The 69067-nt window shown below is 45.7% G+C and overlaps 6 protein-coding genes across 11 annotated transcripts in view; 3 read left to right on the top strand and 3 right to left on the bottom strand.

The window, feature by feature from the left end:
* Window positions 1-14245: 14245 nt before the first annotated feature.
* On the bottom strand, window positions 14246-21249 carry atp5f1c (ATP synthase F1 subunit gamma). 5 transcript variants are annotated; one of them, XM_040140325.1, is made up of 9 exons: window positions 21232-21249; window positions 19974-20008; window positions 17870-18001; window positions 17531-17738; window positions 16728-16871; window positions 16530-16594; window positions 16281-16436; window positions 15024-15120; window positions 14246-14441 (listed from the first exon to the last, which is right to left on the bottom strand). In XM_040140325.1, exons 2-9 carry the CDS (start codon window positions 19990-19992, stop codon window positions 14438-14440), a joined length of 825 nt encoding a protein of 274 aa, XP_039996259.1. In that variant the 5' UTR covers window positions 19993-20008; window positions 21232-21249; the 3' UTR covers window positions 14246-14437. The 5 variants fall into 5 exon arrangements, with proteins under 5 accessions (XP_039996259.1, XP_039996251.1, XP_039996232.1 ...); XM_040140317.1 differs by lacking the exons at window positions 19974-20008; window positions 21232-21249 and adding exons at window positions 18595-18629; window positions 20554-20610; XM_040140298.1 differs by lacking the exons at window positions 19974-20008; window positions 21232-21249 and adding exons at window positions 18595-18629; window positions 19180-19247.
* A 552-nt stretch (window positions 21250-21801) lies between these two features.
* On the top strand, window positions 21802-26015 carry kin (Kin17 DNA and RNA binding protein). 2 transcript variants are annotated; one of them, XM_040146880.1, is made up of 12 exons: window positions 21802-22069; window positions 22160-22254; window positions 22395-22438; window positions 22552-22674; window positions 22928-23112; window positions 23232-23280; window positions 23579-23630; window positions 23736-23862; window positions 23958-24110; window positions 24190-24289; window positions 24407-24507; window positions 25701-26015. In XM_040146880.1, the coding sequence occupies exons 1-12, from the start codon at window positions 21956-21958 to the stop codon at window positions 25758-25760; spliced, it is 1203 nt and encodes a 400-aa protein (XP_040002814.1). In that variant the 5' UTR covers window positions 21802-21955; the 3' UTR covers window positions 25761-26015. The 2 variants fall into 2 exon arrangements, with proteins under 2 accessions (XP_040002814.1, XP_040002822.1); XM_040146888.1 differs by having other exon boundaries at window positions 23958-24083.
* A 33-nt stretch (window positions 26016-26048) lies between these two features.
* itih2 (inter-alpha-trypsin inhibitor heavy chain 2) lies at window positions 26049-36866 on the bottom strand. Its single transcript, XM_040146869.1, has 21 exons — window positions 36387-36866; window positions 35165-35197; window positions 34798-34836; window positions 33601-33773; window positions 33411-33515; window positions 33168-33330; window positions 32975-33082; window positions 32313-32441; window positions 32090-32206; window positions 31781-31949; window positions 31543-31668; window positions 30875-31056; window positions 30300-30485; window positions 29537-29676; window positions 29035-29207; window positions 28698-28853; window positions 28462-28575; window positions 27361-27559; window positions 27097-27269; window positions 26389-26500; window positions 26049-26294 (listed from the first exon to the last, which is right to left on the bottom strand). Exons 1-21 carry the CDS (start codon window positions 36480-36482, stop codon window positions 26147-26149), a joined length of 2841 nt encoding a protein of 946 aa, XP_040002803.1. The 5' UTR covers window positions 36483-36866; the 3' UTR covers window positions 26049-26146.
* A 747-nt stretch (window positions 36867-37613) lies between these two features.
* On the top strand, window positions 37614-52851 carry itih5 (inter-alpha-trypsin inhibitor heavy chain 5). Its single transcript, XM_040150673.1, has 14 exons — window positions 37614-37943; window positions 38031-38075; window positions 38741-38904; window positions 39343-39444; window positions 40798-41063; window positions 41540-41709; window positions 42046-42162; window positions 45033-45204; window positions 45383-45692; window positions 47876-48549; window positions 49494-49547; window positions 50292-50408; window positions 50515-50892; window positions 52335-52851. The coding sequence occupies exons 1-14, from the start codon at window positions 37830-37832 to the stop codon at window positions 52592-52594; spliced, it is 2943 nt and encodes a 980-aa protein (XP_040006607.1). The 5' UTR covers window positions 37614-37829; the 3' UTR covers window positions 52595-52851.
* A 1923-nt stretch (window positions 52852-54774) lies between these two features.
* tmem110l (transmembrane protein 110, like) lies at window positions 54775-64135 on the bottom strand. Its single transcript, XM_040148350.1, has 8 exons — window positions 63585-64135; window positions 60645-60693; window positions 60467-60562; window positions 60226-60347; window positions 58962-59074; window positions 57509-57592; window positions 57287-57418; window positions 54775-55565 (listed from the first exon to the last, which is right to left on the bottom strand). Exons 1-8 carry the CDS (start codon window positions 63772-63774, stop codon window positions 55437-55439), a joined length of 915 nt encoding a protein of 304 aa, XP_040004284.1. The 5' UTR covers window positions 63775-64135; the 3' UTR covers window positions 54775-55436.
* Window positions 64136-65689: 1554 nt separating this feature from the next.
* sfmbt2 (Scm like with four mbt domains 2) overlaps window positions 65690-69067 on the top strand; it is a 55233-nt gene continuing 51855 nt past the window's right edge. The window contains exon 1 of the mRNA XM_040148364.1: window positions 65690-65730. The gene's annotated coding sequence lies outside the window, so the exon portion shown is untranslated. The remainder of the gene's footprint in view (window positions 65731-69067) is intronic.

A 69067-nucleotide genomic window follows, 5' to 3' on the forward strand; every position in this document is an offset into this window, starting at 1 on the left:
AAATTTCCCTTTTCACTCTGAAAGCGAAACAAACACATAACGAAACTACCCGAAAATAATAAAATAAGGACGGTTTTCACAGATGTTGCCGAAAAGAAATGAACTTCAACTGCTTGTGAATGCCCCGCTGTGCAGGTGGAGGTTAGGAAGTTATAACTTGTCTCTAAAGTATGTGTCAGTTCAGAGGAACTGATTCAACAGAATCGGGCTCTGATTGCTCAACCGCCGCAGCAGAAAACCAGTGTAGCCTGACTGCCTCTGAAAACAGACCCACACGCTGCTGAAAGACACGGCTGCATCGGCAGAGCCGGCACGTACGCATGCAAAAAAAAAAAAAAAACACACGGACAAATATAAACAAAACGCACACACACAAATAAACTCAAGTGTTACTGGGCATTTGGCGCCTTTGCAACCTGATGAGTGACATCATGGGAAAACTGTCAGGTAGCAGGTTTAGTTTGTGGCAACACACCTGCATAAACGCAAACATGTAGAAGGTTTCTCACACACACACACACGCACGCACGCACGAACACGCACGCACACACACACAGAAACACACTTAACTGTCCGCAGCCCCAGTTCTCACACCTTCAGCTGTGACCTGGTTAGCTTTAAGCCGGTGTTTGAGCCTGGCCCTTAGTTGAGGTTGGCTGCTCAGACAGGGCAATAGTTTGCACTAGCACACACACCTACACACACAAAAACACACACACTCACACACACACACACAGAAACGCGCACACTGGCCACTGTGGCTAATTGAATGGCCGGGGCAGGAGGTCCGGGTCTTTATGCTCGTGGAGAGAAGCCATGAATTTCTCTGTTTCATTTGGACTTCACACATTGAGGCACTGGGAAAAGGTGAGCGAGTGTGGGAAAGAACAGCCACAGGCTTTGAATATTTACCTTACCTGAAGGCTCTGTGGGGGGAGAGCGTGTCCATGTATTCAAGAAAAATAGGATGAAGACGATTCATTTAGTTTGTACATACAATTGTCACGATTTTTTGTGACAATCTGCGCAGCAATCCCACGAAAAAACATGAGGGCAAAACCATTTAGGTTTGGGAACCTGGTGTCTTGGAGACACGGTTCCTCTGTAGGTTGATTAATCTTCTGCAAATTAAGGACTTTCCAAAATTAACGAGGCGTCATTTTTCAGAGCTCTCAATGAAGTTGACTTTTTTTTTTTTTAAATTCAAGGTTCACAACAAAGCTCTGACAATATGCAAGCGAAAGTGGAAAACGTCCGATTTAACCGGTTTTCATTTCAGGCCTTGAGGCAATCCATAGCTTCAGTCGGAAAATACGGCATGTATGTGCCGGTTCAACCCGGGTGCCGGTTCACGTACAGCGTACATCTCGGCTTTTAATCATTTCCATGCACGTGTGCGTTAAGGCTCATGCACGTGGGGGTCAACCCTCATCTGCGAAAGGAAAGGAGAGGAGGTAAAAGGACAGACACGAGAGAGAAAATGGAGTCTCGGAGAAGCACAGTGCAACTTCGGAACAGGAGTGGCTGGAGAGGTGACGTGGCGGCGGCGGATAAGATGGAGCGCGAGGGGAGCAGGAGCCGAAATGGCGGGATGAGAGCGAGAGGAAGTGGCGGGGCCTTGTTTGATACAATGCTTCGTTTGCTGTTGTTCAGCGTTCACACAAGTCAAGTCACACACACACACCCACGCCTGTATGAGGGCATTAAATATCCAACATTGATCGGTAAACTTGAGCTGTTTTTATTGGGAATTTTAGGGCGTATGAAAGGTGAAATTTAAACACGTTTTCAATCAGCAGCTCTGATCCAAAATGACTGGACTTCTACCCTTTTTACCGTCGATCCTTAACACCACTAGCATCTTGGAAGAAACACATAACTCCGTCTCATACTTTGAGACACAGTTGTACAAGCTCAATTCATTATGATGAGACGTGCGTCAGCTTTAAAACCGAAACCAGTCAACAAATGAAGCGTTGACCTTAATGCTGCGTAGGAGGCTATGAACTTTTTTGTGTCTACCTCCACTCACGCTCTCGCAGACACAGTAAGTGTGTTCTAAGGCCTTTGCACGTACTGTCTAATGACTCTCATAAGGGTAAGAAGGGGCCGCGGCTTCAATTAGGGCACAAACACTGAAGAGAAAACACACCAGACACACACACACACACACACACACACACAGAAACACACAGGCATATATAAACAAACATACACACAAATAAGGGGGAAGTGAGCATCATTAGATGCAGAACTCCACTGGAGCCTGAGGTTATAGCTGAACACGGTCTGTTTCCACTGTCTGTGTGGCTACTCGCCGCATTACTCACGCTCGGACTGACAGTTTGAAGACAGATCCGGTTCAGACTGAGCGGGTCCCCTCCGATATTATGTTACGGAGCAGTTTACGAGGCGAAGTGGGACCGATTGAATCTGGCGCAGAATTCACCCGAACTACACTGTACGTGCACAGTAACAGAAGTATTACGGTTTAGAATTAAAATAAGGATTGATATTAAAGTCGATACACTATTATTCTCGCATTAGTATTACAATTACTACTGGTGGCACTGGTGCCACTAATACCATTAGCGCCAGTAATGGTAGTGGCAGCATTAACACTAGCATAACAACATTTGTATTATTACCACTGCTAAGTTTAGCATTGCCAGTAGTAAAACAGTCCCCATTCGGTAACACTTTACGACAGGCCCCTCTATTTAGAAGCGGGGGGGGGTGGGTTCGTCCACTAATCGGCGGTTCGACCCCCGGCTCCTCCGTTCCGCATGTCGGGATACCGGACCCAAAATTGCCCCCGATGTATCATCGGCGCGCGCACGTGTGTGTGTGTGTGTGTGTGTGTAGAAAGCGCTGTGTGTACAGAAAAAGGGCGCTGTATGAATGTGTTTGTGAATGGGTGAGTGTGGCCGTAGTGTAGAGAGGCCGCTTTGAGTGGTCGATAAGACTAGGGAAGCGCTACACAAGCGCGGCCCGTTCACCATAAGCGGAGCCTCGTGTATAAACAGATAGCGAATAATGTCAAATGCAGATTTTACAATGCAATTTTAAACACTTAAAAAAATGTCCATGTATGTACAACTACACTGTAGTGTTAGAAACCATGACACGTTTATTTACTTCTCATAAATGCTACATAGGGGGACTTAAAGTGTTACCACTTGTTCTAGCATTAGCGTGAACAGAAGCAGCAATATTAGTACCATTCTCAGTCTGAGAGTAAAGCGTTGCTATTGGCCGCCTACTCCCAGCCGTACCTCGGTTGTCGCTGTGATCACTGCAGCTCAAAACGACCAAATATACAGTCGCTTTTCTGAAAACGTCGATGTAGTTCGCAACTTTTGATTCGTCATTTAGCGAGTTGCCGTGGCAATTTGTAGAAAAAAAAAAAATAGAAAGGAGTGGCAGCACAAAATATCAACCTCAGTCCTAAAAGCATATCGGCATCGCATTAGCCTGCATTTTAGTTTTGTCAGCTCTGCTAGCGTAAATGTGGAGAAATGTATTTTGACCTCTTTTTTTTTTTGCAATCAAAGAAATAAAAAAACAAAAACAAAAAACACACACACTGCAGTCTGGTTGAGGGTGATATAGCGTTCGGCACTGCGATGCATGTGCAGGGGGAATGGGAAGGGTGACAACAGTCTGGAGGGTATACAACATTGTGTAGGGTGAGATAGCTGTGAGACGGTATGCGTGCGGTGAGACGACACTTAGGAGAGTGTACCGGGGGATGAGAGACCACTTCGAGGGGGTAAGACAAGCGACAGAAGGGAGGGAGACGAGGGCTCGGAGGGTGGTGCGGGGCGTGAGACGCCACTCGGAACAGCGAGACGGGAGTTAGGAGGGTGAGACAGGGTTTGGGAGGCTTAAAATTGTTAGTTTAGCCCCACCGGCTATATTTTCCCTCCCCTGGGTCTATTTTACATACTTCTCCCTCAGACCCCATAAACAAACAAGGAGGACAATTAGTGCTGTGAGTGCATGTTCGTGTGTGTGCATACGTGCACAGGGATGTAGCGCGTGGGAGCAAAGGAAAATGATTTTCTGTCTAAAAAAAAATTGAGTTACGTGGACATACACACACACACACACACACACACACATATGTAAGGCAATGCATGTTCTGGTACACACACACTAAACATAATTTCTCATAACACTCTAATATGGTTCATTTTCAGCTATCAAAACACACATGAAAAGAGTGTTAACGCTGTCAACAAGCGAGCATGGGATGTGGAACCGCCGTTTTCATTCTCAATATGTCAAGGTTGGGGTGTATTCCAGCAGTGAGCGGGGGGGGTGGGGGTGAGGAGTGTGAGAGAGAGAGAGAGAGAGAGAGAGAGAGAGAGAGAAAGGGAAAGAGCAAAAGAGAGGGTTAGGGGGGGAAGGAGTGTCGTTCTCCATCCTCTGCTCTCCAGAGAATCCCATCATGAAACGCCAAAGCACAAAGAGCTCAGAGCCTTCGACTGAAACCGAGGGACCTTTTATCCAAAAGCGGGAGCATCGCTGGGGCAACAGCGCCACCCAGCAAGCCACGACGAGGACTACACCTCCTCCATTGCATCCTGACCTGCCTTTTTCTCCATTAGGAAAAAAAAAAAATAAAAAGAAAGAAAAACAAAGGGACATTTCTGCCATCCCACATTCAATGATCAAAATGAGCAACGTTGAAACAATTCAAATCAAATCCGCACCCGGTTTTGAGCAAGCAAGCCCCCCCCCCCACCCCACCCCACCCCCCACCCCACCCCACCCGACACATGAGAGAGGTAATCAAAGCCTCGGTCTTCTTTCTGCGTGGGAATCTAACCCTTAATGGGCTGCACCATCCTCACAGCCAGGCACACAGACACACACACACACACACACACACACAAAATCAAACTAATTACAATTTGTCCTTTCTCTTTTGTCCTTTACACAGTGCTCCCTTTTAATTCCCACCAAGAACGCATTAAAAAAAAAAAAAAGGGGTTGGTGAGTGTATGTGAGGAGTATAAGGGGGTGTACTGAGGGATTTTCCAAAGTGGCAGAGTAAAATAACACACTGGAGTGTATATCGGCTTCCACTCTCCCTCATTTAAATAAGCGCCAACACTGATTTTCTAACAAAAATACGGTACTAGTATAATAACAATGAAATAAGACCCTGTGAAAACTTGCAGCCTGCAGCAAGTATTTAAAATATCATTTAAAAAGGGCTGATCTGTAATTCAGAGCGGATATGGTATCAGACGGCGTGCTTGTCATTCCCGGCTATAATCTCCACAACACTGAGAAACACACTGTCTGCTGGCAGCTCTGGAGAGAGGGAGGAAGAACAGGGAAGAGGGTTGGGGGGTGGGGGGTGTGTGAGGGGGAGATTTGACTACTTATTTTTCCTTCTCCTCTAGGTGCCGTTTGTTTGTCTGCTATCGGCGGCGAAATCTCGGAACCTATTTTAAGTAGAATCACAGATTGCGGAGAGAAGTTGGAGTAAAAAAATGGGGAGGGGGGGGGTCAGCGGAGCTGGAAAAAGTTTTAAAATGGGAAATTATTAGATGGAGAATATGTCCGTGAAGATCCTCAGTCATCCAGGTCATGGTATTCTGCTCGTGCCCGGAACTCCCCACTAGTCAGGTGGAACCGAGGGAGGCCTTTCGGAAGCGAGGCGAAACGTTCCTCAGGAGCTTCAAGCAGCTCCGGTTGATTAGACGGAGAAGCCCGACGCAGAGACGAACTGAGAACAAGGAGGTCCAAGGAGACGGGAAAAGCCGATCGATCAATTCATGGAATTTGTTTTTAACAACTATTCTGACAATCGATTATGTGTTTATTAAGTTTCCTGAACAAAGAGCCTTGAAAAACTTTTAAAATCTTTTCGAAAGTTTTATCGAGCGGAAATTCACTTTTTGACTACAAGATCCATTTAGCAGCCGCTTTGGAGCTTTCCGTCAAACCACATGATCTTTCTCAGTCGGCGGAGTTGTCATGGAATGGGAACGGGTCCATAATCACACACAATGTAATTATTGAATAATAAAAAGAAAGATGAATAATTGGGCTGATAATTTGACCTGCTTGTTCTAGCAGGGTCAAATATCAGATGGCGAAGGCTGATGGACAGACGAACTGACACAGGGAGGCATGAGGAGAAAGGATCAAGACGGACAGGAGGGATGATAAAGACACATTTGATTGATTCACAAATTAACAAAATTAAACAACAACAATTCTGATCATTAAATAATTGTGTATGAAGCAGCAGTTCTAGCATCTAAAATATGACAATTTACTGTTTTAGTTTTTTTTTTTTTTTTTTTTTTTTTGGAATAATCAGTTGAATATCTCTGTTTTATCCAACAAGCAGTCCGAAACCCAAACAATTGAAAGATGTCACCCTCTGCTCTGAGAAATGTGAAACGCGACGGGCCTTTTGCACAATTTCGTGACATTTCACAGACCAAAGCATCACTCAGTTTATCAGAAAAAATAATCAGCAGGTTAATCGATGTAACTCTGGCCTCTGGAAAGTTTTAGGCTTTTAATTGGAGCAATTTGAAGACGTCACTTTGGGCTCTGAAAAATTGTGGTTGGTATTTTTCACTACTTTTTGACATTTTATAGATTAAACGATTAATCAAATAATCAGAAAAAAAACAACTTGCAGGTTAAATGATAAGAAAAATATATAAATAGTCAGACTGTCTGGGACTCGCACACTCATGAATACACACACACATACATAAACATACATTGGGTTTTGGTTAGACGTGTGGTCTGGACAGGAAAGGGCTGGGGCCGCCACACTCAGCAGGACACGGACCTCAGGCAGTTCACACTGCGCACACACACACACACACACACACACTCACACAGACACGCCGCCAGGCCATCCTTACCAGCCTCCCCTGTTGCAGCGGGGGGTCGGAACCGGCCAGGCACACACGTAGAGAATCATTAACATCCTCCAACACACACGCGCACACACACACTCAGTTGGCGGAAACGGGCAGTGACATGCTATCCGGCGGCTCAGGCTGGGGGCTCTGAGGTTGGGCCGAGCCATCTATCATACAGCCAGAAACACAGTAACCCAAGACATGAGTGGCAGGGGATCACACACACACACACACACACACACACACACACAGACACACAGACACACACACACAGAGCGAAGAAGATGTATTCAAGTATTCTCACAAACAGAAAACACTCGCTCAGACAAAAAGCCGACGACCGACGACGTCATGCTACACTGGCTGTTTATGAGAAAACCCTCAACCCAAACTGAATCCGATGAGATGTTTTGATCAGATTCCACACATGCACGCACACACACACACACACACACACACACACACACACACACACACACACACACACACACGCACACACACACGCACACACACACGCATGAATAGGTTCTAGTATTAGCATCAGTTTCATCCTGGCTTTCAAAGGAGAGCTTCAGTGTCACGAGGTCTAAATGATGACGACAATTCCTGCTCAGACAACAACAACAAAAAATTTTAAAATCTCAGATAAAAGTAATCTTGTAAATATTTGGATTTTTGTGGCAACATTTGCATCGATACTTTTAAACCGAACTATCCTGCGACATGTCTAAATAAACTGGAGCTGAAACAATTAGTCGATCAATAAATTATTCGACTGACAGGAAATGAACCGGCGACTGTACCGATACCGCTCGGGGTAAAGAGAAGACATCGTTAGCTAGCATTAGCATAGTATTCGACCCTCTCCAGAACCGACCCCTTGGAAACCTACCAAAAAACCAACGTGTATAAAATTCATTCTCAGAGAAGAAGAGACCTGATCTTAAAAAAAAAAAAAGGGGGGGGGGGCCCTAAGGGTAATTAGACCTGACGCTGCGTCTCAAGTCCGGTAACACCTGTGATGATTATGATTAACCAGAGCTGCTTGGAAATCCTCTTTAATCCAGTTGGGTATTAGACATAATGACACAGAGACCCAAGACCCCAACCCACTGAAAGGGATCCCACCCAACCCAGTTAGACAGGACATTTTTTTTGGCCCGATCTGAGTCCTGGATCGGGTCTCTCCCTACTAGGAACCGAGTGGCCTTGTGAACACCTCTAATGAAAGAGACCAAAAAAAAAAAAAAAATTCAAGAGAAAATGGTAGCAAGAAAAATCTGAATGAAAAGGAAGAAACGACAGAGGCTAAACCTGAATCCTGTTCACACCTGAGCCGCCAAAAGCTTTTGGAACCAAAATGACGACAAATAAAAGAACCCACTTGATTAGCATTTTGAAGACACTGAAGATTAGCACAGGTTGTGAGCTATCAGCTACTTTGATCCTAAACTACCAGTGTCTCCAGTAGCCTTTCGAAATCCTGTACTCCTCTGACTGGTTCGCGTCCCACCTCCCGGCCGGGCCCGCTTTCGCAGTCGAGCCTTCAGCCTGAGTGAGTGCCCCCCTTCATTTGTAAAACGCCCCCGTGAATGATACGGGCCCGGCTCCCTCGGCAGGCCTCACCACTCACGCCCCACGGGAACCCGAGCCGGCCAGATTGATGCGAGGAGGGCTCTCATTTGGACCAGGAGAAAAGTGGCCAGTTTAAGAGCTGCTACTGTATTTTAAACGGCGGGGGTGTTAAAGAGACTGATGAGCCCGGTGGCAGTGATGACCCTCCCTCCTGACTCAGTGCAAAAGCCCGCTGGGAAAATGAGGGAGGGCAAGGGGGGGGATAAATCTGCGTGGCGGCAGGAATCGATCGTTTTCTCCCTCCTCTCCCGCGCTATCTCATCTGCAGGGGCTGAGAGAGGCAGAGCGGTTTAAACGATCCTGACCTTGTCCGACATAAATAGTCAGAAAAGTCCACGGAGCAGATAGCTTTGTGTAAGGCTGGGGGGGGGGAGAAAAGAAGGGAGGAGAACGCATTGAGATAAGAGGGTGGGAGGAGGTGGAGGTGGTGGTGGCGGCGGCGGGGGGCGAATGAGATAATGCCCTGGCGTTACTACATCAGAGTCAGTGTCGCTCAGATGCACGTGCACAGACGTCGCCGTGGGAAACAGCCTCGGCCTCGGCCTCGCTTCCTGTGCCGCCCCCCCCCCCCTCGCCGCTATCTCTCCCTCTTTTTCCTCTCTGATCAGAAAAAAAAAGAAGAAGAGGAAGAAGAAGGGGGGTCGAGAGTGGAGGCGAAGGGAGGAGGAGTGGGAAGTCTCTCATCCTTATTTCTGTGATTACCTGCGAGAGGGATGGAGGGATGGAGGGGAAGTCAATTGGCCCCCGTGAACACCCATTCTGCACTCCCGAGGAAGACGCGGGTGTTTTAGAGTAAGAAAGGAGCTCTTTTGTGCGGTGCCCCCTCTTCTTTTCTTTTGAGCGTAATGCTGCTGTACCTGACGGTGCCGCTGCCCCGGGTAAAGGCAGAAATCTCTGCCTCCATTGTCACCTGTTCCTCTAATCATTTTCCGCCCGTCATGGCACAATGGAGGAGGGCGATAACGATAACGAGGTGAAGCTAATACAGAGCGGCAGCGAGGCCCCCCCCGAACACAATGTTCAGATGTCTTCACTCACGCTAACACACACACACACACACACACACCCACTTACTTATACACTCCTTAATGCAGAAACACATGCACACACTCACACACACACACACAATTAGTCTTTCTGCTTCAGTCGCTCACGCGCAGATGTTTGAGCCTTTTCATTATGGCGCCAACCGTCAAATCGTCCTCACATTAACACCGTTACACACTTTCACAGTTTCGTCGCAAAACATTATAGCGAGAAAAAGAGCACGTGTATCGCGTCGTTTCCCTGCTTTGTTGAAATAAGTGTAGCGAGCGGCCCATGACCCGCCGCTGGTTTGAATCCTGATACGGGCTGGCGAAATGCCCGCGTGGGAGCAAAACGAGCCCGTCCCTCCTCTCCGACACTCAACGCCCGGGTCTCATTTTCCAGGTTTGGGCCATCGTCTGTGGGGGGAGATTGCACGCATCGAGTCCATGGCGGGGATCTGGGAACACAGCAGCGTTGCTAGAGAGACAAGCCGAGGGTAAAGAAACGCCGGCGGTGAGGCAACCTCGACGGGTTTAACCGGAGACAAAGGGGCAAATGGTAAAATGATGACCCCCCCCGACTCACCGTTACAAACATCTGTCACAGTTTACAGACCAACTTCTGGTTGACCTACTGTACTCGCCGTGGTCGTGTGCAGTGAGAAAGGGTTTCTATTTCATTTTTTAAAAATCAACCACACTGTTCGGACCACTTTCGCTTGTATCTCCTAGTCTGGCTAGACTGTGGTTCAAAACCGGTTCCGACCGTCTCACCGCTCATGTCTCGCGCCCCGTTGGACATCGCCGTGTTTTCGGATCTCACCTACGACCACAGCAGGAGTCCATTTTTCTATTGGGAGGATCACAACTGAAATAACAAATGTCGGCATATTACAAACACACGTTCGGCCTTTTATCTCTTCTTCAAGCTGTAAGTCAAACTCTCAGTTTTTTTTTTGCTTTTTACTCGTGTTAGCTTGCTGCAGCAGTAATAGGAACACAGCACCGCTCAGACGGAGCAGCTGAGCGGGCGGCGACGGCCCGATCGCCTTGTACACTAATGACCTAGTTTGGTTCAAAATCCCGTCTTGTTGCAGGGAGCGATGAAAAGAGGCGCAGCACAGAAATCTGGCCCCGGTCAAGCTAATTCCCACACAAATCATGCATGAAGTTATACATTAAATAGTGTTTTTTGGTTGTTTTTGTTTTTGGTCGTATTGTCTCCTCTCGGCCCCGGTAGAAAACGCGCCAATGCTTGGTGCTACTGCGCGGCCCGGGGGGGTACGGGAACCGCTGCTTTAGAGACTACGGCGTTACTATAACTGATAGGAATGAGGATCAGAAGTCTGAAAACAAGATTTAAGTTCAGGCGTCAAACCTTGAGAGGTTTCGGTGCCCACAAGTATTACAACAGCGCTTGCACAGGTCGGCGGGGGGGGGGGGTCAATAGAATACGTACAGGAGGTCCACGAGTTCAATGACTTGAGAGCCGAGTTGGGCCGAGACTGCGGTGGGAATTAAAGACGTGACTCGACTCGAAAGTTGAAAACTGCAACTTTCAAGTTTTGAATTTCGCGGGGATTTGTTTGTTTTAAAAGTCCTTGCACGGCCTCACACCTTAAAGTATTTATTCAGCTAGCGAATGTAAAAATGATTATTAACACATCTTTAAAAAAAATTTAAAAACCTCAACACAAAGTCGAACCTATCGAGTCACATTAGAATAGTTATTATGATATTAACTTATCAATTTCGCTTGCGTTAAGGATTTTTATTTGGCCAAGCCGCTGTTCCCAAGATCAAGAATATAAACCCTCCTCAAAACCCAACTATTAACACAGTGTTGAAAAGAAACTTCCCCTAATTCTCTGTGGTTTTAATGGCGACCATTCAGGCCTGAGAGACCCGAACCATGACTCTCGACTTGGACCTGCCCTCCGAAGACTTAAAAACGGCCCCGACGCCTCGTGTCACAGCTTTGCCACTTGTACCACTGTGCTAAATTTACCGCTTGCCTCCCAAGCGTCGAGACAGAGAAGAAAATTTCCGCTGCCGAGATAACTGTCCGGAGACTTTGTACTATCCTGCCACAAAGGAGAATAAACTAGTGTGTCTGATAAGCCTTTTAACTGCACTTCCTGGTTCCTATTTCTTCTTTTCACCAGTTCTGTGCACTGGCTTTCCCACAAAATAAACATTTTTAAAAAAAAAGAGAGAGTGAAAGGAGGAGACTCAGCTTCCGAAATCTATCCATCATTCAACAAGAATTCCCAAAATTGCGAAACCAGACTCTTCAAAATAGGCGAAATGACAAAGCCACCCCCCCGCCGCCATTCCCGCACCCTTCCTCACCCACATCCATGTGATGCCGGATCGCTGGGGAAGATGAGAATGGCTGCTGCTCTCTGGCTGCGTTTATCAGAGTCTGGCATCGCTGTAATTTCAGTGTTCAGATGCAATCGCTCCCCACTCCCCTCAGGAGTAAACAATAACAAGCACAAATACAATAGACAAACAGGGCCTGCAGGACATGCGCACGCGCACACACACACACACACACACACACACGCACACGCACACGCGCACACACACAGATGCAGGTATGCACAAACAGGAAGGACCGCAGAAATGATATTAAACGCAAACCACCAACACCCTCCGTCTCATCTCTTTTAGTATTGGCATTAAATGTTTGCCAGATCATCGTAAAAATCACAAGACCTGTAGAAAAGTTAAAAAAAAAAGGGCTGGACTCAGATCAGATCTTGAATCCGAACGTGGTGGATCAACTGTCCAGAAAATACATCATCTATCACATGAGAAAGTGTTTACTTTGGTGTCACAAACTCCTGGCCCCCTCTTGGCTTTACTTACATGCGGGTAGCTGCTGGAGGACCGACTGGAGCGACCCCACATTTCTTATCGGACAGCACAGCCTGGTGGACGCTCTGCAAACTGCAGGAAGGGGGGCGGCAATGAGGCCCCTGTCAACATGGAGCTACAAAGAACAGAAGAAAAAAAAAAAGAGAAAAAGAATAAGAAAGTTCACTTCATATGCTCCTTCCAGGACAGAGGCGTCCTGCGTAAAACGACGGGCCGCTTTCGCATCGACGATTCGCGGTAAGATCTTCTAGACGAACGCCGGCAGACGGGATCCGATCATGTGTGTGTGTGGGGGGACATGAGTCTGATACTGATCCGATTACTGGATCTGACTGAAAGGAACTCCGAGGTTAAACCCGGAAATTTGACAAACATTGAGACCGGAATTGTAGAAAAGGTTTTGTAAATAAAGTCTTGTGGACAGAAATCTGAATTTTAAAGTTTTTTTTCTGGTATCACCCTCAAAAGCAGATGTGTGTGTGTGTGTGTGTGTGTGTGTGTGTGTGTGTGTGGTGACCTTTACTCTTCATCTTTCTGCCTCGTTTCCTGTCAGGTTAACAGTTACGTCAAATGAATTAATAACACAGTTTTTGGGTTTTTTTTACAGTCCAGCAGCTTCCGTGGTGTCAGTCCCCTGAAACCTACGATAAAACCGGCCGACACCTCCCTCCCCGGGGAGATGATCCCGCCAGAGACGATCCGCGCGGGCCTCTGTAACAGGTCCCGGATGCCGCCAAGGCCTCCGGTCGTGGTAGCACCGTGGGCGACCGGGGATCCGCCGCGGGGCCGGTTTCTTGTGCCAGGCAACACGGGGCCACTTTGAGCGAAGTGGAAGCAGCAGATACCACGGGATCAAAATGCGAGTCAAGGTCCTGCGTTCAAAACCTTAGACAACTTTAAAAAAAAAGTGCGTAATATCTGCAGTGTGCGCGCCGAGAACACACTCGTTGCGCGGCCACATTGGGAGCCATGGGTCCTAAAACACACGCTGAGTTCTCGTGTCGTACCGGTGAATTATTGATACGTTTTACACGCAAGCAGCATTGAAACACTGCGGAGCTCAACTTGACCCATTCAACATACACAGCAAGCGAAGGCGCTGGCAGTAACAGCTGCCTCGCATTTCACGGGCTCGTCGTGGGCTCCCCTCACCCGCTGCAACTTCCATAACCGCGCTGGGGGGAGAAAGTAGGACACCGAGCGGGTCGGTGGCTTTTACCGGGACCGAGCGAGCGTCAGCGCCGGATTTGATGGGAGGGGGGGGGGGGGGTCGACTCGCGTCCCGGGCGATGACCGGGCTCCGGGCTGCTTCAGAGGGCCGGGTAGTCGCCGCTTGAAACGCACGAGACGCAATCCCATGAAAAACACCACGAGGCTTAAAAAAAAAAAATTAAATATTAAAAAAACAAAAAAAACAAAAATTAATAGTCAAATCAAACCCTGTAATAAAAAAACAAAACTTCAGAACAGAACTTGCTTCACAAAAGGTGGCATTTATGGAAGAAATAATTGTGTTGGTTCGGGTTAGATTGTAACGCGTTTCCGCCATTTCGTCTGTCCACTGTGTATTTACACAACAGAGGGGATCTGGATTTAGGAGTAAGATCCACGTGGATTCTTCACCACTGAAAACACTTTTCCTCTTCGGCCTCCGAACAGTGCTGAATGGACACTGAAGAAAACTTAAAAAAAACGAAACGAAACCAACACAAACCGATTATCACCGACTGCCTGTAAAAGCAGCGACACCTTTGGAGGATGAACTTCCAGAAGAGTAAAGCACCAACATTCATCTTTTCTCAGTCATCAGGTTTTATTGGGAGGAAACAGATACAGGGACTGAGGAACAGATGATGGCTCCGTGTAAGAGCTTTATTTTCTCTATATATTTTACAAATAGAAGCACAAATGTTCATTTGACTTGACAACACTCGTCTGAAGTGCTCTGAAGCGCTGCAGGCAATGGAAACGATGATCTCGCCCCGTTTATCTGCAAAGAAAAGAAAAATTAAAATTAAAAAAAAAAGGTAAGAACACTCGACATAAAGAGCCCGTCAGACCAGACAAAGAAAAGTGTTAAACAAGCTGAAACCTAAAGGGCATCTCGTCTATTATAATCAAAGAACTTATGGCACACACTTCGCTCACTTCTGCAGCAAACTAGCCCGCGGGGGATCCTAACGTTACAGTCTACTCTACAATGTTACCTCCTCTGTTAAGACAAGCCTCAGTTCCTGAGTTCAGCGGCGGGTGAGGGTGAGGAGGAGCAGATTAGGTCAGAGAGGAGAATTAGTCATGAAAGAATGTGAAATTTAAAAAAAAGACATGCTTGGTTAAGAGGGAATCTTTCTGGGGAGAGGGGCAAGAAAGAAAAAAAGAAGGGGGAGGTCACAGAGGTCAAAAAAGTTAGAGGAATATAATCAAGGGGTGAGTCAGAGAAAAATCTGCACATGAATGGAGGAAGATAGAAAAGTGGTGGAATAAAAAGAGAGAAACGGGGAAGAAAATGAGGCAGAGGAGAGAAAATATTGTAGACCTGGTGAAAAAAAAGAAAAAAGAAAAATGGACTTACAGAGCAGCAGCTCCGGAGATGATCTCAATGAGCTCCTTGGTGATGACGGCCTGTCTGGTACGGTTGAAGGTGAGGGTCAGCTTGTCAATCATCTCGGCTGAAAGGAAGGGAGAGGAATCCGTCAGTCCGTGTCAAATGTAAAACTTGGTCACGGAGGTGGAAAAGTGGTGTCGGGGCACGGGTCGGCCCCCCACCCCGAGGCGCGCGTTTCAAACCGAACCGTGACAAGGTCTGAGAAGTGACGGTCGTGACACGAGATCATATTCCAGTAACGGTAGAAGGAAAGTAAATCAAATACAGGAACAAAACGCTTCTGTTTTTTTCTCAGTGTGTATCTTATTTCTACAAGATGCAATCGTCGTGATCAATATTACAAATAATTTATTTATTTTTTTCTTTTAAAACGGAAAATAAAATTGCCAGCAATTTGGGGAAAAAAAAAAAAAAATCGATCGATCGCTGAATTCATTTGCCGTACATTCAATGATTTAACTTCTCAAATGTGGGGTTTTGCTGCTTTTTCCATTTTTTAATAAAAATCGGTGTAAATTGAAAATATTTAGGTTTTCGATTCTCAATTTGACAAAACAAGCAATTTGAAAATTGTCATCTTGGGCTCTCGGTAATCGTGATATTTCATAATTTCTGACAGTTTTTAACACAACTATTCATTACGGAAAATAAAAACAGATTAAATTGGCAACGAAAATGGTCAATAGTTGACGCCCTAATTACACCTCATGTCTATGGGAAGCACTTAACCTCCACTTGGCTGCAACTAACAGTATTCTTCATTATTGCTTAAATCGATTCATCGGTGGGTATGTAAAATGTCCATCCAAGTCCCATGATCCCACGGTGCCGTGTTCAACTTACTTAACGTAATTCACTTGCACTGCAATTGTATAAACTGTGAAATATAGAAATCCTCACATTTGAGAAGCCGATACCAGAGAATGGTTGGCATTCTTTGACTTAAACAAAATACACCGACTCAGTCAGTCAACTCATATTTTGAGCACTGATTGAAACGTTTTGAGGAGAGAGAAAGATTTAGCTTCCTGTGATGGTTTGCGCCAACTAGAGTCTGGAGTTGCGTCAAGACATCTGAGAAGCTAAAACACCGTTTCTAAGACACTCCAACCCTTCAGATAATCGTGCTGCAGGAGGGACACTGTATCAGCACAAAAAAAAGCTCCCTGACTCCCGAAAGACCGGAACGTGAAATGTGCTGGTCAGGAAGAACCGGAGTCTTACAGGCGTTCTTGCTGGCGCTGTCCATAGCGGTCATCCTGGCACTCTGCTCACTGGTGGAGGACTCCTTCAGGGCCAGGTAGATGATGTTGACCAGAGCAAACTCCTGGTAGTTCCTCAGCACATCGGCATCAATGTCATCGTAGACGCCCATGTTCTCTGTTTTCGGGGGGGGGGTAGACACAATGTTCAGTATCTCTTTGACTGGGGCGAATCAGGTGAAAGTGTCTGTAACAAAATAACCTGTACAACCTGAGTTAGCAACTGTGTCTGTGGAAAACACAGGCTTGTGGTCCGTCTTGTAGGAGATTACAGACCTACATCGGAGAAAGGGGAGATTTTGTGATTGGGGACCCTACGGTGTTTTACCCATTTAAAAAGAAACAGACAAGAGCTTGAAAACGTTTTTACACAAATCCAAAAGAACAGTCAAAACAAAAAGTATCGTACCTGAATCTGTTGTAGATGACGGAGCCCTGGTCAAACTCGTATCCAGAGTTGAGCATTTCGGTGGCGATGATGGAGGCATCACCGAAGCTGGGCGGCTTACGGCCGACTTCCTTACAGTTCAGCATGATGTGCTTTCCATGAGTTCTGGTGAGGGACAGCTCGCATTAACAATCTCCACACTTTCTCTAACTCTTAATTCTTTGACACGTGTTTACGTTTTTTGCTAAAATACGCTATTATGAATAGTGACTTAGAGTCACGCGGTTGGTTTAAATCAGGTTCTCAACTGTTTAACGCCCACAAACCCAGTTTAAATCCAACAGTTCGCACGACAGAAGGCTCAGCTGAATACTGTTTCACCCTGCAGAGAATAGTTAAAATAAAATCTGTAATATCAGGAAAAATCCTGGCATTAAAAATGATCTCACTTCGTACTTTTCCAAAAAACAAAGCTCTGCATTAATCCTTTAGTGTTTGAGTGAAGCACCCTGGGCTTCGCTGGTGACAGGTTTTATGCTACCAGAGCCAACAAAGCAATTACAGTCATCAAATCACTACCGCAAAACAAACTCCGGCATTACAAAACTGTCCAAACTGAAGCCACTACGCACGTGGCTTTTGCCAGCAGCGAGAACTGGGAAAACTACAATTCATCCGATTCGCCAACGGCCGTCATTGCTCCGAGCCTCTTAACACTGAGGCGCAACACCCCAGCTAAAAATCATCACAAACATCTGTCCCTAATACACTAAGACTGGGCCTGACTCATGGCGTTCAGTGTTATGAAGAGGGGGGAATCGTACCTGTGCAGCAGGCCTCTCAGCTTGTCTCCCACGTTGATCACCATCACCTCCTTGCCAGCGCCCGTCAGGTTGGCGATCTCGCTCTTAATGGCCTTGGCCACACCGGAGTGGATGGCACCACAGAGCCCGCGGTCGGAAGTCACACCAATGAGCAAATGCTTGGCGGCCTTGTCCTCCGGCACTTTGATGTCGGCCTTCTCGTACAGAGCTAGAGAGCAGAGGGGAAACGGTGGAATATAAATTCAGTGTCCAAAAAATAAAAACAACACACATGATCAAGAGTACAATCAAATTTTTTTAAACAAGTGAGAGGTGACATGGAGGCAAAAGTGTACATACACAGAGCACCGGTGCCGTAGACTCGGGCTGGCTTCAGCTGCTTCTCAGCACGAGCGTACTTGGCAGCGGCCACCATTTTCATGGACTTTGTGATTTTCTGGATGTTCTTGATGGACTTCAACCGAATGGTGACTATAGGAGAGAGAGAGAAAAAAAAAAAAAGGGCATCACTCACAATGTTAGAGTGGGGCAATACGACAAGTCAAATTAGTCACCAGTCACCTGATTTTGCTATACGTTTCTACCAAAGTGTCTGGTATCTGTACTTTCTTTAGTTTTATCAGATCATGGAAGGCGACGTTGCAAATCAATACGCAGGACTCCCTCCTGGTAATGTCTAATTTACAACATTTGTTAATCAGTATACTTAAAAAGGTGCATGTGTGTGTGTGTGTGTGTATGTATTTTAGCCATACATCTCACTGAATTCCATTCACATATCTGGCAACTTGATTTTTGTTTTTTTATTCTTTTTTTAGTGATAATGATGCAAATTTTGTTGAACAACAATAAAAGCCTCTCAAATCCCTAGGATAGGCTCTGCAATTCGTCATCACTTATTTCAATAATTTCTTTTATAATACTTGTCCGCCATATGACTGCATATCTGGGGTGTAACCAGTGTGAGATTATAGTCAGCAATGTGTTGTTGCGCTGTTGTATTTTATTACTAAAAAAAAAAAAAAAAGACAGAAAAACTGTGTGTAGGTTGGAGAGGTACTTACTGTCCTTCAAGGTAGCCATGTTCCTGACCTGCCCACTGTGAAGAGAAGTAATAAGTGAGAGATTTAGCTTGCAGGCGCCGTCGACATGCAACAGTATTATCCACACAGCCGAACTTCAACAGCAGCTTCTGGTTAACGCCACGTTATCGTGGAATAATCTGAATTATGACACGAAGAACTCCGGTTAGCCCTGCAAGTGGGTTAGCATCAGTTAGCTCCGCACAGGAAAGGCGTTTAAAGTTAACCCTAGCTCATGATATCGCCGCGGCCGACGTGTGTGTGTGTGTTTTTGTGTGTGTGTGTGGTGTTAAAACGCGCATTTGCTCAGGTTCGTTCACCGGTGAAATGTTCGCTCCCCTGTCTGGATCCTCGCACAATGTCAGTTAGCACTTAGCTTCTAGCCGGCTGAACCTGTCCATTCATTAGCCGCGGCCTCCGCGTTAGCACGTCCTTGCTCTCGAGAGCCGCCTGCATTATAGTGTGCTAGCTTACGCGTCGGTTCCAACCACACATGTCCAGGGAGAACGTACGAAGGAGATAAAGTTAAAGACTGATGTGGAAGTATTCAAATATTTGTGACTTTACCATTGTGGGGAGAACACCAACAGGCTGCTCCTGGTGAACATGGTTACTCCGATGAAGGTCAGACACGCAGGACTCCCTCCTGGTAATGTCTAATTTACAACATTTGTTAATCAGTATACTTAAAAAGGTGCATGTGTGTGTGTGTGTGTATGTATTTTAGCCATACATCTCACTGAATTCCATTCACATATCTGGCAACTTGATTTTTGTTTTTTTATTCTTTTTTTAGTGATAATGATGCAAATTTTGTTGACAATAAAAGCCTCTCACAAATCCCTAGGATAGGCTCTGCAATTCGTCATCACTTATTTCAATATTTTCTTTTATAATACTTGTCCGCCATATGACTGCATATCTGGGGTGTAACCAGTGTGAGATTATAGTCAGCAATGTGTTGTTGCGCTGTTGTATTTTATCTATTAAAAAAAAAAAAAAAAAAGTTTAAAAAACAGTGAACAGTGTTTGTGTATTTTAGCCATACATCTCACTGAACTCCATTCACATATCTGGCAACTTGATTTTTGTTTTTTTATTCTTTTTTTAGTGATAATGATGCAAATTTTGTTGAACAACAATAAAAGCCTCTCAAATCCCTAGGATAGGCTCTGCAATTCTGCATCACTTATTTCAATAATTTCTTTTATAATACTTGTCCGCCATATGACTGCATATCTGGGGTGTAACCAGTGTGAGATTATAGTCAGCAATGTGTTGTTGCGCTGTTGTCTTTTATTACTTAAAAAAAAAAAAAAAAAAAGACAGAAAAACTGTGTGTAGGTTGGAGAGGTACTTACTGTCCTTCAAGGTAGCCATGTTCCTGACCTGCCCACTGTGAAGAGAAGTAATAAGTGAGAGATTTAGCTTGCAGGCGCCGTCGACATGCAGCAGTATTATCCACACAGCCGAACTTCAACAGCAGCTTCTGGTTAACGCCACGTTATCGTGGAATAATCTGAATTATGACACGAAGAACTCCGGTTAGCCCTGCAAGTGGGTTAGCATCAGTTAGCTCCGCACAGGAAAGGCGTTTAAAAGTTAACCCTAGCTCATGATATCGCCGCGGCCGACGTGTGTGTCTGTTTGTGTGTGTGTGGTGCTAAAACGCGCATTTGCTCAGGTTCGTTCACCGGTGAAATGTTCGCTCCCCTGTCTGGATCCTCGCACAATGTCAGTTAGCATTTAGCTTCTAGCCGGCTGAACCTGTCCATTCATTAGCCGCGGCCTCCGCGTTAGCACGTCCTTGCTCTCGAGAGCCGCCTGCATTATAGTGTGCTAGCTTACGCGTCGGTTCCAACCACACATGTCCAGGGAGAACGTACGAAGGAGATAAAGTTAAAGACTGATGTGGAAGTATTTAAATATTTGTCACTTTACCATTGTGGGGAGAACACCAACAGGCTGCTCCTGGTGAACATGGTTACTCCGATGAAGGTCAGACACGCAGGACTGCGCAGGCGCGGATTAAGGGCAAAATGGACGAATGCTGCCTTCGTGCACCGGCAGAAATATCGTTAAAAAGAGGTTCACAAGAATGAAGTTGTCGTCCAGCATGTCCGGTCTGTCACTGCTATAAAAGGCAAATAAAGCAAACGCTTCCTTCACTTTTGTCTCTTTCTTCCTCAAATTATTTTATTTTACTCTAAACATTCCGTTGTTCACACTTTGGTATTAGCTATTCACTTGACTGGTATTCCCCTCTGGCCTGTGCCAATAGTTTTGTGATGTAAACTTTTGATTTTGATTTTTTTTTTTTTTTTTACATTTTTATGTTGTACATTTAATATAATATCTAAATTATCCGAGCAGCCTTGTGGGCGAGGATGCCACGGCTGTTGAAAAGTATCTCATGTATGTTTTTGTTTTTTGTTTTGTTTTTTGTTGTTGTTGCTGTTGTTGTTGTTTGTTTTTATTGTTTTTTCTTTTTTTTCTTTTTTTTTTAATTACTTTGAAGACCTTTGCATCTATGAACACCTAAGTCACACAGGTAAGAACCTGTTTTTTCAAAGACAATTTCAAAGCTAAACTTTGAAAGAACCTGTAAGTTTCACTTACCCCTATTTTGAAGATATGTCCGGAAACCTCAGAGACACTTTTGTTCATGTGTATCGAAACTTTTCTCGTGCTGCACCAATAAAGAAAACTTTTAACCCGTTTATTTTTCCCAGTTGCTGCTCTTCTCCAGGCAAACGCCGAAGGCAACCGGACGTGACATATATCTTTGCCCAGTTTAGTACGACGCATTATCGAAATTTAAAGGTTCATTTATCATTTTCATTAATTAAAACAACGGTATTAATTACCTTTATATTGTCCTTCTCTTATATTGTCATGTATGTATTGACTTCTATTGCTGGGGTTAGGAAAAGGTGCTTAACTATTTGGAAAATTAATTTAGAAAAAAAAAACCTAAATATTTTCAATCCATGTTTTCTTTTCAAAGTTTTTCTTGTATTTATCTTTAAAAAAAACAGAGGCTGTACGTTCTGTGACTTGAATGTAATCATCAATACAAACTTCACAAAACTTCTATTTGTTTGTTAAAGCAAATTAGTAACGCGACAAATCATAACGATTGCGTTTGGTAAAATCGGAGCCCTACGAGGATGCTTTGAACGCAGCAAATGTTATCGCGAGTTTTTAAGATCACACGCGGAAGCTGTTTGTGTCGGTAGCGGTTGGTCGCGTTTGGGCTGCGATTCGAGCGAAAAATTCTACCGGTATAGTCTGAATTTAAACGTTATACCGAGTGTTTTACGTTTGCTATAGCTGGTCCGCGATGGGGAAAGCAGATTTTCTCTCCCCCAAGGCGATAAGCAACCGGATAAAATCCAAAGGTCTCCAGAAGCTGAGGTGGTATTGTCAGATGTGTCAGAAGCAATGCAGAGACGAGGTGAGATGTTGGTCATGAAACCTGCGCCCCCCCCTCTCCATGTTTGTGTTTTAAACTTAAGCGTCTTTTCTGTTTTTTTTTTCCCGACAGAATGGCTTCAAGTGTCACTGCATGTCCGAGTCCCACCAGAGGCAGCTGCTCCTGGCCTCGGAGGATCCGACAAAGTTCATGGACTACTTCTCCGAGTGAGTCCATTCAGTCACGGCGCTGTTTGAACCTTAGCTGCGCTTTTATTCAAATAAACAAAACAAAAACAAAACACACATGTTAATGGTGGCCTTCAGGTGGTAGATTTATTTTCTGTTTCCCCCCTTTTTGGTACCAGTGAGTTCAAAAACGACTTCGTGGAGCTGCTCAGAAGACGTTTTGGTGAGTCCAGATTCATCCAGATGTTTGTGTTTTTTTTTGCTTTTTGTTTTTGTTTTAAATATAAACAGCAGCTGTCTATAAACAGAACTGAGAAACCGTGCGTTGATCCGCAGGGACCAAGCGAGTGCACAACAACATTGTCTACAATGAGTACATCAGTGACCGGGAGCACGTCCACATGAACTCCACACAGTGGGAGACTCTCACGGACTTCACCAAGTGGCTGGGCAGAGAAGGTGAGCTCGTGTGAGACCACCAGGTTTAAGTTTAAATGACTGCCTTCAAAATAAAAAAGGTTACTGCTACACCACGTACAGAAGAGTATTTAGTAAATGAGGAAGAAAAGAATAACAAAAACTCTGCATAATGGCTCCCCTGAAGAAATGTCAGACCGGACGTTTGTCATTATAGCAACCAGGCACAAACTAAGTCCCAAGTGCAGCTGATCGCATGCTGTATATTTAACAATCCGTGACATGTTCCTCGTAGGCCTGTGTAAAGTCGACGAGACCCCCAAAGGCTGGTACATCCAGTACATCGATCGCGACCCGGAGACCATCCGCCGCCAAGAGGAGCAGGCGAAGAAGAAGAAGCAGGAGATGGACGACGAGGAGAGGAGCGCCAGGTTCATCCAGGAGCAGGTCCGCAGGGGCCGCGACGGCAAGGAGACAGACGTGAGCACCGGCGCCACAGACCTCGGCTCCGCACATGCCTCGCTCAGGCAAACGAAGAGCGTCGGAGACCCGGCTTTTCAAATTTAAAACGATGTTTTGTTGTGTATTTCATTCTGCAGGTAACTCCGGTTTACACAGAGCTGAAACGTGAGAGCGAAGAAGAAAAAGGTTCGGATTTTTTACTTGGTTTTCTCAAAAACATGAAGTATATACAACTGTTCGGCTATAATTTGGGGTTAAAGAACAAGAGTTTTCTTCATATAGATATAGATATAGTTTTTTTTTTTTTTCATTTTTATTGTTTATATGGCCTAACAAACTATGTTTAAAATTCAAGATTTTCATTATTCTAGTTTAAAAAAAACAAAAAAAACTGTTCAAATTAACCTCAGTTGTTTCTAAACTTAAAGTCAGATGTGAACACTGTGTCTTTCCACTCGACCTCACTCGCGTGTTTCTCTTGCAGTTGCTTTCAACCTGGGTGCTTCCTCATCTATAGCCGGTCCTTCCAAATCAAGGTAAAGAAAAGCTTCTGTGCCGGCTGTTAATTCTTCTGCACAATTTTCAGCTGGATACATGTGAACCGTTTTTTTTGGTCTGGATCCGTTTGCGTCTCTGTTTAGTTCTTCCCTGGGTGCTAGTGCTCTCAAAACAGCAGCGTCGTCCTCGACCAAGAGGAAAGACACGTCCTCCAGTTCAGATTCCAGAGGGGAGAAGAAGAAGAAATCTGCTCTGGAAGAGATCATGGAGGTAGAGAAGACGATTTTGTTCTGCCTTTTTATTTGTGTTTGAGTTTGCAGCTGAGTGTTCAGCTCGGACTTGTATTTCCTTTTTTTCTTTTTCAGATGGAGGAGGAGAAGAAGAAGAAGCAGTCGGTCAGAACAGATTACTGGCTGCAGCCCAACATCGTGGTCAAAGTCATCACCAAGAGACTGGGCGAGAAGTACCACAAGAAGAAGGCTGTCATCACGGTAACAGTGCTCTGTGGTCGTTTAGGGGTGAGAGCGTGTTTATGTGCAGGTGTGGAACAGGACGAAAACCTACGATGCTCATAGTCGCGGGTCCTTTTCGCTGTAGGAGGTGCGAGACAAGTATGCAGCGGTGGTGAGGATGATCGACTCCGGAGACAAGCTGAAACTGGACCAGAATCACGTCGAGACGGTCATACCTGCACCAGGTAAACCACCTCTGGCCTTGTACAGATTGTCACGCGCAACGGCGTCAAACTCACCGGCAGCTTGACGTCACTTAGTTCTATCCTCCTCGGCATCTTGTTGTGTCCGACCTCCCGCAGGCAAACGGGTTTTGATCCTGAACGGTCCGCACAGGGACACGGAGGCTCTGCTGGAGGGGATCGACGAGAAAAATTTCTGCGCCACACTCACGCTCGACTCTGTAAGTATTTGTGCGCGTCGGCCTCTTCTCACGTCAGCCAAACGCTGTACCTGTCACGCGTTAGTCGTAAGTTTATCAGCCACTGCACACCTGTTAATTAAACACCGGATACTTTTTCTGGCCGGCTGGCAGCTCCCTGTTAGAACTGTATAGCAGGATACCTCAAACGTAGTTTCTGGGCAACAGCTTAAAAGGGTCAGTTCACCCAAATTACCAAAAAAAAGCTATGTTTTCCCATTTACCTCTAGTGGTATCTAGCCATGCAGATCATTTGTCCAGTTTTTGACATACGTCTCTCCCTCTCTCTGAGATTTGTGTCCATCCCCTGTAAAATTGAGGTGAATGGAGTCGTGTTTGTGGTGCTCAAAACATTGAAAAATTACATTTGATGCGTTCAGCAGAAGCTTTTTCTTTCCAGAAACGTCTGTCCCTTTTAGTCTTGATGGTCTGAACTGTTACCAGTTTTCACTGGAACCTCTTTAAAGAAATGGACCATTTAAAAATAAGAAAAAATAAATAGTCCCCGCCGTTCAGAGTGAAGTCTGTTTATTTCGCAGAGTACAGGGGACAACATTTCCTGGAGAGAAACGATGTCGGCGAATTTCTTTCCACGTAAAACTGCCAACGATATGAGCACCAGATAATAACCAAAACTATATTCAGGCCACCGCATGAGAACATATGTTCTCACGTAATACATATTTGTAGTTCAGCCACCACCAGTCTAAATCAGTGGTGGCCTAAATACACTGTATTCACTAAAAAGATACTTTTTAAAAAAAACCAAATGAGGTTTAAGCTTTCTTCGTTTGTTTTCTTTGAGAAGTGGCTAAGTGTCACGATTCGCTCCAAAACCGTCCCGAAAATACAACATGGACTGGCATATTTGATGACATGCACCACAACACTCCTCTGCCCATCAAGCTTTTTAAATAAGGGCCAAATCATCCCTTTATGTACCAACAGAGTCTCGGAAAAAAAACTCTGTCCACATTCAATGTGAAAAATCTATCAACATTTGCGGCTTAACAAGTTGCTGTAAAAAAAAAAAAAAAAAGAATTAGCTTTGGTTTCATTGCTTTCCATTCCCTACATTCACTTTTATGCGTCTGTTTTTTTTTTTTTTAATTTTAAAATTTTCTAGTTTCTATGTTGCGGCTGCAGCCATTATTAAAGTTTCCTCTCGTCCTCAGGGTCAACAGAAAGGGAAGAGAGTGGACGTCGCCTATGAAGATTTCTCAAAACTGGCCTGAACCGAAAGACCCCCCCGCCCCCCCGGTTTTAACCTCAGGCATCCATTTTTTTTTTTCCTGTGGGACTCTACTGTGTCAGAGTTACTTCCCCATGATTCACCTGTACATATACATATCCCACCGTGCATTTCCAGTGAGGCGTCACAGAAAAACACAGAGCAATGAGTTCAATTTGTTTTTTATTTTGTATGAATATTCAAGCTGATCTTAACATTGCAGATGTAAATTTTCTCCAAATAAACTCAACAAAAGTGACCTCTGGTGTTCTGTGGAACCTAATCGGTGAAGAAAAGCCTATTGATTAAATGATTCACGAAGAAAAAAAAATTGAATAAAATGTGAGGGGAAGTGACACAGAGGGGGTACTTGAATGCGTCTCTGTCTGTTCAGAGCGCCTGAAGGAAGCTGGTGAGATTTGGGACGATGTAGTCGGTGTAGTGGCCGTCGATGAAGCCCTTCCCGCTGTTGTGAATGAACCAGCAGTAGACGTTGGAGCCGCGCCTCTTATCACGCCGGTAGTCCTTCTGCCAGCCCCTAAACACGCACACACAGAGACAAGAGCTCATGGGTACGATGAGAACTCGGTTTGTTCAGGAGTCGGTTCTATGCAAATTGCTGCAAGACGTACCTGGTGACCTGCAGCTTGTTGCCCTTCACCTCCATGGTGGCCTCCTTCTTCAGGGGGTCGACCCCTTCGTGGATGTCGTACACGCGCACCTCAGGCTCTCTGGAGAACTGCCCTGTGAGATCACACCACACACGTTTTAAGCCTCAAACCTACCACTTTATAAATAAGGTAAGTTTCGGGGTTAGACACTGGTAACACCTGCATTAAAACCCGATCCATCCCGTCATTAGAGCCCGCTAATTTTCTGGCCTTACCTATCCTGTATTCACTTTAAACCTGTTACAGAGGCTTTTCTACCTCAACCAGAATACACACATTATATGACTTCTCTGCCGGCAGCAGAATTTCCTCCATGCTCCATTTTCTATCATTTCATCCCCACTTGTGTATTTACATGTTATGAATGCACAAGATTTCTGCTTTAAATCTTTCAATGATACAAAAACTACCCTTTAAAAGTAATAAAATAACATCAAAAAAGTAAAGACTTTTTTTTTCTTAAATGAACGCAGTTGATTGCAGTTCGCAGAGTCATTGTTCTATTAAGAAGATATTCAGGCTTGAATTGAGGTACGCTCGATTAACAGTTAGCTCTCTCCGGGCTTCAACCCCTTTTCCCAAATTAAGATTTTTTTTTTTTTAGGCCCTACTCTTGGTTTACCAAAGCCCCGGAGGCTGGTGAGTGTTTCACCACCACGGAGACCTTACCTATGAGCCCGTGCACCAGAGGGGAGTACCGGTTGTTGTTGGGAATGTAGATACCGAGGAAGTCAACATTGACGGGATTTTTCTTCCACACACGGTGAAGCAAAACCATCACCTGGATGTTGTTATTTACTGTGACGGTAACGTGAGAGTCCTTCACAATGGAAATCCTCACCCTGAAACACAGAAACGTGACCATGTGAGACCACAAGGACCCGGGTGTAAAGGCAGTGAGTCGGACGCCGTGTTTAAAGGCTGGACGGTTACCCATCCTGTGTGATTTCAGCCGTGGCCCCCCAGGTGAAGGAGTGGTTGTTCCTGCCGTCGGTCATGCCGATGCCGTCGGTGCCGACGGTCACGCTGACCCCATCGGGCTGGTAGTAGACCGAGATGGTGCCGAAGTAGTTGTTGAGGCGGTTTCTGTGCACCTGCTTTGAGCCGATTAGCTGACCGTTCACCACCACACCTTCGGGGACAGGAGGGGAGGTTAGAGAGCAGGGGCGACCCAGGAAATACGGGGTACACTTCGTTCAGAAAGTCAAGCGTTGAGTATCAGGTGAAAATAAAGTATCTCTACCTCTAAAGCTCACTAATTAACACATTATGTTTATACTTTTTTAAAAATCTGATCCGGAAACCAGAGTCTAAAAAGGACAAGTTGTGGTTTTACCGAGGGGGTTTTCAGCACCGGGCTATTTCTTGGCCAGGTGCAGTGACTGCCTCTGCCCGTCGACTCCAGGACCTCATTGGGATATTAAGCTTGTCTTAACTCTCGGCAAGACAGCCGATAAGCATAGTTCCCAAAATGTTGAACTATCCCTTTAATCCTGCTAAACTGTGGGATAACCGGCAAAAATTGGTGGACAGATGGACGGACTTCCTCTAAACCCTGTTCCTACGTGGATCTCCCTCCCGCGTCCCAGGGAAGCCCCGTTTTCTGTCAACCTTTTCTCCCCTTCACCGACGGCCATTATGAGATGTTTCAAAAGCTTGGGGTCGGCTTGCTGCCAAAGGAACCGCACCCGCTTTTTTTTCGTGCTGTAAAGGAAAACCCCCGCAGATGGATACAAAAAAAAAAAAAGCAAAGTGGAAAACGATCAAAACGTCCACACACTTACCTCCAATGCAAGAAGACTGCTTTTACTGTCCAGGCCCTTTTGTCACATGGACATCACGAAGGCTTATGTGCAACGGATCTAAGTATATGCACGGTCTTATCCTGTTTTCTGTACTGTAAAGTAACAATGCGTGTTTCCCTCCAAATTCAGTGTCATGGCAAAATTGCACGGGGGGCCTGCAAAGTCTAAAAAAATAGAAGAGATTTGCGTATAAAACAGAACCTTGTAGAGGTTCAGTAAAGCCCAGTACCTGTTCCAGTGTCAGACACCAGGTTGAGAATATGACCAGGTTTGGAGTCGATGTTGAAGCAGACGTCCAGGTTACTTCTGGGCAGGTGGATGATGAAGTGTGGGTCGTTGTCCACTGGATGGGAGACACTGAGCTTGTTACACACTGAGCGCCGTTCATATTTAAACACCCCAGCCGAGAAGACTCGCCGCGGTGGCCTGAAAGCCACCGGAAGAGCGTGTGTGTGCGTGTGTTACCTAAGTTGACCTGCTGGGGCAGAGCCCACTCCTCCGGACCCTTCTCGGCCTGACTCGGCGGGGCCGGAGTCGTCATCTGGACCCAGGGTGGAGGCTGGTAGACGACTCGCACTGGAGAGTGGCCACTGGATGCTGAGCCCCCTCCTACTCCCACTCCTACATGCAGGTGAGATAACACAGCACATTATGATTTTAGATGCGTTTTAAGTTTTGTCCTTCTTTTTTTGTTTCATACGTGGTTTAATTACTTGTTTACTGGGGGGTTTTTTCCGCCCTCCCTTTACCGTACAGTGTCTGTTGGGGTTAGTGTAACATTATACCGCCTTCTGGCGGGCACCTGAGCAGCAGCCGTGCTTCGGGTCCTTCGGGGAGTCGGCCAGCAGCCTCTCCGTGGCGTCCTCGCTCTCCACCAGCAGCGCGGTGAGCGGCGTGACGAACTGATGCTCCACGGCCAGGGACATGATCCTCTGGGTGATCTTCCTCTTCTTGGCCGCTGTCGGAGCCAGAGACCTGCGGCGGAGCCACACTGCAACGGTTAAATACTGACAACACCACAAGTTTAGTTTAGTTTCTACAAAGTACAAACGTTTTCTGACAGAGGTTTGACTTGGACTCATGACTGAGGGCCCTTAGTATTATTTGGTGTTTTCTTCCTAAGTAAAATCAGGTCACTTTTCCATGGTAAGAGACGTTTTTTTGTTCATTTATTTCCAGTCATGGATCTTGCTTCTTCCCTGTATTCTGAATTTTCTTCTTATCAACCTGGCATGTTTCCGTATGTTTCTCGTATTGAAATATACAGAGCGATTGGTCACTCTGCATGCCCTCGAGCCTCTCACCTCTCAGAGATCAGCTGTTTGATGGTGATGTAGGCCCACAGCTGCCTGGCGAAACCCGTGAACGAGTGCTGCTGCTTGGCCAGCTCGGCGTCCAGCTCCGCGGTGTCGGCCTCTGTCTCCAGGGTGATGTCAATACGGTCCTGCGGGACGAGATTCATGCCATGACCTTGAACCCCCAACCTCTGCATGTGCGTTCACGTGAAACATACGTTCTCCCGATTTGGTTGGTCAGCCCTCGCCTCCCCCTGAGATGGAGATCTTTCAACATCACACATCATGCCTCAGGGAAAGCTCAGGAATTAAATAAACTGGGGGCTACTCCAAACCCATAGGACTCCAAAGTCAAGGAAAGATGGAAGTTGAGAACTGGGGTCTTTCGGTCTGGTCTACATGAGGCTAACTTGACTTCTTTAGTGCACGAATTAAGGCAGTGATCCCCAAACTTTTTTGGCTTGTGAAATGAAGCAGCGTCTCCTTGTAACCCCCTTTTCACAGGCTGCCATGTCGGCGAGTCGCGAGTTGTTCAACCAGCGAGAACTGTTCAACTCTGAACGTCTCAGACTGCTTTATTTGAACGAGTGCGGGTAAACCTGGAGATGTTCACCTACCTGGCATTTCACAAGGAAAAAAAAAACCCCTGTAACCCCCCCGGGTTCGGAACCAGTGAATTAGTAACGCGGAGAATAATGTGTTCTAGGCCAAGTTCCCTCAAGTATAACGACGCAAACGTGGCTGTAAGCGTATGGTTGTGTGTCACACTCACGGCAGATGCAGTCGTGAAGCTGGTCAGCGTGTTGCTCTCAGACGGGAGCACCTTCCCGGCCACCACCAGCTCTGAGCCGCTGAAGTATTTGTCGAAGCGGTTCTGGGTGACGTCGGACACCGAGTCCTCCGGGAACTGGATGGTGATTCTCCTCAGCAGCGGAGAGGAGACCTGGCTGTAAAACATCTGTGGGGGAGGGGGGGAGAACCTGAGGTGGTACTGTATGAAGGTTAGGGGGCGTCCTACAAAATAAAACCCTAAACCTGGTCTTATTGTAGCTGCATGTAGACTGGAGATTTTTGTCTTTTGTTTAACACTGTTTTCTACATATAACTGCACTTGCAGTATATCTTGTTGTGTTGTTGTTGTGTAATTATATCTCATTTGCATCAGTTAAAAGAATTCCATCAGAAAATATCTTTTTTTTTTTTTTTTTACGAATAGAAGCAGAACATACGATGCACGGAGTTAATTCTTCTGTCATAAAGGAAACAAAGATGTTGCAGAGTTTCGGTTTTGGTTGAGAAGGAACGAAGAGAAAGAGCTGAATGATGCTAAGCTGGACGCTGTCGTACCCGTAGCTGCTCTGCAGCGTCGTGGTTAGCGTAGATCCTCTGAGCCATGCCCCTGTTCTCCATGGCGACGCGTTCCAGGAAGTCATAGTCCACGTCAAAGCCGATGCCCAGTGAGAAGAGAGAGAACTCCTCCCTCATCACTCGCTTCACATTCTTCTGGATGGTGCTGAGTTTGATCTCTCCTGCAGAGGGGAAGTTCATGGTGGTTCAGCTCTTTCCATTTAAAAAAATCATCTTCAACAGCATCTTAAAGGCCCAAGGGCTGATTTTACAAACTTTGCACCTTCAGTGCCTAAAATGTTGGTGTTAAAGGACCATATTAGTGGGGTTTTTTGGAAGTTCTAACTTGTTAACCACGTATCATGTACATTTTATATTACTGAAAATTACATTCAAAAACCCTCAGACACTCCCGCATCCTTTCGCAGAATAGCGAGCAGCAGCGTAAATGTAGTCCTTGTTTGTAGTAAATGAGATTAAACATGCAAAATCACTGGCACTGAATGGTCCTTTAAAACGTGTTCTCACCACCCTTTGACAGTAGGAACGGGGATTTTTTTATGGGTGGATGAGCGTCTAAAACCCCGACAAGATTAATTTAAGTTGGTCGACAGGACCAATCTAAAATGTTTCATAATAAGAGTCATGAATAAGTCGGTGAGTCTTACCCACGGTGGGATCGCCATCAGAGACCAGAATGATCATGGAGACGGAGCGGGAGTCAATTATCCCCTGAGTGGACGCCCTCACCAGCATCTGAACTGCTCTCATCAGTGCCTCGTTGATGTTGGTGCCTGGGGTCAAAGGTCAGTAAAATGCAGCCGAGCACAACCATGTCAGAGAGACTTCCAAACGGTCATTGTTTTTTATTTAAGTGTATTTTCTCATTTTACCATGATGCCTCACCTCCACTGGGTCTGATGGTCTGGATGTATCTCTTGGCATCGGCGACCTGAATAGACAAGGCAGGGACCAGCTCCTCGCTCCAGCAACGCACGTTGTGGTTGAAGTCAACGATGTTGAAGTGATCGTCGATGGTCAGGTCGTCCAAAATAGCCTGCATGGCCTCCACTGTCTGTGGGAGGAGTTTGGAATTAGATACACTCCGCAGAATGGCCACACGGCGGCAGTGTTTTACAAGGGAGCGACCAAGTGAGTGAACCGCCGGAGGGGTCAAAGTGCAGAGAAACGCATCTGTAAACAACCATGGCTTACTTGCTTCATCTTGACCCCCCACATGGACCCGCTGACGTCAATGACGAACACAATGTTTTTGGGAAGCGGGGAGAGGTTGGACGGAGCGAAGAACTGGACAAAGTAGCCATCCGAGACCTGGAGGAGACAGTGGAAGCTTGAGTGGCAGACGTCTGCGAAACCCCCCCCTAGCTCTACTCGAGCTGAATAAATACACAGACTCGGATGGTTAAGTAGGCGATACCTGCAGCTCCCCGGCATTGCTGTCCCTGTTCACATCGTATGTGACAGTAAAGATGCCATCTATGGCACTGCCGGTGCAGTTGCCGCACGTCCTCTGCTGCTGTAGGTCGGGCTTGAAGACAATATGAGCCTGGGGACACAGACGCAGCGCATGGTACGACTGTTTAGACAAGCAGGTGGGGGAAAAAAATGGCTGCCGTCTGGGGTATGTTTCTGGCCCACGTGCGCGTGTTCTTTAAATATTTGTTAATTTGCGTAATATCTCAAAAGCTACCAAACAGACTTCAGTGGTATTTGGTGGAAAAATTGATCATCAATCAAGGAAGATAAGATTCATTGTGGTGGAAATAGCGCCATCATGTGGCCATTCATAACAAAAACTTTACACTTTGGCAAAATACTAAAAAAAAATTGACGCATGAATGAGTTTCTTGGTTCAAGTCAAACCTTTCAGTACAGGCCACTCTTATTTTTCCACAAAATGCTCCACACAATTTTTTTTTTCAGCACTCCTGCTACAAAAATTCCATCCAAACTGATTTTTTTTGACAAGCCCAAAAAAAAAAAAACCGTTTGTATATTTTCCGGCACTGAAACAAACAAACTCAATGAATTGTGTGGCGTTGCCAGAGGTACTGAATCCCCGTGTGTTTCCAGTATTACCTTGTTTTTGGTTGTTGTAACTCTGATGAGCTCCCCGAACTGTAGCCCGAGGGTGTTTGGTGTTTGTACCCTGGAAATTCCCCTTGGCTCAAAGATGTACACGTCCACCTAAAGACAGACTGGGTCAGGGACGGCGGCAAGAGCGCGCACAGGCGTGCGGAGACACACAGACCGCATGGCGTCGTATCCTTACCTGGAACTGCGGCACCAGCCTCCCTGGCTGCAGGTACAGCAGGTGCTCGTAGAGACCCAGCCGCCTTTGTATCATCTCCTGGTAGTGGAGCTCAAACTCGACGTTACTGCCGGCGGGAACGTGGACCTCTGTCTTAAAGGTCTCCATGTCCTGGGAATTAGCCCTGTAAAGCAGAAATATCTCAGTCTCTGTGAGGCTGCGGAGTTCTACAGGGGACTTAGGTCCGGGAGGCTGGTCCGGTACCTGACGATGCCTGCTGCCTTGCCTCTGGCTCTGGCCTGAGCGTACAGGCTCCTGGCTACTGTCTTCTCCTTCACGGAGCCCAGGAACGTCATCCCGTTCACATTCCTGCGACAGAGAGAGCGAAAAGGTTAGGACGGTACGCATCCCGGCGTTCGGGCTTTCGGCGCTGTGTGGACCTTTCGGCGCTCACATGGTGAAGTTGGTGATGAAAGCTCGTTTGGGGATCTGGACGTTGAAGCTGACGCTCTCAGCTTTGGAGCCCGAGTTGACCACCAAGCTCTTGACGGTGGTGTGGGCGAAGCGGGACGTGATGCGGCTCTCCACCTTGTAGCTCTTGACTATGATACCGTCTCCACGGATGGCCTGTGCAGGTGTGAACAGAAAGGACAAGGATTTGGGGGGGTCTTTTCTGACATTTATGAGCTGTCTCTTTCTTGGAATCCTTTATATCTCTGACCCTGGACGTCTCTCTTGTCTCTGGGTTTAGGGACTTGTTTCCTTTTATGACTTGGCTTTGACGTGTCTTCGTCTTGGACACCCCTCGATTTACTCTACTTTTTCCCACCTTTCTTTTGAAGCGATGTCTTTACCATAACTGAACATGCCGGTTGCCTAGCGACCTCAAGGTAATGAGAAGACTATTTTACAGTAATCTCGATTACAGCTGGGTTTCCTCTGGTCACAGTCCTGAATTGGTCCTGACCCTGTTTGGAACTGGTCTAGACTCGAATCCGACTGCCCTTAAGTACATGAATCAATTACCACATTAATTACATGAATGTTTAGGGATTATCGTGCAGAGAACGTGTGACGAGATTCGATTTTTATCCCTAAAAAACAGCTTAAATGGTTTTTTTTTGGGGAATTCACACAGTTTATTCGATATTCTTAGTCTTGGTAACAGCTCAGTTTATTCTAGTCTTAGTGTTGAGTTGGTCTGGACCCTCTCGGACCTGGTCTTGTGATTTGACTCGGACGTACCCTTTTGAGCGTGCGTCAAGTATGGTTGCTCTGTTTTAAAGTGCTCCACAGAGTCCAACTCTCTGTTTGCATGGACTCAAATTTGAAAAACAAACATTTTGTCATAGTTTGTGACGATATAAAGGCAAACATATATATATCTATATATAGATATATAGATATGTATAGATATATAAAAACTTGATAAAACCACAAAATAATGCAGCCAGCTTCACGTGACTGTCCCACTAATGTGATTTCTCTGAAGGACAGACAGAAAAAAGGGAAGCAGAGCGGGATTAGTGGCGAACAGAGTCAATAACCCGTCAGTCATGGGAATCTCTTCAAACAGCAGCACATTGATTCTCAGATAAGGTTCAACTCTGTCACAGTGGAGAGGGCTGGGACAGCGGGCCGCGAGTCATACTTCAAAGTCTTCCTGCTCCTCGCTGGTCAATATCGCTCTCTGGAACACACACACACAGATACACACAGTAATCATCAACTTCACACTGTCTTAATCTGGTCTCTGAGCAGGTCACGAATCACAAATTGTTGTTATTAAGTTGGAGATGATGCGGGATCACAATCGGGGCCAGGGGCAGTTTTGTGATGTTTGCGATTTGTGATGTCCTGTTTATTCTTGTGCAGTCGGTGAGACTGAATTCAACGGGGGATCTATGCCACTGCGACTTCAGTGAGAAAAAGTAAAACCCCGAATTCATGCTCTGTGTTATACAGTTAGACGTGTGCAGAAGTAACAAGAAGTCCGGGTGCCTGGCAGAAGGTCTCACCTTGTGTCTCTCCCGACGGTCCTGTGGGGCTGACTGGTGGAAGAGAGAAAAAGCGCCGGATGAAAATTGAGAATTAACCTTTGTGCTGATTAGATCTGGTGAAGCGAACAACACAATTCCGGAAAAAGTTGCTTGTGTTTTTTTTTTTTCTTTTACGAGCTTCAGGGATCCAACGATATTGACTCGTCTGGAGTACAAAAGAGTGGGCTTGTAAGTGAGGTCAAAGGTCGGGGCAAAACTTTCCGAAACTAATGCATAAACAAGAAGGAATGATGAAAATCACGCTTGTTTAAACTACTGAGGTGAAGAAGGCAGTTTTTGTTTTACTGTTTTTGCAGAAATTCAGGGACTAGATGCCTGTAGAATGTTGCGTGATTAACAAAAGAGAAGAACTTCAGAGATCAAAAAATATCGACTAAATGATGAAACATTAGGCTTCAGTCACGCAAAGGTGAATTTTTCTAAGGGAGTGTCAAGGGTCGAAGGTTGAGGAAAGCATTTTTGGATTTAATCTTTAAAAAGTAATACTTGCATGGGCAGGAAAGATTTGAAAATCAGGTTTAAGCAGCGAAAACTCATCAATTTTGTATTTTTTCCGCAGCAGCTCAGGGAGCAGTTACTTGTGTCTTTGGAGCAATTAAAGAGCATTTTAAAAGAGCATTTGTAAAAGGCAGAATAAATGAGATCTTAACAAGTTGCATGCATGATGAAAAATTAGCTGTCTGCCATTTAAAAGTGAGGGGTTTTTTTTAAAGTGACTTTTTAAAGTCAGGTCAAGCCTTTAGATAAAACAAACTAATATAAACACAGAAAGGATTGCTCCTGCAATACTTGCGAAATTTAGGAAGTACAATTATTCTCTTCTAATTTTTGTCTCAATTTCACTTCTCATATTTATTGATTTGAAAAATCATTAAATCCCATTTAAAAAAAAAAAAAAAAACACAAGAAAGTTTTGGCTTCTTGTCAGGGATTAAAATAAGGCCGAACACCAGCGATAAATGCAAAATCTATTCATACGCATCAAAATATAAATGTATATTCTGACTTTCTTTCAGTTCATAAAACACAACCAGTTTGTTTCTTACTTTGATTTAAGAACAATATCAATCTGGTGCAGATGGTTAAGCTCTATTCTGTAAATAAAAAGTGGCATAAACAGAGTTTTCCAGAGATTTCACACCCCCCCCCCTCCAGTCCCAGTTTACACCCTCCAACTCACCCTCTCGTCCTCCCATTCTCCATCTATCACAAACTCAAAGCAGCGGCCCTGGTGGAGGAGCAGGAGCCCCAGAAGCAGCAGCAGCAGACGCCTCATCTTTCCAGGCCTGTGGGCTCAAACACACATACCCTCACGCACACACACGGGTTAATAACAACAACAACAACAACAACAACACACAGACACACACACACACACAAAGCGCTGGGAGACAGACGGTCCTTCTGCAGGGAGCCCTGTGGAAGCACAGCCGAGCTGAGAACCGGAGGTTAAAAATCCGCCGAACTGATCGACTCCCGGCCCCAGTCAATATTTGTTGTGTTGCATGTAACCCGGAGGGGAGAAGGAAACTTTGAAACTTGACCTGCGGTGTGGGCAGGGTAAATAGGACACATTTGACTCATTCACAGATTAAACAGAGGCTTCACATCGGGCGGATTGTTTAAAGACGTGCTGCACGTTTGGCCAAATGTCACTCTGGTGTGTCTCTGACACAGAATTGGCTGTTTTGTTTGGGTTTCTTTTTGCTTTAAAGTCAATTTAGAACATGAAGGTACAAAGCTTAAAAAAAAAAAAAAAATAAAAAAAAAATCTCATGACACACACCCCCCACCAGCTACAGGAGAAACGTGTAATGTTTTATTATGCCCACAAGGTGGCGCCAGAGTAAGCCTAACTGCAGAAGCCTTTCCCTGTCACCTTCTGTTACACAGCATAGTGGTTAAAGCTGATTTTCAGTTGTTAAGTTTTTAGGCAAAAAAAAAAAAATAGGATTGAAATTAAGGACTTTTTGCACTGTGATCGAAAAACAGTAGTTCGAACGCGAAGTGCATCTAAAGGAAATCGATATAAAATTGGGTTTGTTTATGAAGGAGTAGTTTGAAATCACAGTAGTTGTAGGGAAACTGCAAATTCAGGCTGCCGATGGAGGCTCGGTGTTGCTTTACGGCGGTGGCGTGCCGCCTTCACGGTTCGGGTCAGCCACCCGGCGGCGATGTGCGAGTGGCGTGGGATGCCGGGATGCCCGCCCGCTCCCCTTCGTTCCTCCAAACCTTTCGTGATGAGGCTTGTGAGCGCTGGATGGTGGAGGGCGCCCTCCGGAGGCCAGGGCTGTAAGTTGGATCCCCGGTCGCCATCACGAGGGGAACACACTTGTCTCTGCCCCCCCCCCTGATTGCAAAGCCTCCGACGCTCCCTAGAGGCGGCGGCGGGCAGCAGCAGCAGCAGCACGAACTGCCACTCATCCGGGAGTGGGGACGGAAAACGCTGCATCTCTCTCTCTCTCCTCCGGTGGGTGGGCGTGCGTTTTAGCCCCCCACACCGTGCGACTCTTCCGTCCGGGCCACTCTGATCTGGACGGACGGAGACTCGGAGACGCCGCGCGCTGGGGAGATAATGTCCCATTCGCCCCTTTGAGCTTCGACTGAGCGCAGGACCCCCGAGATGCTGCTGTTGACTCTGCTGTTATGCGTCTGCCCGCGTGTGCTGGGAGAACTGGACGAATCCCAGTTCGAAGACGTTGCGGATTCCGACTTGGCGGACTTCGATTTAGACGTTGTAAGAGACTTTAAAAGACCAAAGTGTGGCACATTCTGGTGTCTGGATTTCCTCACATGACCTTTTTTTTCCCCTTGTTGCCCACAGGCACCGCGCAGGGTCCCTCGACAGGTGAAAACTATATTATCCAAGGTAAAGTCACCACCTGCCGCAGAGATATGACGCTGTTTGAGCGTTTTACCGATTTTGGTTCCTTTAATTCAGAGATTAAAGCTGCGAGTCCAAAAGTATTCTTGCACTTGTTTTAAAAAGATATTTATATATATATATATATTTTAATGGAAAGCGAAGATAGAAACGGAAATGTGTCACACTGGTCCAACAGGCTGCTGATATCTTGTGTTTTGCCAGTGCGCCGAGAGTTTTGGAGACAAACTGACCTCCGCGGCGTTAAGAAAACGTCTCATTACAGAGAAGCTCGATATTGTCCACGGCCTGACCTAGTTTAGCTTATTGAGAAAATGTGAGTTTTGTCATCCCAAACGTTTTGGGCGCTTTGGGCGTGACGCACAGAGATCAGCCAGGCGCGCAGACGTGCCAGAGGAGCCGTAACGCGCCGGACCGGAGCTCATGGGAACAAATGTCACTGGCCGTTTCGTGACTGCAACTACACTGAAGTCCAGCTTTCCTGGCATGAGTCGTGTCGGCTGAAGAACAAAACCGGTATAGGCAGTTATCAATATGCGCAAACAGTGATGCGTAAAATCGTGCCAAGTGTAGCACCGGTGGCACCGGTCCGGGTCGTATTTGGGTGTTGGCGGCTCCGCAGTGATGGTCTCTGAACGTTTCCTTTGCAGGAGACCAAACCTCACATCCAGGAGCTCTCCATCAAGACCACCATCATCTCCCGCTACGCCTTCACCGCGGTGTACTGCGCCATGCTCAACCGGCACTCCGCCGCCACCGAGGGCGTCTTCCAGTTTCCGATCCCCGCTGACGCCTACGTCTCCAACTTCACCATGTAAGAGTCCCACGGGTCACCCGAGCGGCGACGAGGAGGGTGTCGCCTGTGAACCTCGTATCTAGTAGGGTCTCGAGTCCTATCATGAGTATGAAAAGCGTTTCATTGAGTTGGAAAAGCAAGAGATGAAGCCATGTATGAACCAAAGAAATCTCCTCAGCAGAAAATGGTGCACCTTTAGAACCGAAGTCACCAAATAATAACATCATCCATGTCGGTCTTTTGTCTTGGTCTTGCGTTTGTCCCCAGAAATGGGTCAATCCAAGCAGACCTGGGGGTTTTGGGAGGTGTTTTGTGAAAACAGCCTTACAACAGGATTTAGTGGCTGGAAGGGTTTATGGTGTTTTTTCGGCCGCGTTTTGATTATGATGTTGACAATAGGTGGCCCTGAATATGAGCAAACGCTCTAATCCTCGACCTTTGCCCCCCGTGAACCAGGATCATCGGAGGGCGTGTCTACCAGAGCGAGGTCAGGCCGAAGGAGAAGAGGGTCAAACAGGCGAACGGCAAACCCAGGAACAAAGGGTCAGGTGGCGCAAGGTAAGAGAAACCTGAGAGTGTGTGGGTGTGTGTGTGTGTGTGTGTGTGTGTGCGTGCGTGCGTGCGTGCGTGGTTCAGTATGTGTGCGGACATACCTATGGTCTGGCGTCTCCTCCTAATTACACAGCAGCACTCACTCCCTCTAATGTTCCTATTTTGCAAACACAGATTGATAACATCCCAACTCAAACCTCTCTTACCAAAACCTGGCGGCCACAGTCTGTGTTTTTTTTTTTTTTTTGCTTGAGCGGACAGACTGGACCCCCCCCCCAAAAAAAAGAAAAGAAAAGAAAAGAAAAAAGAAAGAAACCTGTGACCCAAGAAGTGAAGTATGGAAGAAGTGACATCACGTTTCCAGCTGTCATGTGAAGATTGACATTTCATTAAACGAGATTTTGTGATTCGCCGTCTCAGAGCCGGAGGAGGAACGAGGGGACTCATGATATCACCACTTGGAGTGTTCACTTCACCGCTCCACCTTCTTTTTGTAATTGCTCCGGCGCCTCTCCTCTTCTCTTAAGTATTGTATCTCCATTTTGTCTGTTTGCAGCTGTTGCTCTCTCCATTTCTGCTCAGCTCAACCTTTACAGTTGAATCCAGACGCGGGGAGAACCTGAGCTGGATTAAGAAGAAAAAAAAAAGCAGCCAGATGAAATCGCGTAAACGGCTACAGAAAGCAAAGTCTTCCGTGTTTAGAAGTTTAGACGTATTCGTATATGGATAATGTAAAATTTTACTGCAAACAAAAGAGTATGAAATCTGAACCGAAAGCGAAAGATGCTCTAATCATCTTTAATAAGAGCTGGAGATGAAGAAGACACCTAGGTCATATTGACCCTGAGCAATACACCTCTAAGGTCAATTAAGGTCAATTAAGGTCGATTTAGGTTCTCGACTTTTATTTACCACAAGTAGTTCCTGAAGCACACTATAGTGATTTTATGTGTCTGTGTAAAAGGAATGGTTCGACGTTTTGGGAGGTTTCTTGCCAAGGGTTAGAAGAGCAGATCAGTACCACTCTCAGGTATGTAAGTAAATATGAAGCTGCAGCCAGCAGCTACGTGTCTTAGCTCAGAATAAAGACTGGAAGCCTGGGGGGGAGGGCAGCTAGGCTGGGTCACTAACAAGTTGTGTCACAATGGTTTAAAGTAACTTTCTGGATTCTCAGCTGGTTCCCTGGCACCTCGTGGTGACGACAAGAAGCCGGCTTGTACCTCTATGACAAGAGTGGCATTCATTTTCTCATCTAACTCTCAGGAAGTAGGGGGAAGAAAGGTATTCCCCACAATGAGCTACCCCTTTCAACTGTGAAGACTGTAAACTGCCACTCTTCCCTCCTCTCCCGCCGCCCAGTCCTGAGCCGCAGGTGGAGGTGTTCAGGATGGCGGCCAACATACCGGGTAGGAACCGGGCGGTCTTCCTGCTCACCTACGAGGAGCTTCTGCAGCGCCGCCTGGGACGCTACGAGCACACGACCCGCCTGCGGCCGCTGCAGCTGGTCAGCCGCCTCAGCCTGGACGTCACCGTCGCCGACCACTCCCTCATCACGGACCTGCAGGTTTTGCCGCTCCGCAACGGCCGGAGCAGCGCAAATGTGCCTAATGCACCCAAGATACCAGGTTTACAGATAACATCTTAATATTCTATCAGTAAATTACGTTATATGTTTCATATTTTTGCAGCTTTTCCTTCTTATTTTACGCTATTTTCCTTTTTTTTTGTCCAACTGCTGTTATTTCGATCATAATTTACATGTAATGTAATGTTCATTCTTACATTTCTACTCCATATGCTCTCAGTAACAGGTAATGCAACCAAATGGTTTCAAAAATGGGATGGAGGGGTGTTAAAATGTATTAATATCATAAACTATTTGTCAGGATACGGAATTTAAATAAAAATAAAGAATATAAATGCCTTTTCTTCATGTTAAAACTGGATTTGTCTTTGCCAGGCTCATAAAAAGTACACAGTTACCATTTTCAGAGTGCCAGCAGTATTTATTCGTCCCTCGGTCACAGCCACTTTACCCATTTCAGGATTTTGTTCTCGTGCCGCAAGGCCAAAACACGCACTTCCTCTCTTTGTGCTCCAGCCAAACCCGAGCCTCCCGTCACCACTGTGATCAAAAACGAAAACAACATCTGCAAGATCACCTTTAGCCCCAACATCGTCCAACAGGCCAAGATCACCACCAACGGCATCCTGGGAGACTTTGTGATCCGCTACGATGTCCAAAGAGACATGGGGATAGGAGACATTCAGGTGAGAGCACAGATCACGTCTCCATTTAATAACCTTGACACGCAAACACAGAAAATAAACACAGAGATGAGTAAAGGTTTGGATAAAGAAACCCAGTTTTCAAATTTCCCATCCAGCTACACACACACATAACACACACACACACACACCTCATCCGCCCCCCTGGTACCCATTCATTTACTCTGTAATCTGGCTTCCTGCCACCAGCCTGACTCCGCCGCCAAACTCTTCTGTCTGTCTTCAGAGCAGTGCTACGTTTTCAGTCACAATCACACCCGACCACTGAAACCGATCTCACTGCCTCCCGCTCTCGTCTAAACTCCCGTCTTCCCCCAGGTGCTAAACGGCCATTTTGTCCACTACTTCGCACCCAAAGACCTGCCTGTCGTGCCAAAGAATGTGGTGTTTGTGATCGACACCAGTGCCTCCATGCTGGGGACAAAGATCAGACAGGTAAAGCGCCTACATATCCCGTGAGATGATAACGAATGTCCTCTGCTAAAGTCAGTCAGTATCAGCGCGTGCACCCTGCTCTCTCGCTCTAGGTTTAGGCTCAGGTGCATTTTTTTCCCCTCTTTTACAGCAGTCGTTGGTTTCTGATCAGGTCAGTATTGTGTTGCAATATACGTGGGGAAAAATAAAGCTTATTTTTAATGATTCATCACAGTTAAAAGTCCGTTGCCTTTATTTTTTGATGAATTTATTGTCCTGCGTGATAATGCAGTTAAACTTGATTTGAGAACGTCCCGTGAAGGTGCATTCGATTGCTTACTGGAAGCTCTGACATCTGAAATTAGAGGCTTGACTGCTGAAGATTACTAGTGGCGCTGTTGAGAGAACCAAACCACGCAAACATAAACTGCCAGGAAAAACTTGGTGGCTTCTTGTATTTAATCAGGTCGTTTAACCGCATTTTTATTCAGTAAAAACACAATTTAGACAACAGAATGTTAATTGTCGTTCTTGACCCTGGTTCACTTACAGTATAAGCTTATACGGGACCCGTTGACAGTCATGATATGGTCTTCATCGGTAGATGGGGGTTCCTGAGAAAATCCACCTGTTGATCAGGGCTGTGAGATGCAGTCGAAAGCCCTGGAAAAAGGCTAGGAAGTAGACCTTGAGTCGACGGTATTTTGTCAGATTTCATCCTGATGGATTAAATATCTCTAGCAAATGTCTGTTTGAAAAATGATGGCTCTGCAATAACGTGACAGACAAATGTAGAGTTTACAGTATTAGTAGTAAATGGGATAAAATATGCCAAAATAATAAAAACTTTGGCAAAGTTCCACCTTGGAGCAGACGTACAAGATATAAAATCATTGTTATTTTTCAGGAACCTGTCAGGGAAAATCTGGTGGATTTTCAGTTGGCCTTGCTTCCCCTACAAAGCAGTTTATAGTGTTTTCAAGCAGAATTTCATTAGCTGTATTGTGTCAGAAACCTGACTCACCACCTCCTCACTCCCACACTGGAATATCATTATCAGAGCTTTTCCTCCATCTGTAATAGCACGGTAATCCCCCTCAGCCAGACTCAAGAGCTGATCCCTGCAGCTGCCGCGAGCGAGTGCAGAAAGAGGCGAGCGCGGAGAAACTGGAAAACAGATTTCCAGCGAGAAGGAAAAGTGGAAACATACAGCACAAGGCCGTGCTGTGAGGGAAGGTCAGTGCCTATGGGGTAATGGAACCTTGTAGACATCAGCACCCTCGACCCCTCGATCCAGCCCCCACCCTCGTCGCCAGCCCCCAGCGGGGCCGCAGGAACAGAACACCAAGTGTGTTTTGATGTGGCTTCACAATAGAGGGTTTCAGTGTAGGTCAGTCTGTGGTTCTGACCCTTGCTGTATACAGCCCATACAGACATCTGTAAACCCCCCCCAGCACCAAATTATATATCACACCCACGCTCACCAGGGCTGCAGATCTGGAGATGCTGAAAGTGTGAAACTCCAAGAGAGAAAAGTAGGAAGACGTCTTCAAGTCTATGTACATATTACTTATTTTTTAAGATCTGGAACTTAAGAAGAACTTGACGATGTGGTATCAAGTTTCATGGTGTGATTAAAAAGCCCTGGTCCCAAATCATCAGCAAGTAGCAAAAGTCTACATATGCAGAAAATTTTAGGGTTTTTTTTTAATCCAGTTTTTGGGAGAAAATCTAATTTATGCAGGCAAAAACAACATTTTTATTGGAGGAAAAAGCTCTTTTGCACGGGAAATGGTTAACTTTCCAATGGATTTTTGTGTTAGCATCAACGCAAGGATTACACACAGTCCCTGCAGTTTTGTAGAACATAACATATGGACTCCATTCAAAACCCACTGAATACAGTGACAGCTGCAGGACAGTAGTCGAGCTAAAAACGGGACAGGTTTTTCTTTACATGAAGGGTAAAATAAATTAACAACAAAAAAAAAAAACCTTATAAAAAATGTATGAACAGAAATATTCAGGGGAACTTGCTGTCTGTTGCTTTAGGGTTATTTCTGACAGCAGATTTCAACATTATTAACACCAGCCTCCAGGGCTTGATTTCAGGGATGGGGTGGGTGCGCGAGAAAAACACCACAGCTTGTCTAAAGGCAGGGAGTTTGACTGAGGGTATGTGTGTTTGCTTCCCAGCCACCGCAGCTCCACCTATATGTGTTATACAATAATGCATGGCTACACTGCAGACCGGCCACCGTGACCAGGCTGTGTGTCAAGAACTGAACATATACACACGACACAAGCTATAAAACGGATGTAGACCGTAGACTCCATATGCTAGAAAACCCCTGTCAACATGTACGGACCCACAGAGCTTAATTTCAGTTTGCGTCCCAGGTCATAACTTGGATGGAGGAACGTGGAATAAATGATCCAGTAGAGAAACTATTGGATTTGTTGCAATTCCGCAGTCATAAAAGAAATGGCATCTTGATTAATGACATAATGTTTAACTCAATAGAAACATGAGTTTTTGTTCAAAGAATCCTTGGAACACACAGATAAAAGTGTTATCTAACGTCAAAGCCGGTTTAAAAGAAATTTGAAGGAGACATTGAGAACATTAGAGGTTAGGAGTTACATTTCCGTTTTTCAGACTTGATTATGGTAAAAGTTATTTTAATTTGCAGTATAAAGCTATATCTGTTTGAAGAGTGCCTTGAAGTGCCCTATTCTTTATTGAGAGCAATAATCTCAAACATAAGGGTTCCTTAATTAACTCCCTCAAATGAGGCACCAAATCAGGCGCGCTCATTTTCGTATTTAAATACAACTGACCATGATGTTTTGAAATCAATTATCCCTCTTTCTCGCAATGACTTTCGCAGACCAAAGACGCTCTGTTCACCATTCTGAGGGATTTGCGTCCCGGCGATCGCTTCAACTTCATTAGCTTCTCCAATAGGATCAAAGTTTGGCAGCCCAACCGTCTGGTTCCGGTCACACCTCTTACTGTCAGAGACGCCAAGAAGTTTATATTCACGCTGATGCCCACAGGAGGTGAGTCTTTATTGTCCTTGGGGTTTGTCCTCTTCATCACACGATTCTTTATCTGCATTGAATAACCCACAACACTCACCCTACTGGTTATGAGGTGAAAGTGGAAAAATTCACCGTATTTCCATATCCCTGACATTTTCATATGAGTTCTACTCCCAGTGATATCCCTCCACTGCAGGCACGAACATCGATGGTGCCATCCAGACTGGCTCCTCTCTGCTTAGTGATTACCTCTCGGGCCCCGACGCCAGCCCGAACAGCGTGTCCCTCATTATTTTCTTGACGGACGGGCGGCCGACTGTTGGGGAGATCCAGTCCACGTTGATTCTGGGGAACACCCGCTCAGCCGTGCAAGAGAAGTTTTGCATCTTCACCATCGGGATTGGGAATGACGTGGATTATCGGCTGCTGGAACGCATGGCCCTGGAAAACTGTGGGATGATGAGACGCATCAACGAGGAGGCCGACGCCAGCGCTATGCTCAAAGGGTAAGAGTGTTTTTATCTTTGTCTCCCTGAATCCAGTCTATACCTTGTGTTATGGCACATTTCTTCACAGCCCTATGCATTGTCAGTGTTATCATGTATATATTTTAGTTCTCATTCTGATTTCGTAAGATTTTGAAAACCTAAATTTTTTTAGAAAAAATAAGCAATATTTTCCCAAATGTCAATATGGTGGCCACCTTGGATTTTTAAAAATGGCTAGCAAAACAGGGATTGTGCATTATCTCAGCTTCTAAATGACTTACATTCAAAACATTCTAGTGGCTTCACCTGCTATTACAGGGCCAATGAATCCCATAGAGCTAATTAGGCCCAGAGAAATGAAGACATCTTCTTTTTATATCTGAAACTGATCTAGCGCTGGCCCGGACTAGCTCAGTCTTAGACCAAGCTAGTCAAAGACTCGTTTAAGACCAAGCTACTAGTCTTAAATTGTGTGAATTTTAACCTAAAACTGGACTGAAACTTGCTTAAAACTGACCTGAAACTGGTTTGAAAATGTGGTCTGAAGGTTGTCTAAAATTGGTATTAAACTGGTCTAAAAATGGTCTGGTCTAAAACTACCCCCTGACTTGCTTTACAATGTGGTATGGAACTGGAGCTGATAATGCCCCTAAAATGGTTCAAAATTGGCATAACACTGGCTAGAGGCACCCATTCAATGTTACATCTACTTTTTCTGCCCGTGGAAATGATGAAGAAAAAAATTTGATTCATCATTTTTGGATTTTTTCCGGCTGAAACTGATCTAAAACTGGCCCTAAAACAGAAGCGCATTTTCTGACCGTACGCTGTCAGGAAGTTCAGAAATCCACATTTTGAGGTAGCCATTTTTTGAAAATACAAGATTTGGCCACCATTCTGACACATTGGAATTTTTTAATCTATTTTCTGATTGTATGAAGTTTCCAAAATTAATTTTTTTTTCTCCACCATTGGTGTACGCTGTTGTATTTCTGCATTGCACTTCCCCAGGAATCACTTGTTAATCAAACAGGATTATCCCACAAAACACATACTAGAGACTAGGCATTTAGAGAAAGAAATTAATAATGAAAACAGGAATACCCAATTTATACCGGGATGTAACTGAATATTACTTAAAATGAGTAATTAGCGTCCAATTCTTTCCCTCTCATAAAAGTCTAATCCAGCTCTTATTAAGCAATTAGCTCTCCTAATCCCTCCCTTCTCCCTCTCCGACACGTACCTCCATCTCTCATCATGCTACGAAGGAGCGAAGACTGCAAATGTGACGGTGCTGAAAACAGACCCCTTTAATCAACTTCAGCATATGACAGCCACAGACTAAAACAGCCACCCTCTTTTCTCTCATAAGACTTTTTTTTCTCTTTTGCACACAACCCTCTCCTCTACCTCTTCCGCGCTCGGACACACCAAGTGTTTGTTCAGTTGAGCAGGAATGTGTGCGTGTTGTGAAACCCGCGCCTGCGTATGTACACGGGGTTAACAGATAGACTCCACGGATAATAGCCTTCGTCCTGCTTGAACAAACACGCTGGTTAAGAGGTGAGGAAGTTTACTGCAGCTTGACAACAAGGATGGGACAGAGGACTTATGCACACACAAACACATACACAGTTTCTGCTTTATACACACTCCTTTATGAATGTGTGCATAGACTCTGAGGTGGGGTGGTAGTATCTTAAAGAGGTTATACAAGCAGGTTTATGGCCGGAAGGTGGCTCGTTTGGATAAACAAAACATTTGATGAAATCTGGAATAGCAACCATGTTTCCCCTCCTCGAAAACTACCACTGATGTGCCCTTGAGCAAAGGCGCTAAACCAACAAGCGCTCTGCTTGATGGCTAGAAGAATAGGTTACTGCGCAGATCTGACGAAGCAAATGCAGACGGAGCAAAACGTTGTTGCCGCTGAACCTGAAAATGTGTTGGACTTTGACCCGGAGACGCTGTTTCCATCCCGTCTCCTACCAACAAAGAATGTTGGTTTCTTTGAGTCATGAACACAACCTCATAAACCTTAACCTAGAGGTTTTAGTAGCCCTAGGTTAACCAAACCCTAACGCAGAAAATGACGCCAGGATCAAATTTTGCCTGATGACTGCGTTTCTTCCCGGAGCCCTCTTATCATCTCTGCAACGATCGACTACAATTCTAGATTTCTTCTTGTCTCTTTCTAGGTTCTATGATGAGATAGGAACTCCTCTGCTGTCTGACATAAGGATCAACTACACACAGGACTCTGTACAGTACGTCACTCAGCATCTGTTCACCAACTACTTCAATGGTTCTGAGATTGTGATCGCTGGAAAGCTCACCAACCAAAGTGCAGAATCCCTTCACGTCCAGGTTACTGCCAGCAACAACGACAAAAGCATCGTCCTGGAGACAGATGTGCCCCTGCAGCACCGACAAATTGAGACTGAGAAAAATGTGAAGGCAGCTACAGCAGCAATGGCATCCGGTGCTAAGGCTCCAGGGTCAGGGGGTGCACAGGCATTAGGGGCTGCCCTGAGTTCATTAGCAGAAGACTTTGTGGAACGTGTCTGGGGTTTCCTGAGTGTCAAGGAGGGGCTGCGGTTGCGGCTGCGCAGCCAAACCAGCAAGGAGAGGGAAGACCACACTCATCAGGCCACTAACCTCTCCCTGACCTACCACCTTCTCACTCCTCTCACCAACCTGGTGGTGGAGAAGCCTGAGGCCCTGGCTGACGGCACAGTGGCCACCATCCCCCCGGCAGCTGGTGAGGCTATGGCAACTGCCAACGAGCTGCCAGGTGACACAGAGGACGGAGAGCCACAGGAACCCGACGGGAAGCCAGGCAGCCAGACTTCATCTCTTGGCAACACAATTGGTGAGGTTGTGTCTCCTAGACTTTGTTGCAGAGGGTGTCTGAAAAGTCTGCTATCAAAGACAAACACAAGGATAAGAACTAATGGTCTCTAGAGGGATTGAAACCTTTAACTTCTCCACTAAATACTCCACTAAAATTGCTTTGAGTATCAAATACTCGCTATGATTCTGAAAAGTTGGTCCTTTTTTTTTTTGCGGTGGACGACAACTCTAGTTAACTTGGATTCTGAAAAAAGAGAAGTATCAAAATTTTCCACTGGGCCTTCTAAAACCACTCCTGCACCATAATCCAGTTCAACACATTCAAAAAGTCATATGTTCAACAAAATATAGCAATATAAAAATCCTATGTTAGTTGCTAAGATGGTCACCTTTGTCACTTACAACTAAGCTTGCTAACTTTGGGTCAGCTAAATTCAGCTAATTTCACACAGCAAATTTCGCCAGTGAGAAACAGGCTGTTTATTAAGCTATAGTTTGATGAACACACTTAAAGTTGCCTAAATATTGCTACAAACAGCTTCTGTTTGTTGCCAGCAAACTTAGAGCTACGTATTCAGCTATTCATATGAGTATTTCCAAGATATTTGCAAACTCTTTGATGCTTTTTTCCGTCATCTAACTGGGTCACCTTTGGAAGACATTGTAACCGTCGTGACTCCGGGCTAACTGCAGCTATTGTCCCGTGCAAAGGCGCGAACAACAAACTCTTCAGAGCCACATCTCAAGCAGGCCGTGGGCGATACCGATTTTTGGTGGAGCATTCCCTTGAGAGAAGATGCAGACCATGTGACCATAAAACTGTTCTCTCTATTCAGACACCCTGTATTGTATTATAATAACTAACCCACCAACAATTACTCATATGGAAGATTTTTAGAGGAAGCACTAAACAATGGCAGCCCTTTGACTCATTGCAGTAGATAAATATTTTCTTCCTTGTAGGTAAAACTGAAAGGAGACCGGCCAAGAAATCCATCACCATCTCCAAAACATCAGGTGATTCCACATTCTCTCTCTCATGTACACAGCTACACGTGTTACCCCGCCTGTTTCATCCGATACCCTCTGAACCCTATGTACTGTAAGCATATATTTAGTGGTTACACAGCTCCAGAGTAAAACTTGAAAGAGAGGAGAGGGGGAATGTACAGTAGACTCTCTCTCTCTCTCTCTCTCTACACTCTCTGTGTGGGCGGTCTGTAATTTGGATGTTCGTCAGACAGTCGGCAGTGATCACACAGACAGCGCAGGTTTCAGGGATGCCTCTGAACATGGCCTGAAAAGAGGAGAGGGTCTAATTGAAATACCAACACAGGCCCTACGTGGCACTTCAAACATGCACACACACACACACACACACACACACGCAGTGTGGGAGTATGGGACAGAGTAAAGAGTTACAGTAAAGAGAAGGACCTCATCAGAGGCAGTTAGTGACGGCTAATGACCCTGTCATTACTGTTGCTCTATCATCCCCTCTCATCTCATCTTCGCTCCTCTCTTCATCTTAGCTGGTTCTCACAAACCTGAGGAGAACCCAGCTAAAGATATAAATTAAAACTCTCTCATAGAACACAGACTGAGCTCACTAGCGCACAGCAACAGAAGTCCTTAGAATCTGACAACTTGGCCATGCGAGGACAGGCAAAGGTGTTTACTTATATCCAGCAACCCAATCTTTCTGTCCATACCTTCAAATCAAACTCATTCAAACCATCAAATCCCCTTTGACAACTTCAGCGGATGGTGACCCTCACTTTGTGGTGGAGTTCCCCCTCAGTAAACTGACCGTGTGCTTTAACATCAACGGGGAGCCTGGACACGTCCTTCGCCTGGTCTCTGACCACAAGTACTCCGGTAAGTCTCATAATGCCGTTAAACACCACTGAAAGGCAATAAAAACCGTGTTTCACTGCAAGCTCTAAATGGTTTACGCTTATGGTGGGTCAATTCTGTTCTCCAGGTGTGACGGTGAACGGTAAGCTAATCGGCGCCCCAGCCCCGCCGGGCAGCCACAAGCAGCAGCGTACCTACTTCAGCACCATCACCGTGGTGGTGGATCACCCCAAACGTGCCTACATCGAGGTGACCCCAAAGAAAGTCATCCTGGACGGTCGAGACCGCATGGTTCTGCCCTGCCACTCCACTGTTGCAGTGGACAGCGGTGCGCTGTCAGTGTCCATTGTGGGAAAGTCTAACGTGACGGTGACAGTTGGAGGGAACATCAGCTTCGTGATCTTGCTGCATCAGTACAAGAACCCCGCTCCCTACCAGACAGACCATCTGGGGTTCTACATCGGTAACAGCAAGGGGCTGTCCCACAACTGCCATGGCCTGCTGGGTAAGTGTCAACAAGGGTTTGACCTTTAATTATGTGCTGATTGGCACTGAGGCCTAAAAGCCTGAAGCTATCAGACATCAGAAGGAACAAAATACAGTACATTACAACATGCAGTATTAAAGTGCCGGACTAAACAAGCAGTATGCAGATACTGCATTTCTTTAACCCTCACCACTTTTGGTGCTGAGAAGAGACGTTTGTCCCAAGACTTGCACCAGATCCAGTCAAGACAAGTGCTACAAATACGTTCAGAAAGAGAGGTTACGAGTTGTCTTAAATTGTGGCAGGTTTGTATTTGTTGGTTTTTGTTTAGGGGTTGTATTTGTATTCGTTTGAGTGCATGCGTGAAGGACTGAGTAAGTAGATTATGTGTCGTTATTATTAATGGGAGTGTGAGGGAAAGTAAAAAGGGAAATCTGAATATAAAACAAACTTTTAAATGGTAAATCAATTTAAAAATAATCATAAGTCCGGACTGAGATCAAAGGGCAGTTAAACTAAAAGGATGGGTCCCTTGTAGAGCAGTAAGTTTCTGCCTGTTTTAAAACCTCTTAGGAAAGGGTGGTGTTGGAAGTTTCCTCGGTGAAATCAATGAATATAAACAGCAAACTTCCATGGAAATCCAGCAATTCGTTTTTGACCTTGTCATGGCTAAAGTGTTTATCAAGCTGAAATTTAAGCCGGATAATAGTGTTAGACAAAAGCTCAAGGGGACATCAAAATGAGGGGGGGAATTTCATAGCCGTCCAAATCCAAATTTAAAGGGTAATCAGGCCAGTAGTTTAGGCGTTGACCGAAAAATAGCACCATCATGAGACCCATAACTATCAGCGTCAACAATAATGTCCTCTCACAGCCCAGAGAGGTACCGAATATGTTTTCATTGACTTTTTATTTCACGCCTGAGGAAAAGAGTGAAAAGAACCTTTTTACTTTGGCATGGAAAGATTCCTCTCATCAGTTTATAAGTAGCGTCCCTTGCAGTGAAACCTGCCTGACCGTGCATCAGGGAGCAACAAACCCACTGAAACAAATGTGAGCTTCAAAGGAGAGCTTTGCACTCGGAGATGCATCTCCTACACGTCACTGATCATCTTGAGGAGACAGCTGCTCCTGCGACACGATTTGCTAGAAGGCCGAAAAAATGAAATTGGGGAGAAAAGAAGGCTCTGCACATTTCGGTACAATTTCACAACAAAGCCAAGATTTTACCCTTATCATGAAGATTTACTGACCAAAAGCCTAACTTTATATGTGCATTTTCCATAACTGCTTTTGACAAAATTATGTGGAAACTCTGAATCCTTTTATATTTGTGGGAACAAATGGCCACAGTGGTTTTAGACAAGGGCAGAAACTCAACCGACTAGCCCCTTAAAGACTCCTATCAGTCAAACTCTGAGACTAAAATAACTTCAACCTTTGATACAATCTCCTTTCAGGTCAGTTCCTGTACGAGGAAGTGGGACTGGCAGAGCTTCCTGCACAGGGAGACACGAAACCCGCTCCGGTCCTGAAGGTGAGGGACCGCTCGGTGCCGGTGGTTCAGAAGAGCCGGCGGATCTTCAGCGGGACGCAGAGCGTGGACTGTTGGTTCGCCAGAAATAACGCAGCCAAGCTGATCGACGGACAGTATGAGGACTATTTGATGTCACACATGTTCGATACAGGGGACTGGCCACAGGGTACGAACAGAGTGTGAGATGACAGCCATGAACTGTAGTGCGGCATTCAGTTATTCAACTTAACTCCTTTTACCCTGTATCCATAATTATCACACCGCAGTAGATCCAAATGGTTCCAAACGTCAAAACTTCACATTTCAATTCTCTTTACTCAAAGTCCTCTCACCTGAATATATTTTTTTACTATTTCTAATAGAAATGTAATGCTTTAATTATATATGTATTATTTTTTAGAATAATTTTGTAACTGTAAATAAAACATTTAAACCCAAATTTTGGGGTTGTTTTCGGAGACATAAAAACACATAACCGTTGAACGTTGCACCCATTTGGGAGTGCGCGCGTGTGTGTGTTTTTCCTCACACACCTAATATGTATGTCAACATGTCTTAAACGTGGCAACCCTGAGCTGAAGATCACACCTGGTTGCCACAGAGACCAACCCCGGTAACTAACCCCTTGTCCCAGCGCCAACGACTACATGCGCAACCAACATGCATAACGCACAACCACACGCCCGCACACACACACACACACACAGCTCCACAGTCCGCCCTGTCATCAGCTAGAGGTCACAGGGCTGCTGGCCCCGCCCGCACAGGTGTGCTCTGGCCAGGTCCCGCTCGGGTTGTCCGTCATCGAACTGCCTCGCCCCGGCAGCCACAGGAATTCACCACCAAACACGGGTTCATGTGTCAATCATCTTTATTCATAGTAAAGATAAAAGCGATACATTCGGTTAGAAGCACCGTGACACTTTGCAGCCCGCTGATGACACACTGCGGGACGTGCTGTGTGCCGTCTCATCCACATGTTTGTAATTTGATTTATAAAAAAAAAAAATTACACAAGCTACATTGGAGTACAAAATAAAACATTACAGACGGAATATGTCAAACCCTCCGGCTTTTAAACCATAAATGTAAACAAGTAAATGGAAAAGTTTGGATGATAAATTGCTGAATATATAAAGAAACGCACATCAGTCACCCAACTTCAATTGATTCTGAATTCAGAACTGTAGTTTGGCAATAACTCTGAAATTCTCCCGTTTACATTACACACTAAAAACCTTCTATTCCACTGTTGTTACCACAGATCAGACCACAATATATAAAGTCAAATACATATAAAATATACACAGAATAAATAAAGAAATGTGCCATAACTTGCAAACCGCTACTGCATTGTCAGACATGGAGTAATATTATGACGGAGTATTAGGACCATTCACACGGGAAAAAAATTGAGATTTCGAGATGAGAGTTGTAATATTTTGACAAAAAAACTCATAATATGGTGAGAATAAACATTGTGTTCTAATATTGACAGAATAAAGTCTTAATTGTATGGAAAAAAAACTGAGAAGAATAAAGTCCCAATTTTTGAGAATAAAGCTGTTTTATTTTGAAGAATGTTGCCAACAAAATGGCCGTTCTTATCAGACAAAGTAATTTTTTTAACAAATAGTTTGCCATTTTGCAAAATATTTTTATTCCCTTTTAGCCGAGAGTTAGATGAGGAGATCGATACCACATGAAGGTGAAGACGGTTAACTTAGCTTAGCATAGCATAAAGACTGAAAACGGGCGAAATAGCTAGCCTGGCTCTGTCCAATTTCCATTCTTTATGCTAAGCTAAGCTAACCGTCTCCTGGTTCCAGCTACACATTTAAACAGAGACGAGAGTCGTATCGATATTCGATCTAACTTGCGGCACAAAAAGACAAAATGCTAAACTATTCCCTCAAGAGAATCACGCTCAGTGACATTTTTCTTGTAGAATTATATTTAATATATATGTTTTTTTAAATATTTTTCTCAACATATTATGGCTACTCTCATAATATACTGACCTTTGCTCATAAATTATTACTTTAGTTTGTAATATAAAGTTTTTCTCAACATTAGCTCTTTTTTCTCATAAAATTACAACTCTAGTGTATAAACTGTAACCCCCCCCCCCCCCGAGTGGCCTTGATATTCCGTTGTATATTACTAATATGAAAATCACTGTGGAAACATAGTGTGACCTGGTCCTTTTTCAACCATGGCATGAAACAATTCCACCCACATACAGTATCATCTCTTTAAAAGCAGCCTGTTGCGAAGTACTAAAACTTTTCCAAAAACCACATTATCAACATGTTTGGTCTGTCGAGACGTGCATGATTTTTTCTTTTATTTTCCTTTTTTTAAAATAACACCACTGATCATCCTTCTAACTGAAACTAAGCAGCCAGAGGGAGAACGTGCAGGAATGGTTATAATTGCACCTTAATTAAAAAGGTGGATTTGAAGTGATTATATTTGACGGCGTAAAATTTTAGAGCACTTCCATGTATAATACTTCACTGGTTTGCTCCTCTTTGGAATATGATACACGATAAATGACTCTCTTTAGAGCAACATCATTCCCAAAAGTCCCTGCTGCGAAAGAGAGACAGATTTATTTCAGTCGTTGTCAACACCCAACCGCACGCTTTTGCCCTGCGGCTGCTGCCCTCCTTAATGGTCCCTCTTCACACATGTTCAGTTGTGGTTAACTCTGATGTTCTCTTGCAGCAAACGGAGGCAGCGAGGTGGAAAAAAAATGCCATTTGGTTTACATGCATATACAGAGACAGGCTCCAGTTGCAACTGTTCACACCTTCAGTGCAGAAGAAGGCAGCTAAGGCCGTAGTGTTCACATTCACTGGTTGTATGATTTTTAGTTGTGCTTGCAAAGAAGCTGATATTTAGACCTTTTTTCTGAGGAGATAAGGATGCAGGGTTTTTTTTGTTTTTGTCCATAAGAGTGTTTTGTGTAGTGTTTTGTTTGGACAGTGGATGGATGAGTGGGAGGTCACGTCACCTTGGCTTACACCACCACCCAGCTGGGTCTCAGCGGTCCCCCTGAATAATGCACATGGGGGACTGGTCCCTCATCGCCGGGCTCCTCTTCCCCCTCTGACGCCTCATCCGTGTCCGTCTCGACGGTCAGCAGGACCTTGAGGGGGGGGGGAGATTTTGTTAGCGGCCGATATTCAGAAGAACTCTGGCCACAACAGCACCGTAAGCGGATATGAAGACCACTTTAAAGAGCGGCAGAGACTCCGATATTGGGATAAAGACAGGGCGAGGGACGAACCACACTGACTGGACCACAGCGATTTCTAACAAACACTCGACATCAGACCTCCCTGGCTCAAGAGCCCTTGGATGATTCTGATGTTGCATGCAACACCACCCACAACAACAGCATTGTGGCTGCAGCCTGGCCACCGCCCCCGCCAAGAACTCATCCGAGTCAATGCCCCTCTGTCTGTCGTCCTCCTCCACTCCACTTTCCATAACATCATTGCATGGAAACGACTCCTAAATGTCACTTTTATTCCCAGGATGAAAGCTTGATTTATGGATGACCAGGGAAAAGGAAAAAGGGGAGGGAGAGATAAACACTCTCATCCCACTGAACCTGAGGGTCATGCACCCAAATTACAATATTACTGCTACTACAACACAACCATATTTAAAGGGTGAGTGCACTCAAGTCAATGTACTGTATAAATGGGCTTCAAAAAACATCTCGTGACTTCATAAATAACACAAGCTCTGCAATGACTCACTTTTGTCAAGACACCAAACTGAGATAGGATAGAGTCCAACTGTCGACAAGAAAAAGGAATTTTGAGGAATTACAAAAATTCACATCTTCAAGACCAAAATAACCCTCCACACAGAACCAGAACCCCCCTATTCACCAGTTACGAGTGAGGGCAGGGACAACAGTCTGACTCAGTGTTTCTTGGACTGGATTCATCTGGTTTTGTTCCTCATCAGATCAAGTGTAGAGAGAGAGAATCTGCTATGGCATGTCTGTGTGTGTGTGTGTGTGTGTGTGTGTGTTGGTGTGTGTGTGTGTGTCTGCACTGTGTTCATCCCCCAAAACAACAGGTGCTGCCGCCACCCCCAGCGTGACCGTGTGGGTACATCGACCGTCAACACCCAGTTTCACACACATTAAAGTCTCCTCTTCGCCATCAAAAGGCAAAGACACTCAGCTTTCACATTCTTGCTCGCATCCATTTGGGCAATGCGCCGTGGACGTTCGGTGGGAACGGGGAACCTTCTCAGAACGTCGTCAGTAATCCCTTCATAGGCCGACGAGTCACTTCCGCAGCAGATGGGTCGGTCTGATTTCTCGAAGTGGCCCAGTGAGCCACGATTTAACCTATTTTGAGGCGTTTACTAAAACTTTTAGATTGAAAACACGGAAACGCAAATCAGTAATAAAAGTTCTGTAACGTGTTCCGCGCATGGAACTGGAGAAGAGAATGCAAGCCTTCACATTGTGCTCTTACACGTTCCTCCAAGTTCAGCTCCTCACTAAGAGACCACAGAACGCCCATCTTCTGCCACGTCGTCCAGTAGAGTAATGACCATAAGATTTTATTCCTCGCTTTCAAAAGGAGACAAATTTTCAGTGCGCATTTCTGAACTTGGAAACACTCTTGTTTACGTTCAGTCAGATCAAAGTGAAAGATAATTCAAGTAAACCTGTAAAATGGCGAACGAAAAAAATTTGCAGATCTAATGACACTGGACAGACCTCATCCCTGGAATGAAGCAGCTGGTTTCATTTCAAAGGCGCCTAAAAGACAATGGCCAGCTGTTAACCAAAGTTCACTTGGCTCTGTTTCGCCCGCGGGCTCGTTGCGTTATTCTCACCCGTGACTCCTCGTTGTTCACCCAGGGCAGCGAGTCGGCCTTCTTCGCCGAGCCGTCGCAGGAGTCGTCCAGGCTCTTCATCGTCTTGTACTTCCTCATCGTCAGGCTGTCCACCACCCAGAACATGATGGACTGCAGGGGGAGCCAGGGGGACGAGACTGGGGTTATTAACACTGCAGGGACTCGGCTCTTGATAAAATCTGTGTGAGGGCGAAAACTCACGTTGACTATGAAGGGCACAATGAGCATGACCAGCACCAGCTCCAGCTGAGGGTTGGCGATGTAGCCCAACAACACCTCCTGCAACTGTCAAAGAAGAAGAAGGAAAAGAAAAGTTTAGCATACCGAGTTTAGGAATTTTGGATGATAACGATCACTCTTATCACTCAGCCGTCACTTCCTTCATAGAGAGTTTCGATTACAAAATCCCACTTTTACAAGATATTTCTTTCCCGCTTCATTGAAGAAAGAATTGTTCTTGTACCAGTGGATCTTTGATCTTTGCAGATCTTTAGCTGCTTAGAAAAAAAAGACTATTATTTCATTGCAACATATAGTAGATGAACAACGTGCTGCACAACAACAAATGTATGTACAAACCTTGAAATTCTGGCACACAAAAATGTGTTTCTTTCTATAACAGATCAATATGTGCAACTGTGCATTATAACAAAAGAGTTTCCCCCTTTAATATAACACTATCCTTCCTACACTAAAAAAGATCTATAACAATTGGACATGTTGCAAAATGTACCAATTTATGCTTTCTCCATGAGAGCTTACTTTTCCTCCTGGTTAGGATCCATAATATATTATGTTTATGAAATATCTTAAAAGTATTGTATTTTAAAATTTTATTTATATTTCATTTGCTTTGCGTTATACGTTTTATGAGATTTTCTGTCTAGAAACACTTTGTAGCTGTAGCAGTGTGATATATGATAAAATTATTATATTAAATGTGTATGAAATACGTCAAAAAGCTTTAACAAGGCAACAAACATAAATAGAAAAACGCAGACTGAGGGACAAGCCTCAACTCTGACAAACAGTGCAACAATTAATAATACCACTATTTATAATCAGAGTGTAGTGCCTGTGTAGAGGGTGTTTAAACAAAGGAAAGTCTCCAAATAACACAGCGAGCTTCGCTAAACAAAACTGTTTTCTATGTGGGAGTCAACTCGTAAACTGCCCTTTTATTCCTCGGAATGGGATCTGTGTCCACGACATGGGCTAATTGGAATAAACAAATACAATCCCCAATGTCAGGCGAACAAACTGTCCTTCAAATACAGTAGCACTGCTTCAGTGTTTCGTTTAAAAAGCAAAAGACGAGCCATTTTTTTTTATCTTCTGCTCGTTCATTCTTGAAGACTTTCATCTCTTTTTGCTGCCGGATGTCAACGTGAAATGACAAAACTAAACGGAGCCAAAATACAAATGGAATGATTGTTAAAATCTGACGATTTTTTCGTGTAGTTTGGTTGACCACAAAAATCAGTTTTGGGTGTAAAACTGTCCTGATTGTCACAATGAAATAATCAAAACCTGGTTTTCTGCCAGGTCAAAGCACGACACGTTTCCCCCCTTGCCCGCGGTGTGATGATGTCACAGGAAGCCACCTTTCCCGTGGGACCTGAAAGCAGCACAAGTAGCCGTACAGCGTCCTTACTTTGGACCAGCCGGGGACGAGCAGCACCAGACTGATCACGCCTTTCTCCAGCACCATGATGAGCAGGTAGACGCCACACTGGCCCAGCCAGGCTGCTGCCTGAGGGGGGTCTCCTGGGGGGACAGAGGAACGGCTTAAAACCAGAACACGATAGAGGAAGATTTCTAGCTCAGACGCGGTCAATATTAATGCTCGGGTTTAAACCAAAAGCACTTTTCTACATTTCTTTTCACAGTTTTGGACTTTTTTTTTTAAACCAGCAAACTATTTACTTAAATTTGCCGTGTTACAGGCTTTAAATTAGAACTGTCAGTCAACAGAAAAGGAACAGTGATTTGCCTTCATTTAATTTTTTATGTACTTTACTTTTTGATTAAGGCTTTATTCTTCCATTTTAATTTGTACTTTTTCGATTCTCTCTGTAACTGCAAAGTATTTTAGATTTTTGAATGAAAAGAGGTCAGTTTAATGTGTTTTGACTTTGAACTACTGTATTTCTGTAACTTTTCCATCATTTTAAGTGAGCCACACAGCTACTTTTGTAAAATTTCAGAAACGGTTCTTCATCTTGAGTAGGCTGGTAGTATTAGTAGTACTTCCTGCCGTGGTCTACTATAACCAAAAGGTCTGTTACGCAGGTGTCTCGCCAAAGCAGACACAAAGGAGGACAAGTCTGTCATTAGGACAGGAAGAGGAGGAAGTAAGATGCAGACAGAGAGAGTGAACCCAAGACACAAACTAGTGATAATTTAATGTTTACGGTTCCTGGCCTACATGAGCTCATCTTATGCAACCGAGTGAACACACGTAAACACAGCTATCTGGAGGTCATAGTGCTGCCTCCAAACAGAGCCAGAAAATCAACCTTCAGACCCTCAGAGAGAAGTCGTCGCGACTCTGCCTCGCAAGTTGTTCCAGCCAAAAGCTCCACTACTGAGGAGGAACGCACAACGAAGAGAACAAAAAAAAACAAAAAACAAAAAAAAGAAACAGTAGAGTCAGAGGGTGTAATAATTGGCCCGGATTTAATCCCTCTCTGAAGCCACTGGAAATGTTTTCCAGCCTCAGCTGCAGCTGGAGATGCTGGCTCTCCTCCCTGTCTGCTTCCAGCTGGCCTGCGCCGCCCCCTGGTGGCGGAAGCCAGAGCTGCATCCTAGTGTTTTGTTTTTGTTTTTTTTGCCCCCCCCCCCCAAATCCCACGTTCATCAAGAAAGCTCCTCGGGTAAATTTATGTTTTAGGAGATGAGAGGAGCTCACCACTCACCATATTCCCCGAAGACGAGCAACGCCCACTGCTTGTACTCCACCAGCCTGGACACCAGCTTGACGGCCAGCCAGATGACCAGCATCCCCAGCGTGGCGTCGAGCAGGAAGTTCATCAGATACCTGCGATTTAAAAAAAAATTTAAAAAAAAAAAAAGGGGAAAGCACATCCATGACGGCGGGGGTATCACATCGGGTCATGATTTGTTTGAGGTGGTGATGAAAAGAAAGAGAAACCCCACAGGGAGCACGGGTCTTCTTTGGTGAGCGTGGACAGGAAGACGTTGGCAAAGTGGATGAACAGGGCACCGATGGCCTGTTTGGACGTGTCAAAGAACCTGCAGAAGACAGGACACACCGCGTTCAATCTTTATTTCATGAACCTGACAACAACAAATGATGAGAAAAAAGATTTCTGACCAGATCCTCCACGGTCGTCTGATCCCAACGGGCTCGCGGAACCTCTTCACTGCAAAAAGAAAAAAAAAAAGGAGAGAGAACAACAGGCCATTAATCAGTAACGTTGCCACCAGGCTTGTGTTTATCCTGGGTCATAGCAGTCACATGCAGCACGGCTCCTTTCGCGGTCTGTTGGGCCGCCACAGCCGCGAGCCTCGCCTCTCGGCGGGGGCTCCAGGGCAGAGGGGGGGGGGGGCGACGAGAGCGGATCAGACGCCGACGATAACGCACCGTGCCCGCTTGGCGCTGCCGCAACGCCTCGCTCCTCCTCACCGGAGGGCTCGGGGCGGACAGACGCCCACTGTTGCTCGGTCTCGCCGTCTCACACGGCCACAGAATGTGACTTGGCACATGAAAGCAGGACCGAGGCTCCCTGCAGATGTGTTCTACATCTGTACACCCCGCTCTCCTTTTTGTTTTTTTCTCAGGATTTTTATTTATGGATTCTTTTCTTTATTTGGTTTAAACTGGTGTTTAGTTGATTTAATTCTTCGCACTTGTCCAGACTTTGTCCTCCACTTTTCAAAACTCTCTGAGTCATTCAAAGCAGCTTCATCCGGTTTTGGCTTTGGGGCTGAAACGACTAGTCGATTATTCGCGGGCGATTTTCATAATCAATTAACCGTCTAAGCCTCGTTCGTCGAGCTTCTCAGAAAGTGAACATTTCGCTGCTTTTTATCATTATGGACTGAAAATCTTTAGGTTTCTGACTGTTGGTCAGAAATTTGACACAACAAGTTATTTGGACTCCGGAAAAATTCCCATGGGACATTTTCCAGAGTCTAAACGATTCATCTATTAATAGTTAAAATCATTTATAACGATAATAATCAACTAGTTGCTGCGCCAGATCCCTTACAAGTCCAGATTTTTCAAAACTTTAGGGGTTTTGAGGATGTGTGATAACTGTGTCGAGTTTCTCTCATAATAAACTGGTTGGGGGGAGAAAAGTCACTGAACAAACCTGACATGTAAGTAACCTGCTCAACATTTGCTCTGAGAGACTTTCCTCTTCACAAAAAAAAAAAAAGGACCGCGGCAGCCACACTGGATATCCCGCCTTCATCTGAATTATGTGAGTGCGGGGATAGATGGAAGGAAGGAAGCTCCCTAAAATAGCCACGGGGAAGATCAGCTCTTAGCAGAGATCCGCAGACGGACGCGCGCCGCCGGCTCGGCCGTGGCCTGGCGCGGCGCCACCGCGACTTTAGCCGGAGGGCTCTTAACGCTCCGCTGCACGAAAATAACGCAGTGTAAATATTAACAGATTTGCGTGTGTTGGCCAAGAACGGCTCTTGCACGTATGCAAAAAAAGAAAAAAAAAAGAAAAAGGAGGGGAGGCGGTGGGGGTATCGATCTCCCTGCTTAATAAGTCACTGAGTGGAGGTTACGGCTCATTGATCTCGCTCGCCCCCTCGAGCAAGGCCCCGATTCCCGCGGACTCAGCCGCCCCGAACCCCTGATGATCGGATCCCGCGCCGCACGCACTCGTGAAAAATCCGAGCGGGATGCACGTGGATCTCGACCCGCGGCACGTCCGCGTTGCTTTTTTTTTTTTTTGGTAGATCGGAGGCCGCGAATTCACCCCGTGCAGAGGTAAACTGACAACATGAAGCGCCTCCTCAGGTCGCAAAATCAGTCAGAAAGAGAAAATAAATAAAAATAAAGCAGGTTCGGGCTCGGTGGAGTGAACGTTTTCCCTTTAGCCTACGCGTGCACCAACCTGCATAACTTTTGACCCCCCCCCCCAATGCGTGATTGCGCATTGCGATGGACTGTGACGATGTTCCTAAAGGGCCCCTGGAGTGGCCCCTGCTCGACCCTGCTGTCGCTCACACCTCTCAGCTGAGACCGGAGCCGCTGGGGTGTCCAGCCTTCTCCAAGTCAGCTGCCGCGGAGTCACAAGGTGTTGTTGTTTTGGTTTTTTTGGTTTTTTTTAAAGCAGGTCAATGGCCGTTGTTCTCCCTGGCCCACGAGGGGCGTCTTGTTTTGCCGTCGAGGCATCTGATTGTAAACTGGCACCACCGTGGCAGCAGGCGACTACAGGGCTGTAACGGAGGCGACGGCGGGCAGACGTCCCCCCCCCCCGAAGCTCGGGTCTCTTTGAACGCCGGTCAGGACTTACCCCCTGGGCGAGTGGGCGCTCGTCGTGCCGGCTCGCGTGTTTTTAAAAACCCACGGTCACCGGACAAACGCGTGGGCACTTTGTCCCGTGTGCCGTCCGGGGGCCTTCTGCTCGTTGGCGGACAGGGGAGGTGATGCGCCGGGTCCGAAAGGTTGAGACGCCGTAGACACCCCCGAAAAAGAACAAACAACATCGCAATTTGGGGACGCTGCTTTGTTTTACCGGCACGCACGTGCGGTGTGGTGTCCCCCGAATCGTATACGTTTTTAAAATTTGAGTCTTCGCGGCAAAGTCGGCGCGTGGACATGCCACGGACAGCACGTCGATTTTACGTAAATCTGCACTCAAAGGAGCCGGTTCGCGCCGCTCCTGGACCCTCGTCTGTCTTGTGGACGTGGAAGACGTTTGTGGCGATCGCAGTCAAAACCCCAAAACCCGAAAGTCCCTCACCGTGTGTCGTGTTCGCGGCGACCTACGTATACCGACGTGAACCGTGGGGTCTTGTTGGTCGGGGAACGGTTCGGGGGGGTCCCCCTGTTTGGGTACGTCGTATTTTTCCAATGCGACTTGGCGGCAAGGGGACGAGGGTCCGCGAAAACAAACGTCAACAAAGTGCCACGTGGACTCGCGCACGCGCCTAATAAGCGCGTTTCTGCACTTGTGCTTTTTTCAAGCAAACCTGCACCTGAGTAAACACCAAAAAAAAAAGGGCTGTGATACCGGGGATGTTTCCGGGAAACGAGAAGCCGCTCGGTGGCGACGGATCGGGTACTCACACATCAGCGTGCTGAAGGCGACCACGGCCAGGAGTCCCTGGATCAAGACGCCGAACCTGTCCGTCAGGGCTCCGTCGTCGCAGCCGTGCGGATTCGCCTTGTTGATGTCCGACATGTTGGTGACCTCAAGCGGGACAGGATCCATGAATCGTTTCACCAAGAAGACCCCGCTGTATCCGTACATGTCCATGTCGGCACGATAGCAAAAACAACAACAACAACAACAACAACAACGACGACGACGACGAGGACGAGGACGAAGCAGCAGTGTGAGACAAAAGCAGTCCTTCCTCGGTGGACAAAGACGAAGAAGAAGAAGAAGAAGAAGGGCTCAGTCTTTCTTTAGTCGAGAAAAAGACCAACCGCCGGATTTTGAGTAACAAGCGATCGATTCAAGGTGAAGTTTTGCCCTCAGTGTTCCCGGAGGCTGATGCTACGTCTCATGATGCAAAAGGCAAACAAGGGGGTCGTTTTTTTTTCTTTTTCTGACTCGCATCCATGTTTACGACAGCGAAAACACGTACCATCAAGCGGCCCGCGAAGAAGACGTAACTTCCGGTAATCCTACTTCACAATAAAAGTCCTAGGCTGTAACGGCAGAAACTGAGGAGGGTTTACCTTTTTACAAACTGCCAGGCGACCCGCTTTATTTCACAACACGCCCTGTAAACATTTTACATAATTGTAAGATAACTTTATTGTCCTGTTTCATATGTTTTTGATTATCTAATTTGTTGTTAATTTTTTATTTTATTTTTTTATAAATGTACCCTACCTTACTAGTCCTCCCTGGACAGCCGTGTTGGTACTGAGTGGATTATGCTAAGTAAACTAAGATAAATTAAAATGCAATATACATTTTAAGGGTCAGATTTAGGCTACGATAACCCTAAACAATTTTAAGTGAATCTGGAGAGGTCGCTCTTCATGCAGAGGTCAATCAGTGTGCTTGGAAATTCGCAGGCAACGCGCGGCATGCTCGTGATGTACTTTATTTCATTTCATTAACAGGGAATACTTAGGATGAGAAATGAAGTAGTAAGAAATAACTGGGTCAGAACAGAAGAATGACAAATAATAACAGAATCCAGGCTCAAGGAAGTGGGCAGTAAGGAGAAGGGTCTTGATTTACAAACAGCCATATGGTATATTTTAGTTTTCGAGTAACACTGCAGATTGTTTCACGAGACCACTGCACCAACACTAAATGCAGTCTTCCCTAAATCCTCTTTGGTGTCATATTTGGGAGCTTATTTGTATTTAAAAAAATACATCAGTTCTATCTCTATATAAAACCCATTCTTGCCCCGGGTGTTTTTCCACTGGCCGCTTCTTGAAATCATCACCCAAAACACCATGGCCAAATTAAACTGTTAGGAGGCCCCGGGGGCAAAAATGTTGTTGTTGTTGGGCCTCCACTACCCAGCACCACAACCTGATTTAGGAATATGCACCGTATAAGCACGATATAAAGTAAATTAATTTAAGTCAGCACAAAAGATCATTCTTCACCTAGTTTGACTAAACAAGCCTAACTCGAGGTCTGCTTACTAGCTTCCACTTGCACTGTTAACTGGCCAACTCACATGGTCCTCACCAGTGAGTAGTGGCTGCTGAGTTCACGTCAATAGAGCTGGGATTGATCTGTCAAACTAATAAGTCTTAGAGGTAGATTTTGATATGGAACCCCTCCACAAAATGGCCAAAAATCCAAACGAGACGCAGTAAACCTGGGGCTTCTGGGGCCCACTTTGCCCAGATGGTGATCCAGCCCCGCAAATTCACTACTAGCGCCAACCTGCACCATTCTGAAGTTTCCCTCATGACTTCTTTTTTAAAATTACTATTATTTTTTTTTTATTTTGAAGTAACGTTTCCCCCCAACGCCCTGTTGTGTTGCGACTCGTTTGACGCAGGTCTGCGCGGCTCGCGCCGCAGAGTTCCTCGAATGTGCGCGAGACCCGCCTCGGATCCTTCTTCGTCCGCGTCCGCGGCCGTGGCCGCGCGCACGAGGGGGGCGAAGCTCTTGCCTCACGTGAAGCGTGAAGATGTTAACGCGGTGGGATAATTTTTTTTTTTTTTTTTTTTTTGCATGGGCTCAAAGTTTCGTGTCACGTACAACTCATTCTGCTCCCAATACCAGGATGTAAGTATTCCTCGCGATTCCTCGTTTATTTCAAAGTTGGTTACAAAATTACTGCGATGTTTTGCCAGTTTAGAGACTTCAGGGGATTGTTTACCTGGAGCAACAGGTAGGCACGCAGCCAACCTGTAGGCCTTCAGTCTCCAACTCAGGGGGGCAACCCCCCCCAAAAAAAAAAAACCAAACTGTTGGCTATATTGAATTGACAGAGCGATAAGGGATGTCAATGGCTCTGATTCCTTAGAATAGGACAATAGTGGAAAATAAAGTACGGGAGCAGGCTATTTCCTGGGAGAAGTCAGCGTCGATATGGATCATTGCACATAAACCATAACGCTTACACGAGGTCCCGGGGCCGTTAAACACATTCTGAGAAGAGCGAGGTCCGCAAACAAGCTGCCGAGGACTTCGCCGCGAGCGGCCGGGCCGTGCAACGGGGGTCAGCGGGGCTGGATCCTGGGCTGCTGTTCGCTAAACAGCGCTGACTTGCTGGTGAAGCCGATTGGAGAGTTGGGGTCTGTCAACACGAAGACATGTATGGCAGATATTACTGGGGGGGGGGTTAATTCCCATTAACACTGGTGGACTGAACACATTGAACTGAGCCACACACAAAGAACAATGACGGAAAGTTGTGTCACAGTCACCAACATTTGAACACTAACGCATCCTTCTGAATCATGATCATGTTCAGATTTAAACTCCTCACAATTACTTTTCTCTTTCTTCATTTTGTTCTCCAGAGGAGCCATGACCGTGCCAGTGATGGTTGGTTGGGGTTTTTTTTTTTGGGTTTTTGGTTTTATTTTGGTTTTATTTTGGGTCCAATGGTGAATTAATAGCCCATTAGATTCCCGGCTTTATTGTGAGCAACCGAAACGCCCAGACCTGTTCCGAGCAACTTTAACATCAGTCGAGCGGTGATGTGAAGGATTGCACGTGTTCCCATATGGTTCATTGGAGCTCGCAAACATATACAAGAATCAATGTGTGTGTGTGTGGGGGGGGGTTGTATGGACAAAATTTCGGTTTGAAACCATCGTTGCGAGGACATTTTTGCCCGGTCCTCACAACGTCTAAGCGCTGTTTGAGGGTGAAGACCTGGTTTTAGGGATCAGGTTGGGATCAGGTTTAGGTTCTGCATTATGTCAGTGAGTGTCAATGTGTGTCCTCACAACATATGTAAGACAAGTGTGTGTGTGTGTGTGTGTGTGTGTGTGTGTGTGTGTGTGTGTGTGTGTGTGTGTGTGTGTGTGTGTGTGTGTGTGTGTGTGTGTGGTTCTGTCATAGGCTACTTTTGGGGACAAATTTCAGACTAAACACCAGTTAGTTGGGGACAGCTTGTCAGTGGTCAAGGTTGGGGCAGGTTAAGGTTAGGTACGCCGTGGATGTGGGTAGGGTAAGTCTCCGGGAAATTAATGCAAGTCTATGCCCCCCCTGTGTGTGTGTGCGCGTGTGTGCGCGCGCGAAAGGAAGGCATAATCCTTGCTTGGAAAAGCCTCTTCCGTGGCAGATTAACGGAGCGCGGCGCACGCTTCAACCATCTGTTCCTCCAGTGGCATCGCACCGGCACCGGCGCCCCCTCCCCTGCCTTTACGATTCCTTTGTGTCTTTATGAATCGGATCCGCCGCCGTAAATACACCGCCGAGCTTCCCCTTTACACGTTTAAAAAAAAAACAACCAAAACCCTCTTGCGGTTATAAATAATCGTGTCACTATTTGTTAGAACAGCCCACGCTTCTTTTGTAGCCCACGTCCCTCTGAGTTTCTCGGTGACTCTCTGTGTTGCAGGCGCTTCGGCTTGTGGCCCCCTTCAAACTGAAGCAGAAGCCTGCCGGGGATCCCTCAGAGCGACTTGAGGCGCCTCAGACTGTGGCACCTGAAGGCTTTTTTTTTTTTTTTTTATGGAGGACCGGGGGGGAGGTGAAAGCCTTCAAAAACCGAACGTAGTTTTGCGTGTAGAAGAAGTATTCTTTCTTTAATCATCTGGTGAACCCCTCCGATTTTGGGACCCTTGGGTGGGGGTCCCGACCCACAGGCCGAGAACCACCTTCTTAAAACCCACAATTTGGCCGGAAATACTCCTGCCGAGCACTGCTCAGTCTTTTGTTTTTATCTCGTATTGATCTTTATTTTTTAAATCTTTTTATTTAGTCATTCATTCATCTTTCCCCTTTATCTGTCTTATGCTGACAAGTCGTTTCCATCTCACAGGCTCGTCAAGCATCTCGTCTCGTCGCTGACTTTCTCAGCTGAGATACTCAGGATGACTTTTTTTTTTTCTTTTCTATAATCTACGTGACAGCGGGCACCCCCCCCCAGGAAGTCTTCCAACATCCGCAAATCTTTTGTCCCGGGTCAGGTCAAATCGAACCAAACAGAAAAAAATAAACAAATTAGTAAATTGGTGAATCAGTAAAATCCATCTCATTTTTGTCGGTCGGTGTGTGTGTGTGTGTGTGTGTGTGTGTGTGTGTGTGTGTGTGTGTGCGTGTGTTTCCCGAATACGCGTACAAACATAACTTATTGACATATGACCCAGAGAGATTTGAGTTTTGTGAACTTCTGCCGGGTATTTAGGGGAAAGTCGTAAAGGAGTGAGACTGCGGTGGTTTTTCACGGGGTTTTCCCAGAAGGAAAAAAAACAATAATAATCCTTTTTTTTTTTTTTTTTTTTTTGCCATGTCACAAAACAATCCACTGTGCGCTCGCAGATCCGGTGGACAACGGGCGTGCGAGCAGCCATGCCTTGCTGCTGCCGTTCCCCCAAAGGTCAAGCGCGAACCTCCACGCCTCGAAGAGGAACACGATACTTTCGCCGAAGCCCAATTTCGAAATCGCCCCCCCCCCCCGACCGAAAACCCCTCGCATTATACCGGCGGCGATCCCGGAGCCACGTAGGTTTCACTTTCCTCAGGCAAAGAGCGAAAAGTCTCTGCCCCCCCCCCCCCGAGATTTCCGTTTGCTTGAGGAGCCTCAAAGCCCCCAACGCGCGCGCCGCGTCCTCGCCGGGACCGACCCACCTTGGCTGGTTCTGCGGCGTTGATACCTGCCAGTTGAGTGGAAAAAGACTTGGGTCTCAACGGACGAGTGCGGTGCCAGTAACCTTTGAACTGTGGCCACGGCTGCCTGCGTATGAAAAGTGGTGCAATGCGCTGCTGCCGCTAGAGGATAGTGTTGACTTTGATAAGGGATGGTCTGGATTTTTAAAACAACAAAATCTCGGGATATTTCTCAAGTGTGTGTGTGTGTGTGTGTGTGTGTGTGTGTGTGTGTGTGTGTGTGTGTGTGTGGGGGGGGATCAGAGGGAAAATGGTCAAAAGAGCAAATGGCGATAAG

This window comes from Xiphias gladius, chromosome 2 (genome assembly GCF_016859285.1).
Source record: "Xiphias gladius isolate SHS-SW01 ecotype Sanya breed wild chromosome 2, ASM1685928v1, whole genome shotgun sequence".
Lineage (NCBI taxonomy): Eukaryota > Metazoa > Chordata > Actinopteri > Istiophoriformes > Xiphiidae > Xiphias > Xiphias gladius.

Bases quoted from the DNA above. Each gene is read 5' to 3' on its own strand.
- atp5f1c (XM_040140317.1), bottom strand. From the start codon at position 20,594: ATGTTCACCAGGAGCAGCCTGTTGGTGTTCTCCCCACAATG. The intron at 18,630-20,553 runs GTAAAGTGACAA...TTCTCTTCACAG, and splicing joins TTGGTGTTCTCCCCACAATG to TGGGCAGGTCAGGAACATGG. The intron at 15,121-16,280 runs GTAAGACTCCGG...CCTTCCTTTCAG, and splicing joins CAGCGCCAGCAAGAACGCCT to CCGAGATGATTGACAAGCTG.
- kin (XM_040146880.1), top strand. From the start codon at position 21,956: ATGGGGAAAGCAGATTTTCTCTCCCCCAAGGCGATAAGCAACCGGATA. The intron at 22,255-22,394 runs GTGAGTCCATTC...TTTTGGTACCAG, and splicing joins TTCATGGACTACTTCTCCGA to TGAGTTCAAAAACGACTTCG. The intron at 23,863-23,957 runs GTAGAGAAGACG...TTTCTTTTTCAG, and splicing joins CTCTGGAAGAGATCATGGAG to ATGGAGGAGGAGAAGAAGAA.
- itih2 (XM_040146869.1), bottom strand. From the start codon at position 36,482: ATGAGGCGTCTGCTGCTGCTGCTTCTGGGGCTCCTGCTCCTCCACCAG. The intron at 33,083-33,167 runs GTAAGGATACGA...GTCTGTCTTTAG, and splicing joins GGCTGGTGCCGCAGTTCCAG to GTGGACGTGTACATCTTTGA. The intron at 32,207-32,312 runs GTATCGCCTACT...TGTCTCCTCCAG, and splicing joins GCAATGCCGGGGAGCTGCAG to GTCTCGGATGGCTACTTTGT.
- itih5 (XM_040150673.1), top strand. From the start codon at position 37,830: ATGCTGCTGTTGACTCTGCTGTTATGCGTCTGCCCGCGTGTGCTGGGA. The intron at 37,944-38,030 runs GTAAGAGACTTT...TGTTGCCCACAG, and splicing joins CGGACTTCGATTTAGACGTT to GCACCGCGCAGGGTCCCTCG. The intron at 50,409-50,514 runs GTAAGTCTCATA...TCTGTTCTCCAG, and splicing joins CTCTGACCACAAGTACTCCG to GTGTGACGGTGAACGGTAAG.
- tmem110l (XM_040148350.1), bottom strand. From the start codon at position 63,774: ATGGACATGTACGGATACAGCGGGGTCTTCTTGGTGAAACGATTCATG. The intron at 60,563-60,644 runs GTCAGAAATCTT...TGTCTTCTGCAG, and splicing joins AGACGACCGTGGAGGATCTG to GTTCTTTGACACGTCCAAAC. The intron at 57,419-57,508 runs GTGAGTTTTCGC...CTCCCCCTGCAG, and splicing joins TTGTGCCCTTCATAGTCAAC to TCCATCATGTTCTGGGTGGT.